The sequence below is a fragment of the Apodemus sylvaticus genome, chromosome 12 (assembly GCF_947179515.1).
Source record: "Apodemus sylvaticus chromosome 12, mApoSyl1.1, whole genome shotgun sequence".
NCBI classification, from domain to species: domain Eukaryota; kingdom Metazoa; phylum Chordata; class Mammalia; order Rodentia; family Muridae; genus Apodemus; species Apodemus sylvaticus.
This window is the reverse complement of record NC_067483.1, coordinates 76,758,480-76,830,568: the sequence shown is the minus strand read 5'-3', so window position 1 is coordinate 76,830,568 and position 72,089 is coordinate 76,758,480. Positions and strand designations below refer to the sequence as shown.

At 41.6% G+C, this 72,089-nt stretch overlaps 1 protein-coding gene across 3 annotated transcripts; it reads left to right on the top strand.

The window, feature by feature from the left end:
• The first annotated feature begins 16,809 nt into the window (after positions 1-16,809).
• Positions 16,810-45,605, top strand: Nuf2 (NUF2 component of NDC80 kinetochore complex). Of its 3 annotated transcripts, none has more exons than XM_052200396.1 (16): positions 16,810-16,936; positions 18,121-18,216; positions 18,514-18,589; positions 21,180-21,317; positions 22,598-22,672; positions 23,790-23,866; positions 24,235-24,296; positions 27,883-27,980; positions 29,537-29,610; positions 30,724-30,820; positions 31,902-31,964; positions 33,767-33,904; positions 36,607-36,747; positions 37,550-37,725; positions 38,978-39,113; positions 45,127-45,605. In XM_052200396.1, exons 4-16 carry the CDS (start codon positions 21,195-21,197, stop codon positions 45,259-45,261), a joined length of 1,395 nt encoding a protein of 464 aa, XP_052056356.1. In that variant the 5' UTR covers positions 16,810-16,936; positions 18,121-18,216; positions 18,514-18,589; positions 21,180-21,194; the 3' UTR covers positions 45,262-45,605. The 3 variants fall into 3 exon arrangements, with proteins under 3 accessions (XP_052056356.1, XP_052056354.1, XP_052056355.1); XM_052200394.1 differs by having other exon boundaries at positions 18,101-18,216; XM_052200395.1 differs by lacking the exon at positions 18,121-18,216.
• The last annotated feature ends 26,484 nt before the right edge of the window (positions 45,606-72,089 follow it).

Genomic DNA, 72,089 nt, shown 5'->3' with positions numbered 1-72,089 from the left:
CCATTTGTCTCCCAAGAATTTAAAGCTAACGATCACATGAGCTCCCCAGTGGTTAGATGTAAGTTGACCCCTGTCCCTTTTGAAGGCAGTTATACAGTGATCTACTTTGTCTCTAGATCCAGTGACAAAAATAATTTGCTGATAGTGACTGCTGTTAATCTCACCAGATGGGAATAAGACTACTACCATAATTTCTGAGTCAAATATGAAGCAAGCTTTATTAAGTGCTGGCCAGGACAATAGATATTAGCTGGGTCCATACCTTGGATTCCCTGGGAATGGCTGGGAATTGTTAGTTAAGCACTTATAAAGGCAAACCCAACAAGGCTATGGACTTCCCACTTTGTCCAACTGTGGGGACCCTGATGAACTTTCTGCCTACATATCTCCCTACATGTGATCAAGCACATCCTGTGTGGTTGGAGCAACCAACCTTATTTGTAGAAGTGAAAAACATGTGACTTGTTATCTTGCATGAACAGCCTCCAGCATTTCAGGAAGTCCTCTGTCCTTAGGCAGGTAGGGCTTACAGGTTAAAGGCATTTTTGTTTTACAAATCTCTTAAGCATAATAATTTAAAACTTAAAACATAACTTTAGCCCTTAAACTGCCTATTTATTTTTTTTAAGAATTTTGTTATATACTTCTCTACTCTGTCTCTACATACAGAGACAAGAATATTTGGCTGATATTGACTGCCTCGTTATGTTTGACAGAGAGAGAGAGAGAGAGAGAGAGAGAGAGAGAGAGAGAGAGAGAGAGAGAGAGAGAACAATTTACAGGAGTCTTGGACCCAAACTCCAGTTGTTAGTATCAAGCAAGCACATTGACCAGCCATCTCACCACAGTCCTTTTATTTTCATAATTATTTTGTGTATTTCTGGTGTTTTGACTTCATACATTTCTGTGTAGCACATGTGTGCAGTGTCCACAGAGGCCAGAAGGCATCCTAGCCCTTGAAACCATGTGGGTTGTGGGAATTGAAGCCAAGTCCTCCAGAAATGCAGCAAGTGCTCTTTAACTCTGAGTAATCTCTCTAGCCTCGTCCATCACTTAAAAAAATACTGAGTTCCCCTTTTCATAGAAATAGAGTAGACCTAAAGTAAAGTACAAAGAAACTGGACCCTGGTATAATGGCTGATAGCTAGGGTGTGGCTTCCTAGCCTTGAGAGACTTAATTCCAAATTATGTAAAAAAAATACATTTTATTATTAGTTATTGATGCTAATCTCATATTGTTCCAAATTTATAAACTGAATTTAGGCATGGATTGGGAAAAATGACATAGAAAGGGTTTGGGACTGTTTGCCAATTCAGGCCTATAGATATGAGGAAAGCACTGAAAATACATTCTGCACACTAATTTTGGTAGAAATGGAGGAGAGTGTAGAGAGAAAAGTAATGTTTCAGCCAAAAACTACAGCAACCTTTAAAATTTTTGTTTCTTTGACTTTGAGCTTTTGTTAGCTTTCCACAAACTGGACCAGCTGCCCCATTTTTCTAATATCTTAGATTCTTCAAACAGTTTACCTGTCTTCCTACTTCTAGTCACCGAGAATATGAGTATGTCTTTTGCAAAGCCTTGTAATCCAAATCTGTTTTTTTAAAGATTTATTATTATATGTAAGTACACTGTAGCTGTCTTCAGACACTCCAGAAGAGGGCATCCCATCTCATTATAATGGTTGTGAGCCACCATGTGGTTCCTGGGATTTGAACTCATGACCTTTGGAAGAGCAGTCAGTGCTCTTAACGGCTGAGACATCTCTCCAGCCCAAATTTGTACTACTCAATACATCTGCTGAGAAATCACAGTGGATCAGATATGAACATGCTACAGAAATCAAGAACAATACTCAACCTGCAATGTTGTCTAGAACCCAGTATCTGGAAATTTCCTTGACTTGATTTCTACTTTGGTCCAGTTCTTAAGCAATATTTTTCCACACACACCTGTTTCAGTGAGCTACAGAAGAATCTAATAATCTAGTTTCTGAGCTCTTGAGATCTTTGGCGACATTTCAGACAAGGGAATGAAGGTGCGTCAGAACATATCACCAAAGTATTGACCACAGATGTCAGAACACAATATCCTAAAATATGTCTATTTGATGTAGTCATAAAATTTTGATTAATTTTTAAGAATATTTGTTTGTGTTTATGTATGAGCATTTGTGTGTCTGTGTGTATGTGAGTGTGTGTGTCTGTGTGAGTGCGTGTTTCTGTGTATGTGAGTTCGTGCATGTGTTTGTGAGTATGTGAGTATGTATGTGTGTCTGAGTGTTTTTGTGAGAATTGTGTTTGTGTGTGAGCAAATGAGTATTTTTGTGTCTCTGTCTTTGAGTATGTGTATGTGTGAGTGTGTATGCATGTGTACATGTATGTATATATTTTTATGTGTGTATGTATGTGTTTTGAGTGTATATTTGTGTCTGTGAGTGTTTGCATAGTGTGTGTGTGTATGTGAGTGTGTATGTTTATGTATGTGTGCTTGTGTGTATGTGACTGTGTTTGTGTATGCGGGTAAGTGTGCATATGTGTATGTGTACATGTGTATGTGAGTGTGTGCAACTGTATGTATGTGAGTGTGTATATGTGTTGTATGATGTGTATGTGTGTGCCACAGTGCTTATTTGGGAGTCAGTTCTCTCTTCCACCCTAGTTTTTTTCTTTTTGTAGCTAGATACTTACCTTTGGGGTAGGTATGTTAGACTCTTTTTACCTATTTTGTATTAAAACTAAAAACACAGAGAAGAATAATTGTTACCCCAAAAGGTTAGCTCCCAGGATTGAACATGGGTCATCAGGTTTGCCCAGAAAGCATTTCTGATGAGCAATCCCCTTTAAGGTACAACTATTCATATCTGTGTTTTCAGTTTTAAAGAAAGATAAAGCTGTTCAGGTAAAATACTCACATGATTAACATAACCTACCATAAAGGTAAACAGGTAGCTCAATACAAAAGCCACAATGACAAGACAGATACTGCTTTGGATGTTTCAAAAACCCCGATGAAAAATGAATTGTTTTGAGAAATTTTAGACATATAGGAATATCTCTGAAAAGTTGCCCCTCTGTGGGAGAAATGTGTGTTCACTGGCCTGCTTTAGGCTCTGACATGTCCTCCTTCCAAAAAGAAATGACCTTGCTCAGATACTTAGCTTTGCTCCTGTGTTGCTCTGTGCAACCCTGAGATGCTCCTTTTCCAACCATCACCCATACTGGCTTGGCGTGGAGACTTGATTTGATTGTCTGGAAGAGAAATCTATCCATATGTTCACTACTGCTAACCATGACAGGTTTGTAGTTTTAATTTCTTTAGTAATTGGTTTGACAATTTTTTTGATGTGCTCTACAGAGTACAAGGAATGAAATAACATGGGGTAGGGTAGGAAACATGTCGCTTACCTGGAAATAGACACCTAGAAACTAGTTTGAGTGGGAAAAAATCATTTTTAAAGCATCGATGAAGGGATGGAAATGATGAGCGCCAGAGGTTGTGAATGACTACAAGGAAACGGTGTTTTCCAGACACAATGGAGGCGGGGGGGGGGGGGGGGGGGGGGTAGGGGGGGGCGGGGACACAAAGTTCCACAGAAGGGAAACAGTTTTCTTTAAGAATGTGGCCCCTGGTAAATGAATGGCATTCCACTAGAAGGCCATTTAAAACTATATGGACAGCCAAAGGGTACTTGATGAGGGGGAAAAGAGGGCACAGTTTTTGGGTGGGTTATAGCAGTGTGGGTGGATCTGGAGAGAGCAAATAAGATCAAACACACCATACAAAGAATTAATAAGAAAGCGGAAAGCGGGGAGGGGATATTGACTCTTCACCTAGACCTGCCCACAAGGCAACCATAAGCAGCACTGAAAGCTCGCCATCTCTGCCTTTATTTGGCGTCTTTGCTTTATTTTCCCTGAAGGTACAGAGATTAAATCTTTGTCCTTAATCTTTCCTCTTGAGTCATCTTGGATTTCCAGAGAAACAGTCAAGGGTCATTGCTCAGGGGGGAATGGGAGCCTGCATGGTGGAGCAGAATTGATCTTGTGGGAGCCAGACTGTCCCCTCAAGTGCAGAAAGACTTCTGCAGATTACCTTGCAGAGCAGAGCTTAGACAGTGATCAAGCTGACCATACCTAGCTTCATTATGCAAACATGTTGATGTCTGCCCCAAGTCTTCTTCTATTTAAAGCCAACCTATCATATGTTCTTTCTAATAAGACCATATTGAATCTCCTTTCTCTGCTTTTCATGATTCATCGATGAACTTGGTACTAGTGACCAAGCCGTGCCTACTGGGATTGTTTTTGCCCTAAAGTTGTAGCATCTATCACTTTGTTTAGAGGGGCAGAGTGATATGACATACTTTTGAACTTTGCTACAAAAACGCCTAGTCATACCGGACAATGATTAAATTCCAAGTGACTGCTAGACCTGGTTAGGCTGGTAATTTACTCACCTGAAAGATTGCAGGAAAAAAAATAATCTGTGGTAGACACACACAGTTGAGAGGATGACCCATTGGTTCCCCTAATCCTGCCTCTGAAATTCCAGAGTTAGTAAGCCAACAAGTAGTGTTTTCTCTTTTGATTTTTGTGCTAAGCACCAAAAGAATGTAAAAATAAACTTTATGGGATGGACTTCTGAATGAAACATCCCAATAGACAGTTCAGTTGTATAATCTTGGAACCATCAGCTAGATCTTCCGAGGGAAGGGTGAACTATTATTGAGTGTTAATCTAGAGTCTAAAAGACCAGCCTTCTTTCCTTAATTGCTAAGACTATGGAGAAGCCATCTGAGAAAAGGCAACCTACGTGTTCTTCATATGTGCACATCTTTTGTAAACTCCTGTAACATAACAAAGGAGGATAATGAGCTCATAAGTGTTTTGTCTGCATGTATGATATTTGTGCTGTGTGTGTGTCCGGTGCCTGTATAGGCCAGAAGAGAGCATCCGATCCCCCTGGAACTTAAGTTATGGAGGACTGAATCAACATAGGGGAACTAGGCTCCTTTGGAAAGCAACAAATGTTCTTAACACTTTAGCTATCCCTCCAGATCCCAGAATGAGTCTTCGCAAAGAATCATCTATCCTGTGACTATCTGCCTATCAACATTCTAGTTTTCCCAGGTCCTGAGTCCAAGAGTTCTGTTAAACTCATCAAATGCTTAGCATGTGTTAAGACTCTGATTCACCCGTTGGCTGCAGCTTTCAGATGGTTTAATCAGACTACAGATATTCCACTTTTAGTTCTGAGTTTCTCTTCAGAATGAAGTAAAGGCACAAGTCTCTCTTGGGGCCTCTAGTCTGACCGTGATGGTTTCCAGTTAGGAAGGAAATCTAGGTGTCTTTGGTGTTGAGCAAATGAATGTACGGAAATAATCTGGACCAAATGTTCCAAATACTTAATTCCAGTTTTCTGGTTTTATTTTTTGTTCTTAGTCTAAATAGGTATGTGATTCTTCATTCAAAGGCTCCTCTCTACCCCATCTGTCTCCCCAGGCCACTCGCCCATTATTTCCATTTATTTCTGTCATTATGGTGCTGGGACGTGACCCAGGTCTGAGGCATGCTGAACACATGCCTTCTACTGAGCTGCCTTCACCTCCTAAACACCACTTCTTTATGGAGAGGAATGAGATTACTTTGAAACAAAGTTTTCTACCTATTAAGAATACACTCATTACATAAAGTAAGTTTCTCTAGTAGCTAAAAGGGACTGAGTAATACGCATAATGGTAACTTACCTGGTGACATAGTGTGTCTCCCCTGTGTGCCAAAACTTACTCATACTGTCCAGGCATAACGATAGCATTGTTAGTCTCCTTTAAGTATGAGGTTAACTGCAGTTCAGAGACAGGAAATGACACCATGTGGGGTAGGGCATGTGAGTTGAACTCAGGATCTTTTTACATCTAAGTTGGTGATTTTCTTTATCATATTTCCCTTCTACTTTATATGTTTCTTGGAAGGTATGCTGAAGACAACACGAATGGCCTGACGTTTCCTGAGCTTGGTAGTTAGGAGTGATCTTGACCCACTCCTTGTTATCATCGTGTGCCATTTCATTGTGGATCTAAAACATCACCAAGTCAAACTCTTTATCCCATTGAGACTTCCATCCCCCACTCTTTGTAGCTCTGGTCTGGCTTCCTTGGTTAGAGCCTGCCTTAGCTTCCCAGTCTTTGCTGCTGTCCCTCACCCACACAGGTCATAGTCAAACTGAATACCAGCTGTCTTCTGCCTTCACTTTCCCCACCTCCACTCTCAAGCCATGCACTCTCTGGAGTGACCCCCCACCCCTGCTCTCTTCCACATACTGTCTTAACCTCACCATCTTTCTCAGCCCAGTGGAGAGGTTCCCTTGCTTTTGTAGCTCTTAATAGCTTCCTGGGAAGTTACACAGAACCCTCTCCATATATTTCTTACAAAGGCATCCCTTTCACCCTGCACAGTCCTTATTCATGTGCGAGTTTCATTGGCTCTGGAGATCTATGGGTGACTTAGTTTCATTTTCCAGTACCTACCTTTCAAAGGAAAGCTGATATGGAAGTGAGGACACTGGACTTAAAAAGCTTTAGGAATGCACAGTTAACTTTTAATTTCATATTCAGAAAACAAAAGTATAATATTGTGTTATATTTTGATATTTTATAATTCAAATACTACATGGAACATTATTATATTGAAACATCTTCATTCCTTATCTGCAATTGAAATCTCATCAGTCTTGTATTTTATCTGGCAACACACCTATCATATTTTGAAGAATGCCTTTCATATGTGTACTTCTGATCTGGGATGGTGGCATCATACCAATAACCCAAGTGATCCGAGATCACCATTAATTATAGATGGTATGATGAGTGTGGTAATTCACCCCAAATTCTAGTTTTAAGATTGGGTTTTTTATTTTAAGATTTCCAAATACTTTATTCAAATCTCAAGACTAGCTGATACTCGGTTACAGACCTCATCACCACTAGAACTATTAAAAAACAGAAGCCTGCCAGAAGAACTCTAGAAGCAGAAGGAGAGTGTGAAGACATATTGTACCTCTGTGTGCTTATGCACTCACCCTGGGGCTAGCATTGCCAGCTCTGTCAAACCTTAGCCTAACTCTCTACATCTTTGTATATGTTATTTAGAATTGTAATGAGATAGGTCGCTGATAAATTTTTCTTAGTAAGTGTGGCATGAATATTTAAAAGCCCTAGGGTGTGTTGATGAGCAGGGAGAGCAGACTTGGCAAAAGGACTTTGGTTACTTTCTTGATTTTCCACTTCCGGCAGTTCTTCTCTCCCATGACCCCTGCTACTTTCCCAGGATGCTCAGAGAAGGTCTTTTCTTAGACCTCTTCCCTGAGTCGTCTTCTCATTATGTGCCTGAGCCTGCCAGGCCTGGAATGGGCTTGGAGTGGGACACAGCGTCAGGCTTTGCTTTAAAGACAAATGGTCTCTGGCCTTCTAGCTCTCTAACTATACTGAATGCTTGCTGATGACTTCTAAAAGAGTCTAAAAACTTCCTTTCTTATTCTTTGGTTATAGACACTGATTTCTTTTCTCTTGAACTCTATGCTTTACTAAATATTATGACTCTCTGTACTTTATTTAACTTTTATGCTTAAGAGCTAGGGAAAGGAAACTCTTTCTTACTGCTCCGTGCTTTGTTAAGCACTAAAAACAACTCTTTTTTGGGGGGCTGTGCTTCATGAAGCTTTAAAAACTTAACTCTTTATTACTTGTGCTTTAGTAAGCACTAAGATCTGGCAATTAACACATACTGTTTAGCAGCAGGGAATTAACTGAAAGGATTTATTGCTGGTGCTTCTTTTCTGGCCAGGTAGCCAGAAGCCCTATGCTGGTCTGGCTGGTTAACTCTTTGTGAACCAGAGAGGAAGGAAAGGAAAAGGATTAAGTCTCTGAATACAGGCAAATATGCATAGATGCCTATACATTCAATCATTCATACACCCACACTCTGGCTGGGCCCGACCGTCTGCACAATCAACTCCACAAATATTCATGCATGCTTACACAAATACACATATACTCTACACACAAACGTACAGACAAACAGACATACACATTTGGATGGATGGATGGATGGGGGAAAGCTCCACAAGCCAAGTCAAACCATTCAACCGACAACCAACAACTTTATTTCTTTTCTCTGATCTTTCTATACCTTCTTAGACAAAAAGGTCTTTAGAAAATTATCTCAGAGATATAAAATGGGAGTTACAGAAGGTTGTTGATATTAAATTCAAAGCACTGTTTCATCATAATATATTCATTAAAAGTTCAGAGCAACAGATTTTATATGGCCCTAACTTATCATAGTGCACACCTGTGACTTTATCCTTGGATCTAAATGTTTTCCCTTGAACACAAAATTTGTCCCGTCTCTTTCTCTTATCAGTGTGATTATGAAACCTCATTGTATTTCTTATTATGCAGCCTTTACTTACTATTCTAAGGAGTTGGTACTTTTTATTCTTGATTCTAACTTTATTACACCTTTCTAACAACTAAGACTATCTCTAAAAACTTCCTAAAATTATTTGAATCAAATCAGGAATTCTATAGAATTATTATCTATTTGTCTATATATAATTACCACAAGGTAGTAATAGGTCTGCAGAGATCTTCTCGAAAGGGTGGGATAATACCTAGTGATAGTTATATATGTAATAGTAACAGGAAGACCACATTAATAGCAGGAAGCTTTCCTAAAATGGATTTTTCCTGTGGATTGCTAGTCAGAGCTGTCATAGATTTTAATCCAAGGCAGACCCATCTTAGGAAGATCACACGCTAGCTTTTAGCTTCTCCTATGATGGCTCCTGACAATTATGTGCATAAGTAACATCATGATCCAGTCTGAACAAATGATTAAAGGCTGATACGGATCTTTCCTTCTGGAAAGACTAAATCAAATGCCATTCATGTCTTCTGTAAACATTCTACTGACTTCTGGAGGTTAGCCACTTCCTCCTGGGGGGCCAGCACACTTCCTAGTCCCTAGTACAGTACAGTGGATCAGCTGTTTATAATCACACACGTACACAAAATGCCCCTCTTTGTATTTATACTGCTAACGCCACTGTAATGTCTAAGCAGCAATAAGAATAAATTTGTATAAAACAAATGTTTCGGTTAGTTTTACTTAACTAGGAGGATTCCTGAATATTTACCTGCTAGTGCCACAGGGTTTAAGGATTAGAGAGTAAAACACTGGGAATAGCCAATAAAAATATTTTGGATAACACTGTGTGTGATAAATCCAGGGTCGTCCCAGCACTGGGATGCTGAAGCACGAGGGGGGCTAGAGTGGAGCCAGCTTGGGCCACATAGTGAGTTCCAGGCTGGCATGAGACACACAGGCAGACCCCGTCCCTGATTCTGAAAACACTAGGTCTGGCATTTAACTCTGCTATCTCTTCTGAGACTGGGAAGACCAGTTTCAGGACTGTGGACAATACACTATGTTACCAACCTTAAGTTGTTGTATCTTCTAATTCCAGCCTCTGACTGTGCTACCTCCAAATGCTAACTCTCATTTTGATCAAGACATCTTAGATAGTGCTGCATTCTGGTCGTATTTAACTGTGAAACACAAGCATGAATATTTTGAAAGAGATTGTGGGGTGGGGGCGGAGGCATCATGATACCCATTGCTCTTTCTCAGTCCTTTTTTTTTTCTGTAAAATTTAAGGCAGGGAGGAAAGGCATTCAAGGCAGAGCCCATTGTGTGAACACATTCACACACTGTTTTGAAGTGTTAATATTATGAGATTTCAGCTTTCAGTGGCTTTCTTCAGTTTGGATGGTTCCATTGGTAAAGGTCTCTGTAAGAACAGAGTACTCAGTTTCCTGGAGAGATGTTTGCTTTTCAAAGGAATCTCACTCCAGCCCTGCTTCCCCCAGAGTCCTGTTGAATGCAGTGATTTCCCGAGGGGGGGGGTGTCGCTCTCTAGCATGCATAGCTTTATGCACTGCATTATGGCTTTTGCATCTTACCCTAAACACTGCAAGTATTTATGGGAAGCCTTAAGAATGGTTCACTCTCTTCAATGTATTATGCCTATTACAATAAACCTCATCCATATCTTAAAGATAGACAACACAAAGTCCAATTATTCTTTATTTTGATGACTTGAGGCCCTAAGAGTAAGTCATACTGACTGGTAAGTTCCTACCTTCAGAATATCTAAACCAGAATGATGAACTCCTTGTTTACAAACTTGTTCTTCTCCCAGATTCTTTGGGAAGCCTTCCTCAGCATCTCCTACTGTACTCCAGCAGGAGCTCTGCAGTGATCCTGGAGACCTGGAGGAAGAACAAGTAGTAAGATGACAGGGAAATCTTTTGTTGGCATCTCTACCTATGAAGATTCTCTTGAGTATGCCCCTTGACTTTGTTTTCAACCATCTGTTCATAACTGTGGATACTGGTCTTCCATGTATCACTGCATGGTGCTGTAAAACTGAATCATATGGGATCCTCCCAATGCCAGCATGTAAGCCAATTCTATAACCAACGTTCTTAATAGCTGGTTATAAGTCTTAAATTTTGGTATCAATAAGGTAACATGTTGTCATCATTTTGAGACTTGGGAACATAATTTTAATAATTTCTAAACTGTTATTCTGATTCCATCTTTATATTTGTATGTTCTCTGTACAGTTACAACTTTAGAACTCACAGGCACTGATGGTTAAGTAAGTTAGGAAGGGCCTCCATTTCTGTTGGAACCTTTTATGTGCAAGGACCGAAGTGCCACTAATGCAATTAATTTCTGTTTGTTCCCTTTGAACATATCCAGACTGTTTTTAAAGAGCTATTTCTAAGAAACATAAAATGAATCACATGTACTCAGCATGTCAATAAGTAATTAGTGCCCAATTAAAGAGGGAGAGACAAATCTACTGCTTTTTCTGAGGGAGGCTGGTACATTTGTCCTGCCTTGAACCCCCAGGTGATTTAGAGATTCAGCTAAGGGCTTAAGATGCTGCAAATCATTTATGGGTTGAAATGTGTCCTCCTCCAAGAGCCATGTTGGAGGTTGGAGTCCCAACCTTTAAACTTTAATGCGTGATAAAACTTGGCATTAGGGTCTTTCTGCATAAAGTAAAGTAAGGTCATTAAGGTAGGCCATATCTGACATGACTGATGGCTTTATAAAAGGGGAAATTTAGACACAGACACACAAAATGAGAGAATACCATAAGAAGAGGGCAGAAATTGAGGTGGTTTATCTTTTAACAAGGGATGTCAAAGACTGCCAGAAACTCATGAGATGATGAAAACCATGGAAGAGTCATCCAGATAGTCCTCAAGAGTCAGTACCGCATCTGCTGATACTGTGGGTTGGGACTTCTTAGCTGTGGGATAATAGACTGATATCATATAAGCTGCTTAGATTGCGGTAGATGTGATGTCAAGCCTAGAAAACTGGTGCAGCACGGCCAGCTGGGAACTTCCCACATCCCTCCCTCTGTTTCTCAAGTGCTGGGATTACAGGTATGCATCACCAGATTGGTCCTCCATGTTTTCCAGTTGAATGATTTTTTCCCCAATTGGGTCCCTTGCTGAGAAAGAGAGAGTCAAAGACCTTAAGAAATTTCTAGAACATAATGGAAGGTGAGATGACCTTGGCTTCTAAAGTAAGTGGGGATAATGTCATAGGATTGGGCACCAAGACCCAGCCAAGAGCTGTGTTTGGCATAGCTATGGAGCTATGGAAACAGCTCAGTTGGTAAAACACTCACCACATAAGCATGAGGATGCAAGTTCCACCTGCAATGCATGCATAAAAAGCCAGGTGCTGGTATGGCGGCACATGCCTGTAATTCCAGTGCAGGGGAGGTGAAGGCACACTGATCTATCTCCAAGGCTTGCCAGCTGGTCAGCCTAGCCTAAACCACCTCTGTATTTATAGTGTAAACTCTTTGGAATACCTGCCCTTTCTGACTGGTTAGAGGGTTAGTTTTATGATCTCGGCTTAGCCTTGCCTCTGTGTGCTTTGATACTATGATTTCTGCCAAACCTAAAATGACAAGGTAAGAAGGGTGAACTATATTCAATGTCTCACGTGGCTGTGTATGTGCCTGCTGAGGCTAGGTCAGAAAAGAAATAAGTAACTCATTTGTCATAGTAGAGACATTTGTAGCTTAGCAAGCTTATTCCTGTGAAACTGTTGTGATGAAGATCCATCGAGCAGGAATGGGAGAGAGGTTTAGCAGTGAAGAGGATGTGCTGCCCTTGAAGGTGATCGCAGCCCAGCTCCCACCACAGTTTGGCAGCTACCAACTGCCTTTAACTACATGCACAGAGGCGATGGCATACTCCTTTGGTTTCTGTGGACAGACACACACACACACACACACACACACACACACACACAGAGAGAGAGAGAGAGAGAGACAGAGACAGAGACAGAGACAGAGAGACCCATACATACATGAAACAAACAAAAATAAGGACACTCTCCTAAATCAAGCAAACAAACAAACAAACAAAAACAAAAAACCCAAAAATTCCTCAGTCAAAGAAAACATGGTTTTCTGGGGCTGGAGAAATGGCTCAGTTGTTAAGAGCACTGACTGCTCTTCCAGAGGTCCTGAGTTCAATTCCCAGCAAGCATGGTGGCTCACAACAATGTAAAGAGATCTGGTGCCCTCTTCTGTTGTGTCTTAAGACAGCGTGAGTGTACTTATATAAATAAAATAAAGTTTTAAGGGCAGTGGTGGTGCATGCCTTTAATCCCAGCACTTGGGAGGCAGAGGCAGGCAGATTTCTGAGTTCAAGCCAACCTGGTCTACAGAGTGAGTTCCAGGACAGCCAGGGCTACACAGAGAAACCCTGTCTCAAAAAAAAAAAAAAAAAAAGGAAGTGGGGGGTGGGGGGGAGAAGGCTTGGACTTAAAGAAGCAGAAAAGGGTTAGAAATATATACTATATCCATGGAAGCTACAGCAGTTAAGAGTACTGGCCACCAGGACCTGGTCTCTATTCCTAACACCTGCATGGCAGCTAACTACTCTGTGTAATCCCAGTTCCAAGGGATCCAGCTCTCTCCTACAGCCTCTATGCACTGCACACACATGGGGAACAATGCTGGATCTATGTCCTTGCACCATTGCTCACTCATACTTGACTTAAGAATAAACTCTTTAATTCCTATGAGGTGAGAGCCTCGATTTGCATCAACACCCTTGACAGGTCTGGATATGTTGTGTGTATACTCTTACAAGCAGGTAACTGAGAGAAGAAGGTTTCTGTTATGAAGCTGTATGGATACCATCTGTAAAATATAAAAAGTGAGGGAAAGCAAGAGGAATACTGTCCTCATTTACTTTCTATTGGTAGGGGGAAAAAAACCATCATGGCGAGCAAAGGGTTTATTTGGCTTGCATGTCGAGGTCACAATCTATCATGAAGAGAAGTCCAAGTAGAAGCTGAGGGCAAGATGCTAACATGGAGGTCATGGGAAAATCTGAAAAGTGGCTTGCTCCCCATGGCTTGCTCAGCGTGCTTTCTTATTCAACTCAGAACCATCTGCCCAGGGTTGGCATCATCCACACTGGGCTATGCCCTCCCACATCCATCATTAATCAAGAAAATGTCCCCACAATTACCTGATTACAGGTCAGTCTGATGGGACATTTTCTCAATTGAGGTTCCGTCTTCCCAGATGACCTTAGCATCTGTTAAGTTGACAAACGACCTAACGAGCACAACTATTAAAATGGTCGAAATCGAAATGCAGTTGCTTGTATCAACTCTAACAAGGTATAGCCAGGGTGTGGGTTGTTTTAAATGCATTACAATGTCACACAAAACTAGAAACACAACTTTCCCAGAGTCCAAAAAAGTCTTATAAAAACAACCAAGTACTTCTAAAAAGCCATTTCCCTAGCAACTGGCTGTCCAATCCTGGAATGATTCCAGTCAGATGTATTATCCTGGCCAAATTTATTTCTTCAAATATCTGATGGAATCATCTCCATTTTATCTTTAAAGACATCTCCCCATCTTAGCATCTTTGAAGCTACCCACAGATTGCAGAGTCCAGAAGCATCAAATCCTCTGGTGCTGGGGTTACAGATGTTGTGAGCCACCTAACATAAACGTGGGAACCAGACTGAGGTCCTCTAGAAGAGCAGCAGCCAGCGCTCTTAGCCACCAAGCCACCCTCCCAACCCCCATAAATGAAAATATTGTAACAATTCACATAGATTTTTACCATTACCATCAATTATAGGGTATTTTTCAAGCAAAACATTTGATTTATAAAATAATAAAATCACATTTTTATTTAGTATTTAGATAGAAATGCATGCATTTGGTCTTGTTTTTGAGTTATGAAAAGATGCTGAGAACCTAGAAATTATTTTCTTCCAGGGTTTGTTTATATTGGAAGATCCATTTTAGGTCAGAGTAGTCATTATCATAAAATAATCCACATGAATGGTGACGACAGGATGACAAAAAAAGCTCACAGTCACTTGAGTCAGTTCTGATTTCTGCTATTATTACTGATGTCATTTTATAATTTTTCTATGATGTGTCTTCCCCAGATTTATGCTTGAATTACAATTCCCAAGGTGATCCTACAAGGAGATGGGTCCTTTGAAAAATAATCACCTCCAGAAGGTAAAGTCTTCATTATTGAGATGAGTGGGAAAATCATTCACCCTTCCATTCCATCATGTGAGCACACCCCTACCAAAGGCCAACCGTGAACCGGGGGGAGCAGCCCACACAAGACACTAGATTTCCTTGCATTTTGACCTTAGACTATCTAGCTGTGAGGACCAAGATGCATGCCTAAAAGTAAAGAAATATATTACTCTTGCTTCTAGTACACATATACCCTTTCTATAAGACCCCAGATAAGGCACACTCCTAACATTTGTCATAATTGATTTCTTGATTGTCGTTACCTGGAGCCAGGGTCTCCTGCCCTTGCTGTTGAGCATGCTGACCTTAAGTGTCTAGTGGCCCCTGCTTCTACCTTTAGAGTGCTAGAATTATGGTCATGTACCAGTACTTCTGACACAAAGAGTTCATTTTAAAAATTAGAATATATTAAGTTTTATTCTTTTTGTTGTTGTTGTTTCCAGAGTCTCACTATATATAGCTCTGGTTGGTTTAGAACTCACCATGTAGATCAGGCTGATACTAAGTAGACCAGGCTTGGCCTCATACTCAAAGAGATCTGCCCTCCTCTCTCTGTGGAGTACTGATATTAGAAGCAAGCACAACCATGGTTTGAAGAATACATTACTTTTAACATTTTTCTGAGAAATCCTTGTCAGCTCCCTTGAAATACTGTAAACACCACAGGCTATCATAAAGTCAGTACTGGAAATTTACTAGAACATAAAATTTGAATTAATCATTGCACTGAGCAAATATTTTCATGATATTAAATCAGTTTGACTGATGATTCAGAAGGGTGTCTATATAAACTACATTAAAATAATATAACTTCATGTACAGGTTGAGGAAAGTATTTTAAGGGGTTAAAGCACAAATGCCAGGTCTGTGCTCCCTTGTATTTATTTAGAGTTTATCCCAAAGAGCAAATGTTAGGTATTTTATAGCTTCAGACTCACACTGCATAAAGTATTTCAAATATATAGCTCAATTTCCAAAATCTGTCCTAAAGATGAACGTGGCTGAAGAGGCAAACAGGTTAACAAGCCTAGAATGATTAAGGAGAAATAAAATGCAGACAACTAGTTGAACTCAATGCTATTTTTCTTCTTGAGTCAGGACATGTAAACATGTACTTTAAAGCCAATAAATTTAGATTTTTTTTTTTAAATCCAGAACATTGTGTCCGATGTTTATCATTGTAGTTCCGATTACTTACATAAAATGAACTGGAATTAAATGATCACCAATGTTAAAAATCAATGCAGCAGCGCCACCCAGTGAATATACTGGACACACAACTGCGTTGCCAGAACTTTCCATGTTAAATTGTACTGTATTTTCAGTGTGGTCATGTTCCAGCTATTTATAAGAAATCATGTTCTATAATATTGGCTCAAAATATAACAATTAAACATCCCATCTATTTATTTAAAAAATCAAGTAGTAAAGTCACTCAAGGGATATTAAAACACCCGTGAATAGAGAGTTCTGTGTATTCTTTATTACCTGTACTGTCAGCAAGCCACAAATGGCTCACCGATGAGATGAACTAGTGATTCCTCTCATGTTTGGCAAGTGTAGAATCATATTCCTGTACGTTTATGCTTTTAGATTTAATATCCTATATTGAGTCCTTAAATTGAGTAAATTAAAGATTTAAATTGGTTGCCCTTGACGATGTCTATCCATCCATTCGCGTCCCCGCCTTCAAGCTTTCCTGGACCTTAAGTAAAATGACGTGTACAATATCCAATGGGGTCAGAATTTGACCCCATCAATGTTTATCAGACATTGGCATTGTTACTATTATTCCTTGGTTCTCTATAATGCCTTTAATTAATTTGTGAACACTACATCCTCTAGTCCCTGTTACGCTTTAAGGCTAACAGAAAGGGCTAGAAACGGTCTATCTGCTCTCTGGTTGTTCCAAAGTCTAGGACAACTCGGTAAACACCTCCCGGAACTCCTCCCCCTAGCTGCTGCGCTTCCTGGTCCGGAGGAGTAGCCGTTCCGTCTAGAAATCAACACCTTGAAGAATGGTTCCGCTGACTTGGAGCCTGGCTTGCGGCACCACTCGTCAAGCCCCACCCATCGTGGGTCTTGTGAGCCTTCCAGGCATCCGTCGCGAAGGAAGCGCGCTGTGCGGAAAGGGGCGGGCCTCGCTTAGAAAGGCGGCTGGTTTGAAAAGTGGCAACGGTCAGTGTTTTATTTTTTTGGTTGGTCTCTCCGTTTGTAGCTGCTCTTCGGTGAGCTGCTGGGATTCCAGGTGAGTTCCAGCGGGCGGGCGGGCGGGCAGGACCTGGTGCAGGCCAAGGATCGCGGCACCTGGGTTCACTAACTTAAACTTGTGTATTGACTTGAGACCGGGTCTCATCTATCCCAGGTTGGTCTCGAACTCTATGTTCCCGAGGCTAGTCTTGAACTAATCCTACTGCTACCTTCTCCTACGTGCTGACATTTCAGGAGTGAGCCACAAGAGTGGTGTCAGTGTCACTTGTTTGGTATGAATGCTTGCCGATTTTTTTTAATGTATCTCCATTATGACACCATCTCTTCATTAAACCAAGAACCAATTATCAAAAGACGAAAATGTCAGGGAGCCGAATGTACACGGATCTACATGGGTGTAACACAAAGCTCTCCCCGTATTTTCAAGGAACGTTTTATCTAATTCATCAGAATTGGGAGGTGCTTGCTTAATTTTGCATTGCAAAACCAATTGTATATAATGTGAGTTATGCAGTGCTTAGCATTGAAGTGTTACAAATAAAGAAATTGGAGATAACTGACCTATTTGCGTTAACATGTCAGAGAGCTGTTTTACTATATATAAAGTACATAGTAACTTTATAGTTAGATGGCTTCTTCCTCTGTCTGTATACTAACACACACACACACACACACACACACACACACACGAGTTGGAACTGAAATTGCACTATTAAAATGAACACAATTTGCTTCTGAGAAGAGGGCATTTCTTCTAAGTGCAGTTGTGAGCCTCTGGGTAGCTTTAGGATGGGAAACTGATCCTCAGGAATTCTCAGGCAGGTATAACAAAACATTGGACGTTTTTTTAGGAAAAGACTTGGAAGACATTAACTTGAACCAGAAAGAGCATGAAATTATTAAAGGCTTTGTAAACTTAAGTGGAAAAGGTTGGGATTTGTCTGGTAGGTAAGCCCTTTGTAACTTTGTAAGGGTTTGATGTTTTATAAGGATTAGCCTGAAAGTAACATCAACAGAGGTGTGTGTGTGTGTGTATGAGTGTGATTATAATTTTATACCCACTTTTTCTGTTATTAATCTACCTCTAATCTAGGTATATTGTTTTTCAAGTAACCCCTTTGTATTGTTTTTATAAACAGTTTCAAAAACTGAAATGTAAATAAAAAAATTGAATGATTATTTACTTTTATCCCTTTAAAAGCTTGATTGTTTTAATTTAAGAAATAAACTGACCTCAGAATAATGAACAAAATAGCCCAGAATCTACTATGTGTCTAAACCCAGAGGAGGACTTGCCAAGCCAGAGCTTATTAAAAGGTTAGTAGGGCATAGGGGCTTGGACTTATGTATGGAAAGGAGGTGACTGGAGATTGACAGTTGTGGTGAGAGGAATACACAGCAAACAGAGGCTGTCTTGTTATATTGATGAAGGATCTCTTTTCATTACCTATAGTGACCTGTACCTGGGCAGGGATCAGAAATGGTCTGTGTGTGTGTGGGGGGGGGGGGGGGGGCTACCATCTTTCCTATGCAGATAGGAAACTGTCCCATGGAGAAACCTCTGATTGCTTTTTCTTTTTTCTATTGTAAATATCTATACCTTTCTTTTAACAGGAAAGCCTTGCTCAACCATTCCTGGGTCCGCAGAGGTCTGTAGAAACTTGAAACACGAGAAACAACTGTACTCAGGGTAGGATAATTTGCTTTCCCATACATTTTTACACTGAAATAGGTGTCTTAGGGGTCTAAATCTAAATTCAAGTGGTCCTAGTTCTGAAATAAAAGTTTGCAGTTGTGAAATTCAGTAATAGAAAGTAAAAATCATAGTTTAAAATTCAAATTTTGTAAGGAAAGTGTGGGGGGAAATCCAGGCTGACAGACCATGTTGAAGCTCCTGGAGTTTCTTTCACTGGATTGTAACGTGTTTGCGTATGAGTGCTACAGTTGCCCACCATCAGCAGAGGCAGGCAGTCCCTTCCTGGGTTAACACTCTGGCTTCATTTGGAAAGGCAGACCCGAGGCAACCCTGCCCACTTTTTTTTTTTTTTTTTTTTTTTTTTTTTTTTTTTTTTTTTTGGCTCTGATGGTACTTATAATCTCAGCATTGTGGGGATAGAGACAGGCAGAACCTGGCGCCAGTCAGCCTAACCTACTTAATGCCGTCTAAATGATTATGATTAAATAAATGAGCACATAGCTGCCATATCTAGATAAATAAATCTAGGCCTATGAAACCATATCTTTAAATAAATTAGTAAACAAACAAGTAAATTATATGAATAGATGCCAGAGAGAAAGGAAGAGAAGGAAGGAAAAGAGAAAGGAAGGAAGGAAGGAAGGAAGAAAAAACTCGAAAGGGCTGATTTTGAGGAACTCTGGGATAGTGAGACACCTTATGGTTCCTATCGGCTGCAAGTCCTTCCTTCTCGCTTGGCCCTGGTTGTCATCTGGTGTTCATCCTCATAAAGCCTTTTGTAGTAAACCAGCAGGAATGCCCTTATGTCTGAGCTGCTCCAGCAGATGACTCAAATCTAAGGAGGGCGTGGTGGGACCTGCAGAGTGTAGCAGGTAGGCTGTCGGAGGGTGAAGCAACCTGTGAGCATCCTGGTAGCCTGTGGGTGCTGACATCACTGACCTAGAGGTAGTGTAAGAACTCAAAGCTAGGACATCTCATAGTGTCTACTACATAATTATTGCCTGCTTGATATTTTCCAAAAAAACACTCCCATTTTAGGTACAAACTATACTGATTGTGGTTGGCAGGCATAGGAAAAGGTATCTCGCTCACAAATGATAAGGTCTCCAAAAATCATGTCATAAAGGAGTGGTCACACGTCTGGAAGCATTTAACCCTGTAGTAGGGACGCTTAGAAGGAATGTCACTGCTTTCTTCACATTGCTTTAGAAAGCAGTTCCCTGTGAGTAGGGATTTGATGTGTTTTGTGTGGTTGTTGGGATGAAAAATAGGATCAGTAGTGCAGATGCAGCAGCTGTTCTCAGTGTGGAGAAGAGTCTTCTAATTGTTAGAGCCTCACCAGAGTAGAAGGAAACGGCTTTAGGGTTCCTGGAGCTGTGCTGTTTTGAAGGGTTGAGGCAGAGTTAGGACATTATCTGACAGTGTGTTTAAGGTGCCATTTCCCATTTACTGGAAGCCTGCTGGGCCTCCTTTTAGGCACACTTGTTCTAAGCATGGGAGAGCCTAAAGTGGGCTTCAGACCTGTAAGCCGTAAGCCATTCAGTTTGTTTGCAGACAAGCGCTGCAGTGAGAGACACCGAGCACTGGGGAATTTGGCAGAATGCCTGGCCTCTAGCCATTGGATATTTGTCCTGACAACGAAAATCTCCAAATATTACTAGCTGTGCCCACCCTGGGATGTATGTGGGAGATAGGATTATGACGGTACTATTTTAGAGGACACCAGTAGGAATAATCTATTATGTGTACACGGGAGGACAAATGGGCTTTTGCTGTTTTATGTGTTTTAAGTTTTTGCTCTGCTGAAAGTGATTTCTGGTTTAAATTAAGGCTGCCCTCTCCCCCTCTTCCCCTACCTCTTCGTCTCCCTTTTTCTCCAGCTCTCTTCTGCTTGCAGGTTAAGTTGTATTAGTAATCTAATACAGTGTGTATATTAGTCATCTGTATGAATAGTCTGTACTGAGGATAACAGTGCAATCAAATAAAATCCAGTTGTGTTAGTATTGCCTGTATCTGGCTTCTGCTGCTGACACTGCCTATCTTGAGCTTTGGGAAATAGTTCTTAGCTAAGAATGTAAATGCCCTAGCCATTGTGTACAAAAAGAACAACATAATTTTCCTATTGCATGTCAGCTCAAAGCCTCCATGCTTATGGAAGAAAACATGAGGGAAATTAACAGAAAATGATTGTTACTTTGCTATAAAAGTTATTTAAGGATAAGATACCATCTTTATTTCATTGTGTGTTTGTATGTGTGTATGAATAAAATTAAATTTTTTTAATGTTTGGTTTTGAGGCAGAGGACAGTGTCATATAGCCCAAGCTGGCCTAGAATTTTACATATAATGATTCCCTTGAATTTCTGATCCTCCTACTTTCACATCCTAAGTGTTGGGGACACTGATGTGCATTTCCATGCCTGGCTTAAATTCTTTTTTTGCTCAGATATTTAATGATAAGACCCCTATGAACAGTATAACCACAGATTGCTCATTTTTTTCTCTTAAGTATGAATTTCCAGATAATAAGAACTATTGATTATGGATGTGTCTTATCTTTATTTTTTTTCTTCTTTCAAACTAGGAGGAGACTCCCATAATGGAAACTTTGTCATTCCCCAGATACAATGTACCTGAGCTTGTAGTACATATTCGTAATAAATTATTAACAGGATCAGATGCCAAAAACCTCTCAAAGAATGATTTTCTTCCAAATCCGAAGGTAAAATGTGCTTGTCTTTGCATGTAGTTACTGATACTGAAGAGTAGAGTAAGCTACTAAGTTTGTAGTGTGGGAAGAGAGGCATTGCCCCCAGATTTGTTGTAGGCCAGTCATTTTTAATCTAGGAAAAAATCTCTCACCTAGTATAGTTTTAAAATAACATTAAGTTCATATGTGGGGCGCCTTCTACATTCCCATTGGGAACTCAGTTCTTTAATATGGTTGTTTTCCTTAAAGAAAAAAAAGGGCTTTAAACCATATATATTAAAGTATATTAAATTTTTTATTATTACTGGAGTGGTGGTATGAGGGCATCATTTATTGGGGGCCTTGACAGGATTTATTCCAAATGGTCTCCCACAGAACACATGCATGCTTGCAAGCGCTCTTCTTGGGAAGTGTGCAGATTAATTTTCTTACATTATGCCCCAGGTGGGAATTGACTTATTTTGACAGGTGTTATTCTTTATATGTTTGGTTATTAAATGCAAAAATGAACTATTTATGTGTCACAGCAAAATCCCAAAGTCTCCCTCCAGTTTCCTATGTTGGCCTTGAAGTTATAAAATAGGAAGACTTCTTTTATAATACAGAATGCAAGCTTGTTTATCTCAGAGTGTTTCAGTTCTTTACAATGGAAGGAGGGCCTGAGAGTAAATGTTAGGCCTGTAAGATGAATCATACAGTGCTAGGGAACATTACCATGTTTTCAGTGTGTCTCAGGCCTTTCTGTTCACCCAGTAAGCTTGCCTTCAGAATAGACAACTTCTTGGGCCAGCATTTGGGATCTACTGACTTAGAAGATAAAGTTTTTAAATCAAGTTACTTCTCCATTAATTTTATAGGCAGTATTCCAAGTGCTGCAAGTAATCTGAAATCATAGATGATCTTCCATCTATAGCAGTCAGGGTAGTCCCCATTATTTTTCTTTAAAAAATAAAAATAAAATCCTGAGTGTTCCAGCATTTCCATATTCCTGACAGAGTTCTGGAAGACTCACTGTCTCCCCACCTGGGGTGGCTGGATTGATTGGGTTGGATTTGGATAGACTAATTCTCATTCAGAAGTAACCAGTTCCCTTGGTTACTCACCACATATGAATAGACTGATATGTACCACAAGGTGCCTTAACATTTGGAGAAATTATAAAGTATTTTGAAGGACACCAGGTAATTTTTCTCACATTCTATTTATTGAACTCATTGACTATAGCATTGGATGGTGATGAGGGTAATGAGAGCTCTCTGCATAAGACCTTGACAGTTGTTCTTCTGTTGTAGTGTGATGTCTTGTACATGATTTACATGAAAGCCTTACAATTAGTGTATGGAGTCCGGCTGGAGCACTTCTCCATGGTGAGTCAAGAGGCCAAACGGGGTTTTGCTCGTGTTGTTACAGCAGTCCTGTGCACAGGGTATGCTGCCCGAAAGGTTGACAGGTGCTTGACTTTATTTCTAACAAATCTAAAATTGATTTCACTTATGCTAGGCAAAGCGTATCATACATGAGAATCTTTAGTAAGATAGAAACTATGAGAGATCAAATGACACTTGGGAATATTGACTCAACAGTGTGTCTGCAAATTACATAGGTCTGCTTCAGAGACTTTAAGAACACCCGCCAAGACTTCAGGAAAAAGAAAAGCATCGTAGGGAGGATAGGCAGTAAGATTAAAGTAATCGAAATGTGGCAAAACAGATAGTTCTAGTAAGGAATACCATTTTTCTTGATTGATTATATTTGCGATGAAATTATCAAGTCATTGTCCGAGGATCCATGAAGATGTAACATCTGTAGGGTACCATTGGGATTCTTTTGTTCCTTTTTTTTACTGTTCTAGCCCAGGCTATCCTTGAACTCATGGTCTTCCTGTGGATTATTATAGATACCAGATACCACTTTTGGCTTGTGATCATATATCCTTAAAGATCACAGAGTTTGCCCTCTGTTTACTGAGAAACTTTGCAAGGGTTTAGTTTCTTTACAAAATGAAGTGTCCCTTGTCCCTCTGAAGCAGGTCATAAAGGTTGAAAAAAAACAACAAAGTACAGCATTAGGTCCAATGTTATTTCCATTCATTTAAAAATCTTCATTCATAGCTGGACTGTGGTGGCGCATGCCTGTAATCCCAGCACTCTGGGAGGCAGAGGAAGGCAGATTTCTGAGTTCGAGGCCAGCCTGGTCTACAAAGTGAGTTCCAGGACAGCCAGGGCTATACAGAGAAACCCTGTCTCGAAAAAACCAAATCCAAAAAAAAAAAGTCTTCCTTCATTAAGTGCTCATCTGGAACCAGGCGTAATATGTTGCTGCTGACTCTAGCTGTGCACTGCCAGTCATGTTGTTTCCAGATTTTGTGGTAATGAATTAATATCGTTTGATCATATCCTATGATTAAGTTTTCTTATAGCTCAATGTGTTTCTCATTTGGTCTGACTGACTTGTGACTTAGATTTCATGATTTATCTCATTCAGATGCCAGTGAACATAGATGTCATGTATCCCCATATAATGGAGGGCTTCTTACCTGTCAGCAATTTGTTATTTCACATGTGAGTAAGGGTGACTTTTTTCATCTTCTATACTGACACCTCTCAGGGTGCTCTGTCATGACGTTCTAAGATTCCCTAAGTCCGGAATTGTTAGCTTTGTGTCCTTGAGAGTCTTAGTATGGCCTTGAGTGTGTACTGCTTAGTAGGGTCTGTGACTGCCTTGATACTGCACGGTGTTGGTGTAACATGCAGGAAGAAGTAGGCCTTGCACAAATGCTAATGCATGTAGAAGCAGACGTCAGCGCTGCAGGACACTGCAGTAGGCTTTGACCTCACTCGGCCCTAGAACACTGAGAAATAGCTTCAGAATGTATTTGAAAGCAAGACATTTGAATTCATGGACTTCTCCTCTGTTCTGCATCCTTAAGGGATTCGTTTATGCCCATTTGCCGGGTGAATGACTTTGAGATTGCCGACATTATTCATCCAAGTAAGTCCATTTCCAGTCCTTTAATTTGCACCTTTCCCTTTTCTGCCAATAAATATAAAAGGAAATTATATTAACTGCTTCTAAAATTTTGGAAGATTGCTTTCTATCTGTGTTGATATTGCCCTACCAAATGTGATAGATGCCCTTAAGACTTTATGGAGTTTGTCTAAGAAATGTGGCAAGCACCAGCCCAACTATGGGATACAGTATTAGGAAGATAGCTATTTCCTATTTGCCTGGGGAAAGTGGGGTTCTGATGAGAAGCAGAGTGCTTACGGTGGGGCAGATAGAGCTTCCACAGAAGGCCAAAACTACAGAGAAGATAGTTTTAAGTAAAAAAAAAAAAAGAAGAAATACACACACACACACACACACACACACAGATGATTTGAAAAGAACTTTACCTAAAAAGATATAGTAAATATATGAATACATGCTCAGTTTTATTAGTCATCACAGAACTATAAACTAAAATCACTACTTACTCTGCATGTATATGTGTACTGTGTGTGCATCACCCACCGTTCAGAAAAGGGTGTCAGATCCCCTGGAACTGGAATTGCAGATGATTGTAAGCTGCCATGTGGGGGCTGGGAATCAAACCTGAGTCCTCTTGACCAATGAGCCATCTCTCCAGCGCCTTGTCCATTTGTTTACTGAAACTTTAGATTGATATTTTTTGAATAAATTATGAGCTGATTATGCAGATGTTTTCTTCTAGTTTGTTATTTGCCTTTTTAATTTTATGTTCATCTTTTAAAGAGCAAAATATATTTCAGTTTTGAATATTTTAATTGACTTTCTTTAAAAATTGTATGTCTTACTGAGACTTAGCTTGAACTGCTGAGATTTGCCTCCAAGTGCTTGAGGGATATTGTCTTGTTCTGATTGTTTAATGGTTTATTATTGTATGTGGTGTGAGTCACTGTTCATATTTTCCCCTTTGCATGTGAGTGGCACTACTTGTTGAAACGTTACCCTTCCCCCGTGAAATGACTGTGACATGTTTATGAAAAGATCAGCTGGCATGCTACTGTAGACAACAAACAAAGGCATGGCAGGCAGTTGGAGGCAGTCTCGCTTCAGACTCGGCACTGGGCACCTGAGTTCTTTGCTAGTGGCAGTGTGCAGGGATGCAGCCACTTTGGCAGTTTCTAACAAAATGAAACCCGTTCTTACCGGATGATCCAGGAATCGGGCTCCTCCGTATCTACCCAACGGGATCCCAACTGTTCACATCAAGCCACACACACAAAGATGGATGTAGCATAGTTTCCAAATCTCAGAAACCATCATGGCTTTTAGCGAGTCAGTAGATAGACTTCACCCCCCTGGCAGTGGAATGTTAGGTAGCGCTAAATGGAGATGCAGAATCAATCCGTGTGAAAACACAAGTGCACGCTGTAGTGGAAAGGGGACCAATCTAAAACGGCTACGTAGTCATGTGACGTGTGAGAGAGAGAAAACATCAGTAGTTGTGAGCCTTAGTGGAGGAGGAGCACAACCGGTTTAGGATAGTAAACCCCCCTTGTTACTGCAGTGGTGGCACGTGCTTGCTATTCTGCAGTAGTCACATCCCGCAGCAGCAGCAAGCTCATGTATGTACCTGCAGAGGAATAGTGATATGTTAGTGCACATAGTCCTTGTGCCTCTGCCTGATGAGAGTGCCTCACACAGATGCTGGGAGAACGGGTCTGAGAGGTGGGATACTGAGAACTACCTAATCCTTACTCAGATCTTTCTATCAATGGAAAACTTCTGAAAAATAAAGATGTATGTAAGACACCAATTGGATGTTTTTCTGGGCTTGCTATTCGCTAGGCTCTGCCATAGTTCCGTCTGGATATCCAGTCTCCTAGCACCACCCATCTCGGTGTTTGTCTTTACAGCACGCATCTTGCCTGATGATGAGACCTGAAGTCAGGCAGCTAGCGCTCGCTCGCTGGTTCTTCGGTTGCTGTGCAGCCAGGCTGGCTCTGCATCTCTGTGTGGGAGCTGGGGAGCTGGAGCCCGCACTGCCTGCATCTTTGTTGTTCCTCTGTCACTTCCTCTGTGGTCTCTGATGCTCTTGTCCTCTCTGAGTAGACCTACATGTCATACTGCAGAGGACACAGCATTGTAAGCTGACTCCACAGTGAAGTCTTGTGATATATTACTTTAATTCCATGCGCGGGTTCTGGGTGTTGGACCCCGTGTGCATCCACATGGCTTAAAAGTGTTCGCGTGCGGAGCAAGCATTTGCACTTTGTCACCTAGTAGGGCACACCGCACGTTTGGAACAGTTGGTTAGTAATGTTCCAGATTTTCTTTCAGTTGCTGTATTGAATGAATAATATAGATCTTAAAATCTTTTGTGAATTTATTACTTTCATCCTCATTGTCTTTTAACTGAAGTGCTTAGCTCATTTGTGTTAAATGTTACTGATATGATTGGACTTAAATTTACCTTTAGCCTTTTTGTTTCTTTCTTACAGTATTTATTTATTTCCACTTTCTTCATTTTGCCTTATTTTGACTACTGGATTTTTTTTTTTTAAACAGCTTTGAAAAAGGCTTTCCTTATTTTCGTGTGTGTCAGGATGGAAGTGTTTACCATACCATGTGCATGCATAGTGCCCGTGTGGGCCAGGAGAAGTTGTTGGGTCCCTGGAGCTGGAGTCACACGTGGTCGGGAGTACCACATGGGTGCTGGGACCTAACTTGGGTCCTCTGCAAGAGCAGCCAGTGCTCGTAGTCTCTGAGCCATCTCTCTGGCTGTTTTTACAGTCAGGGTCTCACTGTGTATCCCAGGCTCGCCTAGAAATTGAAATCCTCTGGCCTCAGTACCTTGAGTGTTGGAGTGTCCTGCCATGCCTGCTTCACATTCAGTGTTAAAATCTAATTTTCTTAAGTATGGCAGTCTAGGTTGACAGCTTTCTAGTGACTGAAAGGTATGCTAACATTGTTGAAAACAGTATCTACAAGGAAGACCAGTAATAAAAACCCTTGATACAGGAAGGGGAAATTTATTGTTGCATTATATTCTGACTCCCTTATTCCTAAAAAGTAACCCACTCTTATTCTTTATCTTTATTCCATTTAGTGTGTCTGTTTTATTTTCTTGTCTTTGCTTTTAAATTTTATTACGACTTCTTAGCTACTTGAATGTACTGTGGGCTTCTGGGGCATTTTTGTGGTTGTTAGTTTTCCACACTGTTTATAGTTTTTATAAGATCAGGACATCACTGTCCTGTCAGATAAAGAGTAGTTGTTCCTCCTTTTTATGGGATTTCATCACAGACTTGGGGTGCTTTTAATCCGCTTCTGCTCACAGGGAGCTGCCCTGACTCCTGCTGACCTCTGCTCACAGGTCTCTGCACTTCTGTATAACCAAAATGGTTTGTTCCACCTGCCCCCTCTCTCTCTTTCCTTTCCTCCTCTTTCCCCCTCCTTTCTAAATACAAAGATAATTCTAGGTAGTTCCACAGACATTCTGCACCTTGGCAAAGCATACAGTTTTATATGCATTAAGCAAAGTCATAGGAGAAGAAATGATAGTTTTACACTCTGTTGTTTTGGTGACTTATAGTTTTATTTTCTATTTTAGAAGTAAACCGGACAAGTCGTTTTTTAAGCGGCATTATCAACTTTATTGGCTTCAGAGAAACATGCCTGGAGAAGTATGAAGAATTTCTTTTGCAAAGTGTAAGATTTAAGTATATTTATTAGATATACACCAGGTACAACAATCTCATGTAGGAATTATTCATTTGTTTTGAAAATTTGTCACAGATCCAATTGTTACATGCTTGTTACAATTTAACTTGGTTTTATATTTATATAAGGGAGACATTGTTTCGAGATGATACCTCGGAATCATATATTCTTGTTAACAAAGAAGATAAGAGTTTTGTTTTAATGCAGTTGTTGAGACATTACTCCTTGCATTAGGAAATAGTTTTTTTTTTTTTCCCAGATGGTTGCAAGATGCAGTGTCCTTCAAAGAACTGAGATATCTGAAATTAGTTTAAGCAAGGCAGAGTTGGACTGTGTGTTACCCTTCCTACCTAGCTTCACAGTAGATGCAGTTCACCGCTATCATGTTAGCACGCTTTATTTTCACTGTATAGCGTACAGACTGTGTGAAGGTTATGAACTGTTACTGGGGCTCCATGCCCATGGCTCTTACTGTGCACGCACTGCACTCTGAGAAAGTGCCAGGGTAACATTAGACAGTCTGACCTAAGATACAGCCACATGGAACTAGCTGGTAAAGACTTCTCAGTTCAAATCAGGCTAAGTTTACACTTCTGAACCTGACACTCTCCAAAGCTTATGGACACACACACACACACACACACACACACTTTTGTCTACTTACTCTCATTTTTAAAAGACACAACACAGACATTTCATTTCTGAGAAGCCTGAGTGACAGTCCTTCCTGCCACTGTGTGTTGTGGCGTGTGTGTGTGTGTGTGTGTGTGTGTGTGTGTGTGTGCGCGCGCGTGCGTCATGGTCTCTGTGCCTGTTACATGCAGTGCTTTAGTAAGTTGTTTCACAGCTTTTCCTTCATGTGATGGCTCAAAGAGATAGAACTGTGTATGTTCAGGACCCAGAAGACTTTTCTTGAGACTTGTCAGCATCTAACACAGTGGCTAGCCATTCCGGGACTCAACATTTGTGTCAGGTAAAGAAATTCCTGGGAATAGTACTCAGAGGTTGTACCTAACATGCTCAAGACTGAGTTTACTCCTCAGCATTTTAAAAAGGAGAAAAGATGTTCTCAATTCATTTGTCCTAACTGCCTGACTATGTAAACTGATTCTTGTTATTATTTTGTGTGTTGGGTAGGGGTTGTATTTGTGTGGCACATGCGTGGGTGTGTCCTGTGTGGACACATCCCTGTGCGGGTAAAGGCAGCAAGGGCAGCAGATGGCTTTCTCAGTCATACTGCCGACTGCCCCACCATGGTGCTCTCTTTGCTATACTGACTGCTCTGGCCGAGCAGAGGGCTCTCTGGACTCAGCTGTGTACGCTCAACAGTGCTGGGTTATAGGCATCTGCATTATACCCAGCTTTTTAGGTGGGTGCTGGGAATTCAAACACAAGCTCTTAAGGTTGCAGACCAGATAGCTCTAGGTGCCTGGCCCTAATTTACAATTTTTGATGGTAAGTAAACATTTTGCAGTCTGCTTGTGTTTTTTTAAAATGCATAATCTGTTAAAACTTGCTAATGTGAGACTAAATTGCATTCATAGAAATCCTCTATGGACAAAATGCAGCAGTTAAGTAATGCACACCAGGAAGCACTGATGAAACTGGAAAAACTCAAGTAAGTGGGAGCTTTCCAGATGAGATGAACACGGCAAGGGCCGGGGCAAACCACGTAATAAGTCGTAGCTGACAGCGCCACTGTCCTCACTGAGTCTCACTGTGTTCCTGGAGAAATGGCGGGGTATTTCAGTCCCTGTTTCTAAAGACAAAACTAGGGTTTCCTTCCCTAGCCCTGCATTGATTCTCAGGGGTATTTTCTCATCAGTGCCCCTGTAAATATACTAGCACAGTAGATCTTTGTCCTGTGGGAGGGACTGTCCACTCTCCCACTAGGAGCTACTACCCCCATCACTTGCTTTTTTAAAAGATCAAAATTGCAGTACAGTTTCTACTGCATGCACACTGTGTTGTGATGTAGTAATTAAATTGCTCTGTGGAGCCATCGTAGATTGAGGACTGTCTGCACTGATTTTGAGCAGTCAGATTTTGTTTGTCTGACTCTACTCTGTTGCTGTCTCTGAGGTTGTCTGTTTAAGGTCTCTGGGAAAATTGCCTCTGTAGGCAACAGTAAGCAAAGAGACTGATAGCAAGAGACACATACTATATAATTTAGCATGATAGAAAACAATCACCAACTAAAGCACAAGAGGATGACAGCTGAGAGTGAATGTCTGCAGTGGTGATGCGAAGCAGTGCCGTGCTGGTGACAGAACTTACGTGCTGATCCCAGTATGTGAGGGATGAAGAAAAAGGCAGGATCAAAGTTGCTAATGTCTTAGATAGTCTAAAGTAAAACTTCAACCTTCGTGTGAAGGAGACTTAGCTATGTAGGTACTGATGGGAAGGATGGTAGCAGGAGAGCAGCTGACCCGGACTGACACAGTGTGTTAGGAAGTTAGCATTGGACAAGAGAAGGATGCTGTGGTCATTCTAGTAGGCGTGACTGGAGGGGCGGGGTATGTGCATGGGCTCATTAGTAGGAAATGGAGCGCTTTCATCTGATTAGTTTTCTTTCAGTAGAAGATAGGGGTCATCTATTAAATGTCTTGCAAGTTCGTAATTCAGAAACAAGGACTCAGACCCTTCACTTAGTGTTCAGACGCTAGGTTTTACTTGTACCTTTCAGAGTTAGGAATTGACAAACTCTTTTGGCCTGCCTTGTTGTGTTTAGTTTGGTTCCAGTTGAAGAGCAAGAAGAGTTCAAACAGCTTATGGACGACATTCAGGAGCTGCAGCACCTGCTGAATCAAGATTTTAGACAGAAAACGGTATCTGTGGGGCTTCTAACATGCGCTATGTTGGTGCACCCAGCTGGGAAAACCATAGCTTTCCTTGCTAAAGAGACAATCTGTTGCTGTGCCTGTTTATGTTGCCAGTGCCGTGTGCATTCTGGATGCATAGAATTCTGGAGTATTTTCTTGTGTTTGGCTCTGCTGTGAGGCTGTGGTACCCTGGACACTGTAGCAAACCCTCAGGGGGCATCGGGTCAGTTTACATACTGACAGGAAGCACAGGGCTCAGCATGGACCTGCACTAGTTAGGATCCTGGGAGCTGGAGGGCCTTTCCCTGCGATTCTGTGAAGCTGGAGTTGGAGAATTTGTTATTTAAAAAAGTGCATATTGGTAAGAGGAAAGGATAATTTTCAGGTATCAACTGACTCCAAGATGTCTGAAGTTTTGTGCTGTTCAGTAGATACCACACACATCTAATGAGTTAATGGTTATTATTTGAGAGGAAATTCTTTCAATTTTCATAATGATTTTTGAAATGCTACAGTGGTATTAGGACAGATTATGCAGGGTTTTTGTTTTATGTTTTGTCTTTTCATTATCACTGCTAACATGTTGGCATAAATAAGGGGAAGGCTGACTTTGGCTCACAGTCGCCAAGCGTTCAGCCCGCCGTGAGGGCAAGTGTCTGTGAGGGGAGGCATCAGAGCAGCTTAGGTAGTGGGGACAGGAAGGTGGTAGGAATGCTCCCAAAGTGCACAGCAGTGCACACTCATCCTCCCAGGACCTGCCTCCGTAGGCAGGAAGCGCTGCTGCCTCCTGAGAACATGTGCACCTTTGGTCCATCCGTGGACTGGACTGTCTGTCCGTTAGGTGAGACTCCCCGGTGAGCTAGTTGTCTCCAGAATGCCCCTCACAGGTACACTGACGGCCGGCAGCCTTCACCATCCAAGGTGTTCCTTCGTCCACTTACGCTTAACTCACCACCAGCATGAGGAAAGGAACTCTTAGACTCTTTTACCAAAAAAAGAAATTCCTCTTTTTATCGTTTGAAGAAGTAGCTATTGGTTTAATTCTAATGTTTTGAATCATTATAACACATTTGTTTTTGTCTCTTAGATGCTGCTGCAGGAGGGATATGCGAAAATGAAATCAGATATTTCAGAGAAAACCAAGCATTTTGTAAGTATCATCTCTCTTCCCTAGCATTTAACATGTGCGTATCCTGCAGTGTCTTAGCTGTGTGCAGACAATCGTGTCCAGTTCTCTGTCAGCTTTTCCCCTCGAAAATGAAACCAATTTTTAACTTTTTTTTCAACTTAAATACAGAAACTATTTTGAAAGAAAACAATACTAACATTCAGAAATATATGAAGAAAGCAGAAAGGACCCAAAGCTAACCATACAATCGGATACATAGGTTGCATACCTATCTACCTATCTCTCTATATGTAGATGCATATAGATAAATATAGATATGTATACATATAATGGATTATTTTTCTACTGTAAACATATCTGTGTAATTTTACACAAATAAAATTATCCCCAATGAGTCTCAACCTCACACATACCCTTAATATTATAGTATAGATAATCATCAGGAGCTTCAAAATAGCTATGTCTTATCAACGGGTACATACTTTCTTATCAATGGATACTACTATAGTTGGATATCCGATTTCCATTATCCACCTTTTCCTCTGTTTTTTCAGTATTACTTCTAACTTTTGTAGCTAGTATATCTGTAATCGTGTGCGTTTGTTCATTGGCCTACACTAAAATCATAACTCAGGAAATGAGGATTAGAGGAAGTGCACTTTTAATGTTGGCTCCTGATGCCACACCCACATTTAGAAGGAGTCTAAGTTCTATTTTTAGCAATAAAATACAGTTATGTCCATTTTTCTACACTCTTGCTAAAAATAAATGTTTTCAGTATTTATATTTTTAAAACTTTTTCTTACTATTTGATAGGGAAAAATCTCATTTTAATTTGACTCCTTTTGATCTAGTCATTTTTGACCATCTTTGTAAATCTTATTTTGGAAATTAAGCTATTTGTAGGCTTACTGTTTTTGTTTATTTGTTTGTTTGTTTGTTTGTTTGTTTTGGATTTGGTTTTTGTTTTCAAGACAGGGTTTCTCTGTGTAGCCCTAGCAGTCCTAGAACTCACTCTGTAGACCAGGCTGATCTCGAACTCAGAAATCCGCCTGCCTCTGCCTCCCAGAGTGCTGGGATTACAGGTGTGTGCCACCACCGCCTGGCTTACTGTTTTTATACATGTATTTATTTTTAAATTGTTTAGTCACAGTTTTGATGTTACTGTTCTTTTGGGTGTTGCGTGTGCTGTGTGTTGAGAGGTAGTGACGATGTGCTGGCGAGAACTTGAGTTCTCTCTGCCAGGTAGGTGGGTCAGTAGACTTGGCAGCAAGAGCCTTACCTACTGAGCTATTTTACATCCTAAGAACATTTTTTTAAGTTAAAAATTGTAGAAGAATTATACAAGCCTTACATACAATAATATATTTTGTCATAAAATACTGAAAATCACATGCAGAGAGATTTCAGTATAGAGAAAGGCTTCCTTTTCTCAGCCCATGTTGCCGGCCGGATCTTACCTTCCTCGTGTTCTCTTGTGCACACACCTTAGGTGCTGTCTCTCTGGGTACCAGGGAAACAACATGGTTAATATAAAACACATCAGATACATACTTTTAGTGTTGTGTCTACTTGTGTTGCTTAGGAAGGGGTCTGGAGGGTATGGGAGGGTCGTTCTCGAGGGTCCTCGAATGCTTTTAGGAGCAGGCTGCTGCGGCATCGTCGGATGACAGACTGAGAGCGTCAGTGTCGCTCTGAGGAATGAAGCAGCCTATGGCAGGCAGAAATCAGTTCACCCTGCTGCAACAGACTCAGACCTAAGCTCTGCTATTGACATGATAATTTTATTGTTTAACCTGATTGGTGGAAACATTTCTCAACAGAATGAACTAAAGTTGTCAATAGTCTCTTTGAAAGAAGTTCAAGAAAATTTGAAAAGCAAAATTGTGGACTCTCCAGAGAAGCTGAAGAACTATAAAGAGAAGATGAAAGACACTGTCCAGAAGCTCCGCAGTGCCAGGGTCAGTGGCCTTTGTGTGCGGTACCTGCTGAATGATTTAGTATCTATACAGATTTCTCTCTTGATTCTCTACTACTGTCTCTGACATGCGCAGCGTAAGGGGAAGAATGTAAGCGAGGCCAGCCGTAGAACCCCACTGTGGCTCTGAGGCTTTGGCCTGGCCGGTCTAGAGGAAATGCTGTTTGTGTGTGACTTCATCACATGAGGGTTAGAGGAGAAAGGTATTACATGTAATACACAATTTTACAAAGAAAACTAAAAATACGATGTGAACTATGAATTCATAAAGTGTGTTGGTGAGCACAGGGCACATATGAGAAACCTTTTTTTCTCTTGATGGGTTTTCTTTCAAATATAAAACCACCGTAGAGAAGTTAAATCAGTTTTAAAAATAAGCATTAAAAAAAATAGAGGATGCTTTGGGATAATAAAATGCAAGAATTCAGTTTATATTTGGAGAATCAGGCAGGAGAGGACAGTGGGAGTCTGTCTCAGTATCTCATCATTCGAGGCAGAAGAGATGCGCTCCAGGCTAGGGGCTGCTCCCAGGGCTGTACTGAGACGGGAGGGACAAAATTAGATGAGGTAGACACACAGCCTGGCTTCTCTTTTCAAACAAGCTGTTAAACCTATTAGTAAAAAGAAACTCTATCCTTGTTATCCAGGTAATTCCCGATAATAAAAATTGTCACTAATAATAGAGGAAAAAATTATCAGAACCAAAATTGGAGTGCAGAAAGAGATTGGAGAATTTGTGGGGAATGGCTGGCTTGTTTAAAATCAGTTCTGGGGGAGCTGGGTGGTTACCTAAGCGGTCACATGCTTCCTCAGTATGGGGAGGCCTGGGTCTGAGCCTGCCCTCCAATAAGAAGGATTCTGTTTAGTTAGCTGTTCCTCTAGGAGAAAACATCTGGGCTGTTTCTGAAAAATCCTTATGTGAATTAGACATAAAAATCTTCACATAAAATTTTCACAGATTGAAAACATTTATATAATCTTTGACCCCACCCCCACAGTCTGACTGTGTAGCCTGGACTCACCTGGAACTCCTGATTCTCCTGGCTCAGTCTCCTGAGGGCTTAGATTACAGGTAAACTGTTTTTACATTAACATGAAAACCCAAAGCTTAGCGAGAAAAAACCTGCTAAAACATATTTTTGTGCCTATGAAGTGCTCTAGTTGTTTTGTGTCTACTTGCCATTATCCTAGACATATCTGGGAAGAGGGAACCTCAAGTGAAGACTTAACCTCCATCAGATTGGTCTGTAGGCAAGTTTATGGGACATTTCTTGATTAATAATGGATATAGGCGGGCCCTACTTACCGTACACTATGCCACCCTAGACGGGTGGGTCCTGGGTTTTATGAGAGAGCAGCCTAAGAAAGCCAGTAAGCAGTGTTCCATGGCCTCTGCTTCAATCCCTGCCTCCAGATTCCTGACTGGGGTTTTGGTCCTGACTTCCCTTCATGTTGGGTTGTAAGATGTAAGCTAAAATAAACCCTTTCTTTCCTGTGTTACTTTTAATTTTATCTATTTTTATTTTGTGTGTATAGATGTTTTGCCTGCATGTATGTCTGTGTACCATGTCAGGCTAGTGCTTTTGGAAGCCAAAAGAGGGTATCAAATCCCCTGGGATTAAAGTTACTGACAGTTGTGAATCAGCATGTGGGTGCTGAGCATTGAACCCAGGTCCTGGAAGAGCTAGTGTTCTAACCTCTGAGCTGTCTCTCCCGACAACCCAACTTGGCTTTTGGTCATGTCTTCATCACAGCAACAGGAAGCAAATGAAGACATGACGGCAGAGGAAGTTGATCCATTATGTTCAAAGGGTGTTTACAAATTCATTTAAAAACAGAGAGAAAGAAATGAAAATTGAGCAATATGATTCGGTCTTTGATGAGAAATGTAACTGTAGTGAGAAAGGCAGGCAGCAGCCTAGTCGGGAGAAGGGAAACTGTCCGCATTGGCCTGTGCTTGTAGTGAATATATATTTCTGCTATTGTTTTAAAAGGAGTTTATCTCTATAAATAAACATGTGTCAATAATAGTTATTATTAAAATAAACAGAAATATTATAATAGAGAATATTATTTCCCTGTGGTATTCAGAAGCAGTTTGAGAAATAACAGAACAAACCTTTGGATTGTTTTGGTGATGCTGAGAATCAAACCATAGGGTGCTGTAGGCACTGGAAGAGCATTTGCAATCTAAGCTCTGCCCAGACACAGTGAGCTCTTTTCCTCCGCATGAAGAATCTTTGGAAAATTAACAGTGACTTGTCAGCTGGTGAAGTAGTGGCAGTTTTCTTTGTTAAGGATATTTTGAGTTTAAAAAGCATAATTGAGAGAGGGCTCAAAAGTTAAGAGCATCGCTACTCTTTGAGAGGAGATAGGTTCTAGTCCCAGCGCTTGCATAGTGGCTGACAGCTGCCTATAGCGCCAGTCTAGAGGATCCAATGACCTTGTCTAATCTCCTGCACCAGATATGCACCTGATATACATGCATATTAAATGAATGAATGAATGAATGAATGAATGAATGAATGTGTCAGTAGTGGTGCCTTGCTACTGACCTAGGAAATTAATTGTTGTGTATTCTTGAGCTTTCAGTAGCAAATGTAGAAATTATTGAAGAGCAAATGAATTGACCTTATGGTTTCATAAAAGAGAGTATTAAACTGCTCTTCTTTTTCCCTCCCAAAGGAAGAAGTGATGGAGAAGTATGATATCTATAGAGATTCTGTGGATTGTTTGCCTTCCTGTCAGCTGGAGGTGCAGTTATATCAAAAGAAATCACAGGACCTTGCAGACAATAGAGAGAAGCTAAGCAGTATCTTAAAGGAGGTTTGTATTAGGCAGTATTTCCGTCGTTTGTCATGGGCTGCTACAGTACATTGGATTCACTTTCATCTTACTTTACTATCTTCCTAGAGAAAAACTAAAGTTGTGCTGTAGGAGTGTGTTCTGAGGAGTTGGGCATCTCCCCTAAGCATCGGGATGTCAAGACACACTGTAACCTTCAGATGACATAAATAATAGATTAACATAACACAATTTAGTAATGAGTATTTTAGCTCATCCTAACAGATGTGATCACTTACCACCAGTAGTATAAAGTCCCGGCTTAGTTCCCAGCGCTGCATCTCAGGTTAACAGAGATGTCAAGCTTAGAGCAGAGTCTCCTCTGGGTATGAGAGGAAGCACTGTCATTTCAGGGTCTCGGGTGCTCCAGGTCACTTTCAGATCTTAATTCAGGCCACTCCCAGCATCGCTAACATTACAGTGAAGGAGGGGGAGAGGGAGAGAGGGCAGGGAGGGGAAGAGGGAGGGGGAGAGGGAGAGGGAGGGCTGTTGTGCGCCTGTCATTTGTCAGTCCTGGTAGAGCAGCAGGGGAAGCGCTCTGTGCTGGCTGGGCTCTTTCCCCTGGTTCGCTCGTGTTTCTCATCTTTCAGACCTGAAGACGTAGCTCCATTCCAGTTATGTTTTATTCTAGCTCTCCCTAGAAACTCTCTGTCTGTCTGTCTGTCTGTCTCTCTCTCTCTCCCGCTCTTCTGCTCCCTCTCTTCCCCACCCTCCCTCTCTTTCTCATTTAAACAATAAATCCTATTTGGTTGTGTTGACTTTAAATATTCTTCATAAAACACAGAGCCTGAACCTGGAGGACCAGATTGAAAGTGATTCGTCAGAACTAAAGAAACTGAAGACTGAAGAAAACTCCCTCTCAAGACTGTTGATGATAAAGAAGGAGAAGCTCGCCTCCACGCACTTCAAAATAAACAAGAAGCAGGAGGACGTGAAGCAGTACAAGCGCACCGTGATCGAGTAAAGTGGTTCCCGAGTGGGTGGGGCGGAGAGGGTTTCTAAAACCACTGTGGCTTCTTTGTCCGTCCATCTGTCCGTCTGTCTATCTGTCTGTCTTATTCTAAATAATTGTTTTTATTTGCATAATTTACGATAAGATAATTGTTCTTATTGCTTTCCACTATTGTTGCAAAATGGCTCTGCACTGTCAAGCCAGGTTCTGGTCTAGATGCATAGCTATGTTCAAAGGATCTCTCTAGGAAACATGAGCTTAACGTTTGCCTCGCAGTCTCATACTTAGGCCAGCATGGAAGAGGGATAATTCTGTCCAACTTAAAATCACTATTTTCTGTTTGTTTGTTTTTTCCCAATTTCCTCTATGTTTTCAAAAAAGAATTCTGGCTCTAGTAACTGAGATATGTATAAATCAGATAGGATCACAGGTTTTTTTCATTTTTCCTTTTGTTTTGATTGATTCATTGATTGATTGATTGGTGTTTTCTGCTTGTTTGTTGTAATTTGAGACAAATATTCCAATTCCTTTATGTTAATCTTTGAAGGCTTTTGGGGCACTAGTGTTTATTTCGGTGCACTTGAGACTTGGTAACCTGAAAAAACAAATGTGCATTAGAAAAAGAAATCTTCCAATTCAGGTAAAAATGAACACGTTGCTAATCTTTTGAAGTATGGAAGATATTTCACCTGTAGTCTCCTTGTCAATCCTTGGACTGTGCCTTTAGCATATGTGCCACAGATATGTCTAGGATGTCAGGCCTTTAGTCCTTAAGTGTGGCATTGGGACTGTTGAGTATTTCCATGTGTATGAACAGAAAAGACAGAAGCTGGGGAGTGTCTGTTTCTGGCCAAAGGTGCTGAAAAGTTGTCCTAATGCACATTCCCACTAGCAGTGCCTAGATGTGCATACTGAGGCGTGCGCTGGAGCCAAGCCTGCATTTTAAAGAGCAGGTTTTGAGGGTTGGAGTGTAATGCACTAGTTGAGCATTTACCTAGAATGTGCCAGGCTCTGGCTCTAATCTTCAGTTCTACAAAACAAGGAAACAAGAATCACTCTTGGGTTTGTTCCACATGCCATGACGTAACGGCAGTTACCACACTGTGTAGGCTTTCATGGTTTTTGTCTGCTTTTTATATCTGGAAGGGGTCTGAGCTTCTTGAGCAAGCACTGACACATGATGGGTCTGGGTTCACGATCAGTCTTTGGCTTTTTAAATGTTTAAGAGTTGTTATATCAGGTGTCTCTGTTCCCTTTTAGAGATTGCAATAAAGTTCAAGAAAAACGAGATGCTGTCTGTGAACAAGTAACCAACATTAACCAAGACATCCACAAGGTTAAATCTAGGATTCAGCAACTAAGAGATGCTACCAAAAGGGAGAAACTGAAGTCTCAGGTGGGTGCTCCTAGGACATGAGTCCCTGAGGTTAAAACGTAGATGACATTACTTGCCTTTTAGCCCATCACAGAATATCATTCTTTGGGGTAAAAGTAGTTACTTAATAAAGGTTCTGAAGTTATAAGGTAGGTGGACTTTACTCATGAAGTTTAAAAAATATCTCTAAAACCCTTTTATCAGAAACTACTAATAGGCAGACTCTTTGTTCAGAATTCCTAGGCCCTGTCTTTTCACTCCTCTCCATCTTTCTGTTTCTGAGATTGGCTGACTTGTGATAGCTGCACTCTCGATGCCACTGTCTCTCACTGTCCACAGTCTGTGAAGATCTAAGACAAAGGAGATACTCCGCCCTACCTTCTTAAATAAACTAGACTGTGTTGTCACTTCTAGGTGAAGTTGTTGAGCTGGTTCTTAGCAGATTCAAACTGATAACTATTCTGAATTTGAGCTTTCTTTGTTAGTCATAAAAGATGCCCAAGCTACCTCATATTTCTGTTAGCTCTGTGCACATGTGTCTCACCAGTAATATTAGACTTTTCCTGGCAACACCAGTCATGCTTTCAAACTTAGCACAGCATGTGAAATCATTCCTAGAGTGGCCTTGGGTATAGTCTCCTGTGCATAAATATTTATAAAATCAAAAGGGCACTGAGCACTGTGTCTTAAAACTAGCTATGTGTTGCAGTTCACTGAGGAATTTTGAAATGAGCAAGCCCCCTCCCAAATACATTGAATTAGATTCTAAACAATAGGTCCCACTGCTTAATTGAGTTGTCTATTTATCTCTAGAATAGGGTGGCATTTGAGAGCCACTGATGGGCTCTGTGTAATTGTAATTGTTTTCTGTGGATGGAGCTCATAACCACACAAGCTGTTCTGCTACAGCTGTAGTTGTTAAAATGTTATTTCTCATTCTGAATTTAAAATAGTCAGTGTCTGTACTCTGGTGGACTCAGATCTTCCATCTGGAATAATCTATACCCTCTTCTATGTAATGTCCCACATGGTAGTGGTCCTGTGTTCTTTCAGTTGTCTCCCATTGGGTTTAATAGCCTAGGTGTCAAGCCACTCCTTAGATGCTTAATTTTCAGATTTATTGTTATCCTGTATATTAGTCAGGGTTCTCTAGAGTCACAAAACATATGGGTAGTCTCTAGATAGTTAGAGAATTTGTTGGTGACTTATAGTCTGTAGTCTTAACTCCCCAACAATGGTCAGCAGCAGCTGTGAATGGAGGTCCAAGGATCTAGCAGTTTCTCAGCCCCATGAGGCAAGCAGGCAAGGAAGAGTGAGTAAATATTCCTTCTTCCAATGTCCTTAGGTAGGTCTCCAGCAGAGGGTGTGGCCCAGATTATTGTCAGTTTGACTATATCTGGAATGAACTACAATCTAGAATTGGAAGACTCACCTATGATCCTAATCTGGAGGCTCAGAGATATAGGTTTCTGACCTGGATCTTGGCCTGGAGATCTTGAAGCATAGTGGCTATGAATTCCAAAAGATTAAGACAAGGACATCTCCAAATTCAAGGTCATCTGGGATTAAAAGCAAGGTGACACATGCCTTTAATCTGGGCCACACCCTCTGCTGGAGATCTGTATAAGGACATTGGAAGGAGGAAGATTTACTCATTCTTCCTTGCCTGCTTGCCTCTTGGGACTGAGCAACTGCTAGATCCTTGGACTTCCATCCACAGCTGCTGCTGACCATTGTTGGGGAGTTGGACTATAGACTGTAAGTCATTGACAAATTCCCTAACTATATAGCCACTGCCCCTATGTTCTGTGACTCTAGAGAACCCAAACTAATACAGAAGTGTGCCACCACACCTTTAATCCCAGATGACCTTGAATTTAGAGATTTTCCTGTCTTAATCTTCTGGAATTCATTGCCACTGTGTAAGCTTCAAGATCTCCATGCCCAGATCTAAGTCAGAAACATGCATCTCTGAGCCACCAGACTAGGATCACAGGTGAGCCTTCCAGTTCTGGATTGTAGTTCATTCCAGATAGAGTCAAGCTGACAACCAGGCATAGCCACTACATCCTGTTTATTGTGACTGCTTCTTTCCTGCCATTATTTACTTTGTAGAACGTAGTACTAAATGCAGTCTTCCCAAGTGCTGTTGTGGCCCCAGAAGCACAGAGCTTTTGTTCACAGAGCCTTGTTTCAAAGGCTGGGTTGTCAGCAACAGTGCCTTGCCTTCTGTTCATGTTCAAATTATGATCAGTTAAAGACTACATCTTCTTCACGGGCAGCTCTGCCAAGTTGTTTTTTCACTATGCCATACTGTAGTGAAATGATTGCTCTCAACTCAGGATCTTAGTATAATGTCTTGCAGACCTAATTGTATTTCTTTCAACCTAGAGTCTCAAAATGCCAAGATGAGTTGAAATTTCGTCCCCACTAATCATTTATTGTTGTGTGGTGTCAGTGGAGCCTGGCCGCACTGTAGCACTCCTCCAGAGAATGCAGTGTGTTGTCAGAGCTTCGGCCAGTACTGCGGCTGCTGTGCCGTCCTTTCCTTACCCAGACTGTTCCTAACCATGAGCTCCTCAGCAGCCTGACTAGGGCTGTGTGTGTGAGGGTAAACTCGAATGCACTTGGTCAGAGTTCTCGTGCCTTCTTGTCATAGCCATTCTTTGCAAAGATGCAAGGTATAGACAGTCAGGGTGCTCCCCACACAGGGCTGCCCGACCCAGGGCGCTAGTGCCCCGCTTCACGGTGTTGCTCATGGAGGTCCTGCACCTAGCTTTGGGCTCCTCTTCTCCTTGTACAGCGTTAAAGACCTGTTTCCTGCTGTAACTAGTAACAACAAAAACTATATAAGGTCCTAAATCCTCCCTGTCTTTCCTCTTCACCTCGCTTCCCATTTAATTTCTTCCACTCAGTGTCTTCATAAATTTCTTGTAGACTATTTGATATATTTCTAAGATGACATAATCTTTTATATTTCTCATCATTTTATATCACAAGGAATTGACATTTTAGACTTTTTGGAGATAACCCTGGCTGTCAGACTCACAAAGTTAATTTTATGATTTCTTTGTCCTTAGTGATACTATTCATGACCGACCCATTTTAGTCACACATTCCTGACATAATTTTGTAAGTCTTGTGAACTGTAGCAAAATGCTAACTTTCTTCCTTGACTCCAATCCCTGCGTTAAGTACTAAACAGTGTCATCTCTCTGAAGTAATGCTTTAACAGTTAACTTTCTTGCTTAAATTAGGGCCTTCCTACTTTCTTGCAAAACTCTATAAACATAAAGTGGTTTATAATGAATGGACTACCTGAAGTGTTTAGTCAGTATTTGAAGAGTACTGTGTGCACCCTGGGTACCATGTCCCAGTGGGCTCAGGGGTCAAGCCGAAGACAAGGATGTAGTCCCTGCCTCTACAACTCTTTAGCTGAGCAGACCATTTCCATCCTCTCAGGTCCAAGGGAAAGTCTGCCTGACTTCAGGTTACACTACAGAGGTGGAAACGAAACCAGTGCAGCTCTGCCGCAGACACAGATCAGCAGGGAAAGCAGAAGCTAGACCAAAGAGCTCATAACTCGTTTTTTAACAGAGATGCCACAAATAGTCACTGAAGAAATGTCAGCCACATTAACATAGGTGCACAGGATACTGAATATCCACGTGTAGAATACTGAAATAGGACCCTTACCTCTCATCTGCTACCAAAAACAAACTCCAAAGACCGTAGCCTAAGGCATGGAGTTCTAAAACTGCTAGAGAAAAAACTGGAGGAAATACTTCAAGATACAGACACAGGTAAAGCCTTTTTGCATAGTATTCTGCTTGCTCAGGAATAAGACTGACTGTCCACAAATAACCACCTTGTGAAATCAGATACTTTCCACAGAGCAGGCAGAGCTGCCTATCAAACAAAACATAGCTCACAGAAAGGGAGAAAAACCTTCTAACACTGAACCTGATAGACTGGAACCTAGAGCACAGGAGGAATACAACACACTGGACAAAAAAAACCAAACATACAGAGGCCAGGAAATGACCTGAGATCTTAAAAGAAGAAATATGAATCACCAATAAATGTGTTTTAAAAATGTTCAACATCCTTAATCATCAGAAAAATGCAAATTAAAACTGTAATCTATCTTATCCCAGTCAGAATAACTAGTTTATGCTTGGAGAGCAGAGAACAACTCTGGAGCTAGCTTACTCTTCCACTATGACATGTGTTCTGGAGATTAAGCTCAGGTCCCAGGCTTACACGGCAGCACTTTGCTGTTGCCCTGGTCTTAAGGACTCCTGTTCACTGCTCACGGGACTGTAAGGTGATGCGACTACTATGAAGCCAGTGTGGGATGCTTTTGGCTAAAAATAGAGCTGCTGTCTGCTCAGCTGAAGACTCTTGGTCTTATGTAAGACAGGCTGTTACTGTGGTTGATACTTGCCTATTCATGCACATGACTGCTCTGTTGAAGTCACCAAGAATCATCCTAGATGTCCACCTACAAAGTAATGGATAGAAAAATGTGTTCCATGTGTACACGGTGCATTGTTATTCATCCATATCTAAAATAAAACTTGTAAGAATATAGATGTTAGTAGAAAATTGGGTGAGGTGACCCAGGCCCAGAAAGACAAGAAGCACGGTCTAAGTATTAAATGTGTGTACTTATGTGGAGTGAGTTTGTAGATAGTAAGAACTCAAGAGTCTGTGAGAGGGAAAGAGAAAGCTTTAGGAGAGAGGGGTAATACCAGAATGGAAGGGAGACACCAGCAGTATATTCGAGACAGGGTTTCTTTATGTAGTTCTGGCTGTCCTAGAACTCACTCTGTAGACCAGGCTGGCCCCAAATTCAGAGATCCAGTTGCCTCTGCCTCCTGAGTGCTGGGGTTGAAGGCATGTACCACCATGACTGGCTTCCAACAATATATTTTTGATCTGTGGATAAAAATTCTTCTAGAATCAATGGATGATGTTGGGTGTAAAAGTCCATGAATGTTGTAAAATTCTAAATTTCTCAAATTTCAAAAATGAGATCATCAGACCAACACTCAGGTGAAACATTGCCGGACCCCGCCTTATGACTTTGTGTTCTGAAGCTGCTGGCTGGGTGGGCACTGTGCCCTGAGCCCTGACATGTGTCTAGTGCACCTGAGGGCTGGATGGGGTTAGGATTATGATCTAAATTCTTCACTTTTAAAATAGCTCCATATGGCTATTTATACTATAGTGAACAGCACTGGGCTAGGCTTGGGTTTTTTTCCATCCCAGCCCTCTGCTTTGACTTTATAAGGATATGACTTTACAGTAAGACTTTATATGTCAGCTGACAAGAGCTGTTATATGTTATAAACTTCCACTTGTGTGTAGACATTTACTTGGATACTCTAAAATATATGGTATTGAGAAGGCTATATCCCATTCCCTTTAACGCCCAAGAGCATGCTCAGGGCGATAGCCACGTGTTGGCTTCTGGTGGTGTATTGCTAGATTTGGGTTTCCTATTCCATTCATTGTGCCTCTGTCTGTGTGACTAGTTCCTCCTTGGAAGTGTGTTTATTCTCAGGAGAAAAGCATTGCTTTGATGTACTGAAATGCTTGGTGCGTATTTGCAGATTGTAGTTCCTTTTTTTAGCTGCACTTGGTTTTGATGGTTTCTCTAAAGTGATCTCTTGCTGCCTGACTTATTCAGCTTTCCTGTTTGTGGGAATAAGCACATAACGTAGTAGAACTAGGAGCTTAAATTGATCTATAGCCTTTGAGCGCGCAGATTGCTTAAAGTAGCATTCACACAAGCCAGTCGCCGATACACCTGATTGTTCTTACAAGATTTAAGAAATAAAGCTTTCAGAACCTTTTGTTTTCTTGGTGGTTCATAGTTTACCTCAGCTGTAGTCTTTGGCCCTGAATAGACAGGACCTAAGCTCTTCCAGCCTTGTATTAGAACTAATATGAATGGCCATTGGAATATATTCACCTCGGGGAGAGGCCTGGCTGTCTCATAGAGTGACTCTTTATCATTGGTCCTCAGGAAATCTTTGTAAACTTGAAAAGCGCTCTGGAGAAATACCATGAGAGCATTGAGAAGACGACGGAGGAGTGCTGTGCTAGAGTAGAAGAAAAGACTGCCGAGCTGAAGAAGAGGATGTTTAGGATACCGCCCTGACTGCAGCCCTCCGGCAATGGCCTGCTGCCATTCTGTTTCTGTTTGGCATGCTTACATTGAAGCCAATGGAAGTGCCAGCAGTATCAGCTAACTAGCGTGGGCTCCACTGGCTCCTCTTTGTCTCTGGTGTCCTTCCTGTGTGACAGCGTGCCTCCTGTGTTTTGTTCTTGGTGATGGGAAGATAACTCAGGGCCTTGCAGGCCAGACTGACTTGTGTTCCCAGGCTCTAAGATGCCATGGATTGTATAGGCTTTTGCTACAATTAAAATAACATGTACAGCTTTTATGCCCCTACTCACTCTCTTTTTGTATGTACTGGTTGTAATAAACAAATAGTTACTGAAGTCTGGGTTTTACTTCTATTATCCTGGATGTTGTCTCTTTGTTGTCGTTGGATTCCACATCCTGGAGTCTGATGGCTCCCTACACGTCTTGACTGGGTGCTCATTTTACTGTGACTCATTCAGCCTTCCCTAGATCCTTGATTGCTGTGTAGCTAGAGAATGATGATGGCCTCTGAAGATTTATATAGCAAAAATTCGAATTGCCACCAAAATTTGAATAGTCCCGATGTACCACACTTTCTGATGTAATTATTTGAAAAAGTAAGGTTGTAGGGTTCCATTTCTTCATTGATGCGAATGGCATGTTTTGGGGAGAAATAAGACAGTTGTGTACTGAAAATTCCAAGTGAACCAGAACAGCTCTTCCTTCTTTACAACCTTATTATCTTGAGGACTTTGTTACTGTAGCGCAGGGATGCTTAGCCATGCTGTGGCCTCCGGCAGTATATCTCAGCTTCTCAAACTAGTCTTTATTTACATTTCAAATGCTTTTTGAAAGAAACACAGTGGCCCTTGCTAGCTGGTACCCACTGTTGAAGACTGCCAGCTCGGGAGTGTTCACACTTGGAGTGTTCACACTTGGAGTGTTCACACTTGGAGTGTTTGGCTGCTTGGCTGTCATTCCAGTGCTCTGTCCTCACCTACATAGTTGGGGACAAGAGACATGGATATGTGCATGCGGGTACAGGTGGCTGCAGAGATCAGAGATGCCCGATACCCTGGAACTGGAGTTACAGGTGGTTGTGAGCTGCCAGTGTGGGTGCCAGGAACTAAGTTCAGGTACTCCATAAGAACAGTAAGGACTCATCCCCTGAGCCATCTCCCCAGTCCCTAACATTTTAATAACATTGATTTCCTTGTGTGTGAATGGAAGGGGGTCAGGCACGTGCCACAGTGAACATGTGAAGGACAGAGAACAACGTTGTGGAGTTGATTCTTTCCGCCACCTGGGGTGAGCAGGGAATGAACTCAGGTCATCAGACTTGGTGACAAGCACCGCTACCTGCTGAGCAACCTCGCTTGCTTGCTTTGGTTTGTGTAACTTAGAGTTTTTCTATTTTTGCTGTCACTTGTATTGTCTTATGTAGTTTCTTATACGCATTTTCAACATGGCTATACACTCTTCTGGGGGCCTGAGGCTTCTGTTTTAGCATTTCAAATTTAGCATCATACTGTTTTTTATGATACTCATAAAGAGCATGAGTAAGGAAGAACCTATTTTCTTTTTTTTCAGTGTGTGTGTGTAACTAAATAATACAGCCACAGAAGCAGGCTCATCAGTTTTGCAGGCAGCACTCTGACATTTCCTCTGACCAAATACATTTCCTGGTGACTATCTTTAATCATTCCTTTCTGCCTCCAAATAGTTAAAATTTAATCAAAGGCCCTCAGCATAATCTACTCAAATTCATTTGGCTCTCCCGACCGAAGAATAAATTCTAAAATTTCGAGATTTTCCTGGAGCTGTCTTGAATATGACATTGTTGGTGCCCAAATGGTTTTGTAATACAGGGAACTGCATACCCTGAAGAAGCGGGTGCCATCATGTGTGTGTGGCACGTGCCGCCCGATGGCAGAGGAAAGGAAGGTTAGGCTGCCAGGCTGCCAGGCTGCCAGGCTGCCGCCGTCCTCCGTGAGCTCAGCTCCTTAGCTGAATGGAGCAAATATTTAATTTCACGTTGAACTGACATATTTCAAGAAGCTAATCCATTTTGTGACAAAGCCAGGGGAGTTGAAATATGCACCTCGCAGGCTGAAGTTAATACATTGGATTTGAGTTTCTCTGGATGTTTCCTATTTTTAGTAAGAACCGAAAAGTTTGATATGAAATTCCATTTCAAATTCAGGCCTGCCACCTTTTTCAATTAAGTCGGCACGCTCCCCCTGATTGAAATATGCTTCTCATCTTCCGATCCAGATTGCCACCAGGGGGCACAACATGGCTTGCATAACCAAGGCAGAAATAGCTGTGGATTTTTCAGGTTGGAAATGCAAGAGCCGGAAGTTTTAAAGTGACAGTGATGACTCGAAATCAAAAAGTAGCAGAGGGAACTTAGATTCCGCCTAGCTGAAATAGGCTCTAAGTAATAGCTGAGTGTTTGAAGGTTTTGCTAAAAGGGTAACCCTTTACCATGAGGTGTTAATTCTGACTCTCGAGTCTCTCTCTAAAATGACTTAAGTGATTGTAAGTGGTTCAGAGTTTCTAACTCAGATTTCATGCAACTCTAGAAACTGAATTTTCCTGAGATAATGTGAAACTCCATGCTATGACCAAGTCCCTTAGGGGACTGAATATAGACAGACCACCGCCTAGTATCCATAGCTCAGTCTGATATCTTTGTTTGCTTTTAATTTTTTTTTCCTGGTAACACCACCAACCTTCACCACCAAGTTTCTTCAAAGCCACTCTTTCTGCCAACACAAAAATGTCTCTAAAATACTTGATCCTATCCATACAGCTCTCTGTACAAATCTTTGATGCTAAACCATTTCAAGACCAGAGCTATACTCATTTAAGAAATAGCAGTTTGTGGCAGTACAGCCTAGTGATGCCATAGTTTTCAAACTGAGGGTGTGCAAAAATCAGTTTGACGTCATTGTTAAACTTGCTATCCCATCCGGTAGGAGTCTCTGGGTTCCATAGGGTCTAGTTCCCCCTTGAAAACAAGTTTATTGTATAGCTAAGGCAAAGTGATTGTATTTTGTATGTGTGTTGGGGGGGGGCGGTTCAGGTGGTGGCAAGTCTGTGTGCACGCACATGCTTACATGTTTGTGCACGTGTGTGTTCACATATGCATTTGGAAGCCAGAGTGTCATTCCTCAGGAACTGACCGCCATGGCTCTGCCTCCCTGGCAAAAAAAAAACAAAAAAACAAAAAAAACAAAATAAACAACAACCCATAGGCTCTAGAGATCCAAACTCAGATTTGCACTGTGGGCACTTTAATGACTGAGCCATTACCCGCAACCCCAGAGTGGTTTTAATAACTATTGTTAGAGATTGCTTTTAAAAAGAAACTCCTATATGGTTAGAGAATAAACTACAATCTTCACACTCCTTTATAATGAGATGGTACTAGCAAAGCTGTCTCAAACACTCAAGAATTGAGGGGCTTTAGGGACATAACTGTCACATACTAACACCAACCAGCAGCCAGTTCTGTTAGGCTCCAACTTACTAGGTATCTCTGGGATGCAGTTTAATCTTGGCATGTCTGACACTACCTCTGCCACAGACCTTGTACACCTGATCCCAGATGAATGAATAAGTATGTGCTTAAAGAATCTAGTCTGCATAACCAACATTGACACAAGATTCCAAAGCAGCTAATTCTCAGGGTGGGGTAGCTTTGAATTTTTAATACAAAGAACAGAGGACAGGTGGCTTGATTTCACCAGGGTAGGTAAGATCACGGAGCAGCCAACTGCTTGGCTCCACAGGATAGGATATCCCTGGGGACTCTTTCTCAGGTAAGCAGAGGTGTGAGGAGCGCCTGACCCTACAAACCATTATCTTCAAACCTTAAGAGTTCATTAGAATCACCTGAAGTTAGACCCAGGCATGGTTTGGGTGGAATACTTGCTGGGTTTGTGTGTCAAGTTGACACAAGCTGGAGTCATCGAAGAGAAAGCAGCCCCAGTTGAGTAAGTGCCTCCATGAGATCCAGCTGTAAGGTCCTTTCCTCAGTGGTCAGTAGGGGAGGTCCCAGCCTACGGTGGGTGGTGCCATCCCTGGGCTGGTGGTCCTGGGTTCTATGGGAAGACAGGCAGAGCAAGCCAGTGAGCAGCACACTCCATGGCCTCTGCATCAGCTCCTGCCTCCAGGTTCCAGCCCAGGAAAGGGTAAGCCAGGTCAACCCTTTCCTCCCCAGCTTGCTTTTTGGTCATGTGCTTCATCTCAGCAATAGAAACCCTGACTAAGACAGGTGGGCCCCAGAGGTTCCTTTGTAGTCGAGTTGTCCCCACATGAAGCAGCTGGCTCAGACATTCCCTTAGAGGAGAGCCACACCAGAGAAGCATGCTGACTGGCGTGGCAATCTCCACAGATTTATGACAGGAATGGTAAAACTGTGATGTGCTTCCAAGTCACCTGATGATGATCTTGTCAATCTGGAATCTGGGAACCTCCATTTCTAAAACGTTAATGCTGCTAGAAGATACCTGAGTCTCTTGCAGTAGCAAGGTGTGCTCCTCATTATCTCCCGCCATTGGCGCTGCCTTTGCGTCTCCAAGTTCCTTTCCCTGTAAGACACGGGCTGCCTGTAAAATGTGCCACACAGCATCCCGAACCTTCACAGGAGCAATTGGTATGGTGAGGTGTTTAGTAGAGCAGTGGAGAGTGGGCTTTTTAGAGACACCGCTGCATTCCCATTGCAACCGATTAGCTTCACGAACTGAGGTCCAAACAGAATGCTACTCAGGGCTTTTTCCAGCTGCAGCATCGCATGACTTTTGCAGAGGATAAACTAGAGAATAAACTACTTAGCACTCTGTAAATGTCTGCTATTGCTAGTAAAACCCAAGAAACAGAGGTGACAAGAATAGCTGTGGCAGACATTGAACTTTTGCAGTCTGAAAGAAAAAGAATCTAACCAGAAGAAAAATCATATGGCAGCAGTGATCATGACCCCCTAATGCACATTTTTTGTTGGCTGGGGTATCACCGGGCAAAGGAGGAAGGACTCCAGAGATACTGTGGTGCTTACAGCCAGCCACCTTTTAAGGCTATTGCTGTAGGGAAAGTGTTATCTTTACAAACATTCTCAGAGAACGGTTGTATTTCATCAGGAAGTCAAATTCTTCCTTCTGTAATGAAGGTGAGTTCATCTCTCCGGATGGTGGGACTTAGCATGTAACAGAAGCAAGATAATAACTAAGGAAAGCTTTCATATTCGAATGTGTTTCAGGTGTCCCTCTCCAGGGTCTCCCATTCTGTCTCTGCTTTTCTTTAAAGGATTTCTCTTCTTTCCTCACAGCCCTGACTTTAGCCCTGAGTGTTCCGCTTTCCAGGAACCCTTCCCTCCAGTCAGTGAGAACCAGAACCACCATCCTTTTTAGGTATACACCTCCTGCAAAGCTTCATGCTACCCCGCCTTTCCCCATGCCCATGGTAGGGCTTCCTTTACTGCTTTGTCAAACTTAGGACTGTTCTCCGCTCAGCAACTCAGTGAACATTTACTAAGATGTTACTTACTATGCACAGGGCCAGCCCTAATACATTAGAAATTGAGGCCAAAAGATAATTCAAGACTGGAGAGATGGCTCAGCCATTAAGAGTGCAGTTTGGATCTGAACACCATGTGATACCTGTGCACGATTCCATGTGGACCTGTAACCTCAGCGCTGAGTTCAGTAGAGATAGGGTTGCTGGAGTTTGATGATTACTTGCTTAAGAATAAAATCAAGCTCTGGGATTTGGGTAGAGACATTTAATCAAAGGAATAATAAAGACTAGTAGTAGACTCAGTATCTCATGTGGAACAGAGGAGAAACTGGTTCAGAGAGGCTCTTGGCGGTAACTAATGATAGAAGAAGACCCTTGATACCCTCCTTCTGACCTCAGATCAGGCACAGGACGCGCCTACATACACAGGTGAGCATATATTATGCATACTATGCATGCATGTGTCCCACACAGATACTTGCATATGTGTGTGTGTGTGTGTGTGTGTGTGTGTGTGAGAGAGAGAGAGAGAGAGAGAGAGAGAGAGAGAGAGAGAGAGAGGATAGCTATAATCCTTGCTGTCAAGAAATATCTATCTATGGAGAAAACACTTCAAAGACTCTACAAATCCAATTATCATTGGTCTTCATTTCTGCCCAAATCCCTGTGTTAGTAATCCAGTTCTGCATAACAAACCATCCCACTTCTTAGTTGCTTAAAACAAAAATGTATTTATTATTGCACAGAATTCTTGAGGAAAAAAAAAAAGAATCCTTAAGCAGTTTCATGGGGTGGGTGCCGGCATAGGGGCTTTCATGAGATGGTAGCCACTCTGTCTGCCAGGGCTTCAAGTGCCTGACAGCTTGCTGAGGGGAGGGGGCTCTGCTTCTGAGATGACTCAATCAAGATGCTTTTGGCAAGAGATCTCCATTCTCATGAGTGTTACTGGAAGCCTTGATTCCTTACCACCCAGGCTTCCTCAGGGAGTTGGACATGGCGGCTGCCTGCCCCTTGAGAAAAATGGCTAGATGTATTTGAGATAGAGAAACATAAAATTGAGTAGCAAAGCAAGAGGAAGAGCTGTGTGGGTGGCAGGATGAAGCTATACCTTTGTAACCTGATCTTAGAAGTGATATGCCATTACTTTCGCAATACCTTGTGGATCACATACCCGCCCCCATGAAAAATTTTTTCATGAAAAAGCAGGGAGTTCTGCATTGCTCTGTTTGTTATTGTTGCTGCCACAAAATACAGAGGGTAGGTAAATTATAAAGAAAAGGGGTTTTAATTTTGCACGTAGTCCAGGGAGTACTAATAGCGTAGCTCCAGCATTTGCTTGGCTTCAGCTGAGGGCCTCATGGTAGATTACATCACAGCATCAGAAGCACATGCATAAGAAGGCACAGGGTCAGTTAGGAAACCTGAGTGTGCAGACGGACCAGCCAAACAGTTTGCCACTGTTTGGCATCATACTCAGAACTAACTAGAACCATTCCCTTCCTGAGAACTGCATGGATTCCTCCCAAAGCTGGCACCCCAAAGAACTTAATCACCTTATACCTGTCAACATTGCTATACTGGGGACCACAGTTCCAGTATGGCTCCTTAGAGTGGCACAACCAAAGAACATCTTAACCATGGCCAATATTAAGAGGTTAAATCCCTTAGGAGTACCTGTGGGGTTGCCCACCATCTTCCCAGCTCTTGTATTGGATGGTTCAGATGAACACAGCTTGGCCACAGTGAGTCAGCGGTCATGGTCCTTTGGTTGGCCACTTACATGAGCACTCCATGGCACTATGTATCCTGCCCATGTCAAGGCACCATGTATCCCTTGCAAGCTGCCTCCTCCCTGATTGGAATGTTAGACCCATGTGCTGCAGTCACAGTGGAGAGGAGTGACTCATTATCTCTGGTGAAACAGATGGGAGCTGCTGACTCTGGGAGGCTCTTAGTGGTACCCAGTTGATTTACTTGACTGAGAAAATAAGATGATTGCCGGGGCCCTGGGCTAACTCCACTCTGAACGACATAGCTGGTGTTCAAGCCTTCCTAAAACTGGACCTCATCACCCTTGATGAGATAGTTTTATTATTGGTTCAAGCATTTCTTAGAATCCTATGAGCTGCTTCCAAACAAGATCTTTCTCTTGATTTTTAATAAAAAGCAAACAGACATTTGATGACCACACTTTCAGGATTTAGGAGCCCATTGCCTGAACAGTGAACCTTGTTTAAGTCCAGACATATAAATCTGACAATTTTTGGAAAGTCCAGTTTGACTGCTGTGCTTTGGCTACTACATGAGAATAAAGGTGGGTCTTTCCCACTTTCATTTCTATTGTGGTTTTCTGGGAATTACTACCAATCTCTTTGCCCAATATATCTTGGCTCTCAGCAATTTTTCTTCAAGGAATCTAGGCTAATATACAGTAGTTCCAATGATTTAATATCTGTGGGCTATGCCCACAACAGTTGACTTTCCTCTCAAAGGTGACTACAGTCATAAAGAAGTTGACCTTACAAGATAGCCCTGATTCCATCGACATAGGAGACACACAGACTCAGTCAGAGTCTTGGTAGCAGCTCATTGTCCTGTGAGGCTGAACCTTATTGCAGTGAAAGAGGGCTGTACATCACAGCCCAGACTTCTAGTACTTACTGTGAGGTTTTCCCAAGCTCTTCCAGCTGAAGTAATTCCTTACTGTCTATTTTTCCAGGGGGCATTCTTTTTTTTTTTAACCTATTATTTTTTTTTTCATTTCAAATGCTATACCCTTTCTCTGTTCCCCTCCCCAGAAAACCCCCAACCCATCTTCCCACTCCCTGCCTCCAAGAAGATGTCCCTCCACCCAACCCAACCCACTCCCACCTAACCCCCTGGATTTCCCCATGCTGCAGCATCTATCGTGCCTTCATAGGACCAAGGACCTCTCCTCCCACTGATGCCTGACAAGACATTCCTCTGCCACAATTGCAGCTAGAACCATGTGTACCTCTTGGTGGATGGCTTAGTCCCTGTGAGCCCTGGGGGGTCTGGTTAGCCAATATCATCGTTCTTCCCATGAGGCTGCAAACCCCATTCAGCTCCTCCAGTTCCCCTCTAACTCCTCCCTTGGGGACCCCACGCTCAGTCCAATGGTTGGCTGCTAGCATCTGCCTCTGTATCTGTAAGGCTCTGACAGGGCCCCTCCAGAGGGTATTCTAATATGTGTGTGTGTGTGTGTGTGTGTGTGTGTGTGTGTGTGTGTGTCTGTGTGTGTCTGTGTGTGTGTCTGTGTGTGTCTGTGTGTGTGTGTGTCTGTGTCACGTGAGAGGTGAACTTCTAGAGAATTTTAAATCCCAACAATCTAACTAAAAGCTGCCCTTGAACTGATATTCAGGCGCATCACTGTTACCAGCACTGGTTTGAGTGCAATAAAAACTGTGTAATATATTTGACCTGAGGTTGCTTAGTTAAATATTTCTCCTGGAAGTAAATATTTAGAATGTCACTAAGACTCTTTAGTTTGATTTTCTGCATTTGGTTGACATAATAATTGAATGAAAAGGTTTTTCTATTTTCCTTCACAAATAAATTTTTTTTTTACTAATTTCTACTCCAAATATAGTGACTTATTCACATCCTATTATTTAATGTATGAAGGAATCCATGGGGCCAACAAGATGGCTCAGTGGTTAAAGGCACTTGCCGTAAAGCTTAACTGGAGTTCAGTCCCTAGGTCCACATGGGTGGAAGGGGAGAATCAACCCCTAAACACTATCATACACAGTCACACTGTGACACACATGTGCCTGCACCCGCACAAACACACACATGCATATACAAGCACACACATACTTATATATACATGCACACACACAGGCATGCATTGATAAAAACACTATAATCCACTGGATTCTGAACTCCATTAGACAAACTATTTGTCGTTAGGGACTCATGCATATCCTGGGCCCTTAAAATCCTCTTTATAGTTTTACCTTCCCTTTCTGAGTCTCTCCTCTTCAGGAAACATAAAATCTGGTAGAGGTGAACATGGAACTAATAAACTACATACCCTGGCTGAACAGGGTACCTACTTTACAAATGGAGCTTTCTTCCAACACTGGCACACTCATCAGCTTATCTTTCCATTGGAGGTAGTGAATGCACTACCACAGCATGGTTAAATAATTGTGACAGAACCATGTGTCCTACAAGTGGGGAAATAGTTACTGCTCCACCCTTTACACACAGGGTCTATGGGCAATGGTAGACGATAAAGCCTGGGGGGGGGGGAGGAGGCTTAAATACAAAGGACCCCTTATGTTCATAGGGAGTGGCACTATTAGGAGGTGTGGCCTTGTTAGAGGAAGTGACTCACTAGGGGGAGGGCTTAGAGATCTCAAGCTTAAACCCAGTCAGTCTAGTGGCTCACAGTTCTTTTCCTGCTGCCTGCAGAAACAGATGTAGCACTCTCAGTTACCTCTCCAGCACTGTGTCTGCCTGCATGCCAGCATGCTTCCCGCCATGATGTTATGGACTAATCCTTTGAACTGTAAGACAGCTCCAATGAAAGGTTTTCATTCGAAGAGTTGCCATGGTCATGGTGTCTCTTCGTAGCCATAGAAACCCTAACTAAGACACACACACCATGTGAACAAGCATACTATTAGAAAAAAAAAATCACCAAGCTTCTCTTCATCCACAGTCTTGACATTTGCCCTTCATTTTGTAGATCATTGCCTATTTCTGTCTAGAAGGAACACATCACAAAATATACAGGGCAATTAAAAAAAACAAGTTGAACTAGTTCAGGCTGCACACACTGCCACCAGTCCCTCAACCGCTATCCTGTCTTTAATTCTCAAGTAAAGAAATGGTACTAACTTTTCTATCTAAAATATTCCCCTGGGTCTTCGAGCACTTGAACTGTCTCTGAATTTCTCACTCAGTGATGTCACTCTGTAATTTTTGATGTTGGGCTTCGGTTAATACATCATGTTCTTTTCCCGGCTGGACTTTGCAGGATATAACTGGGGCAGACAGAGAGGGACTAGAGGTGTGGGCAGAGGCTGTGGTGTAGGCAGAGGAGGAGGGTCAACTAAGAAGACAAACCTGCAAGCGTTGGCTAATTTATAACTCCTGGGGCTGCTGAAATGGCTTTCAAGTTTTGCACTCTTGACATTTTTGCAATTTTTTCCATGTTCCTGCGGCTGTCCCAGCACCATAGATAAGAAACTCTCAAATCTTGCCCTGTTCTGGAATAATGAGATTAGAAAAGAAAAGATCTTTTCCATCTTTTTAACATTAAGGGGGTGGGGGGAAGCACCAGCTAGTCAAAAAGTCCAGCAGCTCAACAAATATTACTCATGTCACTGGCAAAAAAGAAAAGGAGATTTTTGAATAGAAAAATGGAAAAGATGAACACAAGAGGCATTGTTTGCATATCGGAAAAATTAATCTACACAGCAAAGTGTAAGAGCCTGCAATTCAGAAAGCAAAGAATTAGGACAGCCCAGCTGAGAATAATTTTCTAGCCAGTTAATTTAATTGCATAAATCATTCCTTTGTTAGCAATAAAGAGATATAATTAAAATGAGATTGCCTCTAGTTTCCATTCTCTGGAAGCTAAAGGAATTGATTTTGGGCAAAGCATTCTTCTAAATACCAGATCGGCAAATTACATTTACCTTTTTTAGAAAAAGCTAAATTATTTTGTGATAATATCATGGTGAGTTTAATTAATTATAGATCTGCCATATGATCTTAAAGAAATAATTTATTTAGTGCCCTTAGAACAGAAGTTTGCAATCATGTGAGCATCCCCTTTGGTAGATGGCTGTGAGGATTTTCACAAACAGGTCACAAGTTTAACAGGAGGCTGTCAGGAGGAATTTGAGGCAGTTTAATGATTGTTTGGGAGTTTGGTTAGCTGTCCTTATTTAATTTTTTTTAAAAAGTCACTATTTGATATTGTATAATTGAACTGAACTCAATTAGATTGGCTTTATCCTAAAATTGCTACTGGTGATTATTTGCTATCTCTAAACCTTTGGAATTTAAAGAGCCTATAATTGTCTATTAAATGGGGGGAGATCAGATCAAAGAGGAATTCGAACATCTCCTGCTACAAAGCACAGATCTGCTGATCTGTCATTTGAGTGTCAGAGAGAATTGCAGGCTGTGACAGAGGGGAGGCTCGTTTTTATGGTAATGAATTTGATTTTTTTTAAATGTACTAAACCACACTTGCTTGCTCCAGATTTTTGAAGTTCACTGGCATTACTTGGTAAGAAGGATTTGTACAGTGATGGGAAGGATCTAGCCAGCTTTCAAACGGTCTGGGCTAGGGGAAAATCCTGCCCTAGTGTGTATAGCTTCAGCACTGACACAATGTGTGAACCTTAGAGGGGCTGATGGAAGCCACCCTCAACCCCGATTTAGAAAGAAATTGGAAAATCTTCAGTCATTTTTGTGGTAGTCAAAATGTGCAGTTAGCCTGTTGCTTAACGTCTTACAACAAGGAGTGTTAGCAACTCTTTGTTGTGTGTGTTCCTGAGCGTCCGCACAGGATGGCTTAAAGAACAGGCCTAGGGCAAGGGATGAACTGAAGTGATTTCCATTGCTTGGTTTGGATCTCATATCAAATGAACCAGGTACTAAAGACAGAAAGCTCCTCCCCTGAATGCACTCCCTAGGAAGGAAAGAAGGCTCTGAGCTTAGTAGAAGTCAGTGGAAGGTGCTAGTTTCTGCTGGGCAACAGCTACAGGACCATCTTGATGAGTCTTGTCACAGCAGCGGTCAGCCTTCAAACCAGTGTCCTGCAGAATGTATGCCTGCTGCTTCCCCATAGAAACAGCTACCCAGCCACTGATCAAGGACTGAAACTGGAACCAGAATAGCTCTTTCTCCCTTTTAAATTATTTCTTGCAACTATCTGTCAAGGGATAAAAAGTATAATCCACTTAGGTCTCCACAGTCTCCTTAAATATCTATTCGTGTTTCTGGGTTTTGTTATTATTTTCCTTATGATATATATATATATATATATATATATATATATATATATATGTGTGTGTGTGTGTGTGTGTGTGTGTGTGTGTGTGTATGTATGTATATATATGTGTGTGTATGTATATATACATATATATATCTTATATACCTTATATATACATCTTTGATATATACATCTAAATATATATGCATGCACAATACATTCACACATTCATAAACTATACATACACACACATATACAACTTTCCAAACACATATAGACATGTTAATAAACATCACACGCCATGCATACATTTATATAACACAAACACATATACAAACATACACACACATGCACACATAAACATGCATACTCACATACACATACACATAAACATACCATATGCATACACAAGTATATACATATATATACATGTATGTGCATACACACGCACAAACACACACACTCCACTCACTTTTCTTTCTTGCTCACTATTCTATAGTTTATGATTTCTCCAAAAACCATCTCAATGCTAATCTATGCTGACGGACTGTGGCGTCATCACAGACCATTTTCCATGCCTCCTATTGTCCTGCGCTATTGGATTTGCTGACTGAGTAAGTAGCTTCTACAGGAGTCACGTCTTGGGTTCAACCTTATATTTCCAGAGCCAAATCTGGTGCCTGGCACATCATAGGAGCTTGGGAATGATTCGTGGGAGAAAGAAAAAAAACTGAAGAGAGTTTCAATGCTGTGTGAGGAATTTATTTTCCAGTCCAATTCCAATAAGCACATCTTCTTGAGAGAATGGCTAAACGCCCTGCTGTCGCCTGAGCATGGAGACAATCCAGCAAGGCTGAGTTGTGGCACCAAACAGACAAACAGAGAGGCTCTTCCTAGGGTGGGAGGTAATTAGCACACACTTGGCAGAATGCACTGGAAGGAAGAGACGTCCTGAGGGGTGCTCTTGGAACACACTCAGGGAGGAAAGCTCACACTTGATGAACTGCTTTTGATGGGCTCTAAGACGATTTTAACATCGTAACAACAGTCACCCTGGTGTACAGAATCAGCATTCTAAGCAGGCAATGGGAAAGCAAGAGTCTGTGTGCCTCGTAATGAGTGAGCAGGTGGTTAAGATTAGACAGGACTTGACAGAAGAGGAAACATCTGGCTGCCTCTAAAAAAGAGAATTCACTCTCTTGGCCTCTCCAAGCTTAAGACTTTGCCCTCTAACTTCCTCATGAGAAGGCATTGAAGGTGAGTTACCAAATTCTATGTCTATGGTGACTCCAGTTGATATATCGGGACTTTGGAAATAAACTTTTATTTCCATAAATTATTTTCTTATACATTCTAATACTTTAAAGAAGCCTTGATACATTTGGACTGGGTAGTTGCAGACAGCCCAAGTATGTTAATTAGCAAATTAAATGATCTCATCCCTCTCTGCTTATGCTACATACAACTCCGTGGAACCACTGAGAAGAAAATGACATTCATCTAGTGACTTCCCAACCCTAAGCATGCTGGGATGGTGAAGAAGGGGACTCCAGCTGGGGCTCACTCGGGAGAGTTTGAAGAGTCTTTTCTCTGACATAACTCTGTCTGCTGCAGGCACACGTCGTCTTCACCTTCTCCTCTGCCTCTTAATCATCCCATGCTGTTTCTAAAGATGGGCTCCGTAGGCTGGCTGTGTGGCAAACATCAGGAATCCCCGCTTCTGCAAAGTGGAGGCAGGAAGATCAAGAGTTCAAGGCCAGCCTTGGCAACACACTGGCTTTGAGACCACCTACATGAGGTTTTGTCTCAAACAACAAAATAAAGATAAAACGAGAGAATGAAAGGAAGAAAGAAGAAACAGAGATCTTATAATCCTCAAAAAGACTTCAAATGATGCTTACCAGGCAGAATACAGACATCCGGTAGAACTGGATACATGTCCGTCTTTCCTCCTCCTTCTGATCTTCTCCTCTCATAATTAAATAAAGCTACAGACAACTGGAGAGGGAAATATGCGTAGGCTCGCACAGCTCTTCCTGAGTGTCTGCTACTTTCCCATTCAACATAAGCATTAAGTGGCAGAGCCTTCTTAAGGAAGGAGGAACACTGAGAAACTGGTGGGCTAGAGGGCAGCCCCACCCCTGAGCTGGTGACTGGATTCCCACCATGATCTTTTCTCATCGATTCTCCATCGCGTGGGAGATGGCTGTGACTTTTGTATCGTTGGCACAGGCTGGTCCAGATGAGGCTGTGAAATCAATTCTGAATAAGATACCTTCCTTCAGTTAGGGGCCACAAACTGCATCTTATGCTGGAATAGTCTTGATAAGTCATAAACCAGCTGATTGATTGATTCTAGGAATTTACATATCAAGGCATTCGTTTTAATTCAGCACCTCACTGGAAAGCACATAACACAAGCAAGAGTCACTGCAACCGTGACAGCTATATGGCCACTTTATAGGCCCCAATTTAATCATCAGGAACTGATCAATCCCATTCTGAAAGTCTTCCACAGCACAACACTTGCCCAGATTCTCCAAGTTTCAAAACAGGGAGGGAGCACTGGGGTGACATAGGAACCAGACTGCCAACCTTTCACCATTGTGCTTTAATTTTCCCCTCAGCTAAAAGCCAGCTCCCCTCTACACTACTGTCCACATGACTCTAACAGTGCTGTTAGAATATTTGAAAGAGAGTCCCTTCAAAATTACCCAGCTCTGAGCAAGGGACTGAGTTTGACATGTGTGCTGCTTGTGTGCATGTGTGTGTGTGTGTGTGTGTGTGTGTGTGTGTCCAGGTGTGTACCGGATGGTTTTGTGTGTCAACTTGACACAGACTGGAGTTATCACAGAGAAGGGAGCTTCAGTTGGGGATGTGCCTCCATGAGATCCAGCCGTGGAACATTTTCTCAATTGGTGATCAAGTGGGGAGGGCCCCTTGTGGGTGGTACCACCTTTGGGCTGGTGCTCTTGCTTTCTATAAGAGAGCAGGCTGAGCATGCCAGGGGAAGCAAGCCAGTAAGAAACATCCCTCCATGGCTTCTGCATCAGCTCCTGCTTCCTGACCTGCTTGAGTTCCAGTCCTGAGTTCCTTTAGTGATGAACTGCAATGTGGAAGTGTGAGCTCAATAAACCCTTTCCTCCCCAACTTGTTTCTTGGTCATGATGTTTGTGCAGGAATAGAAACCCTGACTAAGACAAATTGGTACCAGGAGTGGGGTATTCCTGTGACAACCTGACCATGTTTTGGGGAGGACTGTGGAAGGACTTTGGAACTTTGGACTAGATGATCCATTCAGTGTTAATAGCTCTGTGGAATGTTCTGTAGGAACTTGGAAGATAATGTTGAGACCAGTGCAGAAGATGGAGGCCTGGTTTGTGAAATTTCTGGGGGAAGATTAAAGACTCTTACAGTGGCCATGTTTTGATTGTGAAGATTCTGTGGTTTTGGTTAGCTGGGGCTGAAGAATCAGCTGTGAGTAACAAGATACCAGAACCACTAAAGCAAACCTTTGTGTTACTGGGACTATTAATGCTGGTTAGCTGGAACTAAGAAATTAGCGGTGATTAAGAAGAGACCAGCATCACTGAGGTGAAATCTTCTGGGAAGTGTTTTCTGAGAGCACAGAGAGTGTGTTCCAGAGATAGCCACAGTTGTATTTTGTGCTGTGGCAGGACTTGGTACTGTGTAAGAGTCACCCAGATGGTACTGGTTTTGAAGGCATGAAGGGGTCATGAAGAGCAGCTGAGGCTCTTGGCACAGTGAGAGGCCACGGAAAGCCATTGGTGAAGGTGCAGCCTCAGTTGCAATTGATGACCCAGGACTTGAAGGGGTCATGCATAGGAGCAGAGGCTTGTCACCCTGATGAAAGCCTATGAGAGGCTATTGGTGAAGCCTAATTACAGTGGAAGATAGCAGCATTTTGGAGATGCCAGTACCATACGATGATCACCAAGAACAGCAGCAGCAGTGGAGTACAGGCAGCTGGAGCCTAGAAGACAAGCTGTGTGCTACAAAGGGCAGGAAGTGACCCAAGCCCTTGAAGGAGCCTGGAAGATTGTGAGTTGGATCCCAGACATTGAACTACTGGAATTTGAGTTTTGCTTTTGGTTGTGACTGTGCCCTGATATGTTTCCCTCTTGAAGGAAGAAAGTATTTTAGTGGAGCCCACAGTTAAAAGATTTTGAATTTTTAAAAGACTTTGAAATTTAAAGATATTGGACATTTTAAGGTGATTGAACTTTTAATGTGTAAAGACTGTGGGACTTTTAAAGTAATTTAGATCTTGGGGATGAATAAGAAAGTAAGGGTTGAGGCTTAATAGTGATGTGTTTGTGTGTCAAGTTGACAAGGGGTCGATTGTACTGGATGGTTTTGTGTGTCAACTTGACACAGGCTGGAGTTATCACAGAGAAGGGAGCTTCAGTTGGGGAAGTGCCTCCATGAGATCCATCTGTGGATCATTTTCTCAATTGGTGATCAAGTGGGGAGGGCCCCTTGTGGGTGGTACCACCTTTGGGCTGATGCTCTTGGGTTCTATAAGAGAGCAGGCTGAGCAAGCCAGGGGAAGCAAGCCAGTAAGAAACATCCCTCCATGGCTTCTGCATCAGCTCCTGCTTCCTGACCTGCTTGAGTTCCAGTCCTGACTTCCTTTAGTGATGAACTGCAATGTGGAAGTGTGAGCTCAATAAACCCTTTCCTCCCCAACTTGTTTCTTGGTCATGATGTTTGTGCAGGAATAGAAACCCTGATTAAGACAAGGTGTGAGGGCATGCATGTACATGTGTGTGTAGGCCTGTGTGTGCATGTGGGTGTACTGGTGCTTGTTCATGTGTGTGTTCATACAAGCATGTGAAGGGTACACTTGTGTGTGGTAAACGTGGAAGCCAGAGGTATTATTCCTCAGAAGCCATCTGAGTAAAGGTCTCTCAATGGGACGTAGAGCTTTTGGAGTTTGCTTGTCCAGCTGGCCAGTGAGTCCCAGGGGCCTATTTGCCTCTGTCTCCTCAAGCCTGGGGGTGACCAGTGCAAACGCTTTATGGACTGGGCAGTTTTCCCAGACTTGGGTTCAAATTTTTGTAGCTCACCTTTCCATCAGTAAAACCAAAGTTCCACCTGGGATGCCACTCTCTTTTGGAATTCTTCCTAAAATAGCACAGGGTTTCTCTGTTCAACCTATTCTGTGGTCTCACCCCGCCTCCCTCCCTCTTGGTTGTATACTTTGTTATTACTACAGTTCTCTGATTTTGCCAAAAAAAGCATCCTGTCTCCCATACCCTTGTTCTTCTAGAATGTTCTTACAGTCCCTAGTCCAGGGACTTCAGCACCCAGATCAAATGCCACCCAGCTAGACTCTCTTCCTATCCAGGCCTGACCAAAGTCCCTTTCTCTGGAGCCCCAGACTACTGTGTCTGTATCACTAAGTGTGCACACTGTAAAATATTTACTTTTACCTGATAATTAAAGGAAAGCTTCCTCTTTGTAGGCGAGGTAAACAAAAAAAAAAAAGAAAGAAAAAATATATAACATGCTAAAAATAGTTGCTAAATAGTAAATAATTAGTAAATAGTTGCTGTTTATTATTAACCCTAACCCTAACCCTAACCCTAACCCTAACCATAACCATAACCATAACCATAACCATAACCATAACCTTAACATATAAGCAAGTTTTGAGCAATTCTTTGCTATACAAAACTAGCTTACTGGTACATGTGTATTTTTACGTAGTAGAGATTATGTCAGCCATGTAAGTTTGTTTCCTGTTTCTTCCTTACTGGTTTGATCATAGCCAAAGTGTTTAAAGAATTATTGATGAGCATTGTTTATAACTTTATGGTAAGTTAAACTATTGATATAGCATAAAACTGCTTATTTTTCAATATATGCATTATTTATAATGATTTTTTTAAAACAGAGAACTACAGCTTCTTAAAACTTGAAGTATAATTACTGGGCCGAGGTCTATGTCAACATTTTGAAGGCCTTTGATAAATGTTGATATTTTCTTTTTCCAGAAAGACTACCTGTGGTCTAAGATGGCTCATTTCCCTACCGTCTTTCCACAGTTAATTAATTATTAATTATGAATAAATCATAAAGTTGGTGATCAAGAATGCATCTCATTCTATTTTTAATTCATGTAAGTGAAGTTGGGCTGGTACCTTTTGCATTTTAGTCTTGAGCCAACTGTTTATTCAGAGTGGTCATCGTTCTCTCTTTTTATGTAGAAATGCACTAATGTGTCTATATATTAAGAATACATGCTACCAATAGCATCTATTTCTTTAATGACAACCATAAACAAACATCTCATTAAAGTATCTCCTGTAAGTTGTCATAGCAGGTTTTCAAGGCAAGTACTGTATTGTTGGAGACCTGAAGGGTAAATGTCTTGCTCATGACAGCACATGGAAAGACTCAGCTGCAGTCTGCGTCTTACATTTGGATTGCTATGTTGTAAGCCTTTTTATTCATTTGAAGTATTTTAATTATTTTATTTTGGTTTGACATATCTGCACTCAGAGAGATTACCTTGATAGACGTTCGTTTAAATGTCCCCTGATTTTCACCTAAGATATATAGTAATTATAACATCTCTCCCTTCTCTTTCTCCATCCAACCCTCCACATATCCTTCATCTCTCTTTCAAATTCATGACATGTTTTTCTTTAATTGTTGTTACATGAGTGAGAGTGTGTGTGGGTGTGTGTGTGAGTGAGTGTGAGTGTGAGTGAGTGTGAGTATGTGTGTGTGAATGTGTGAGTGAGTGTGTGTGTGTGAATGAGTGTGGTGTGTGTGTGTATGTGTGTGTGAGTGAGTGTGTGTGTGTATGTGTGTGTGTGAACAAAGGCGACACCAATAGACATGCTAATGTGGACAGAGGAAATCTCCTGAGGCCTCAAACTTAGACAAAGGACTAAAAGTAGCTAAGTAATCACCAGAGCGAAACAGCCTTCCCCCAAGGAGCACTCCAATTGCTTCTCCAATATCAACTGGTCATCCCTAAAAACACATACAATCAGAATTCTTTACCATCATGTTTATACTAATCTCTTGGTGGATGAAGTCTCTGACTGTAATTAGATACTAAAAAGAAGCAGACTAAATGCATTCAGGTATTTTACTTTGTCAAGTTGTTTTTCTCAGAATCAGCTGAGAACCTGAAGAACTGGGGCCAGGACCCCTGTGTATAACAATGATTTAAAACAAGCCCTGAGCTCTATTGCCTCTCAACGACTAAGATCCGTGATCACTCAAGACAGAAGAACACAGCCCTGTCCAGTTCTACAACACATACCTGGAATTTGGCTAAAAGCACACTGACAATTCCTTCCCCCCCTTCTCACTAAAATTTTTTTTGCTGGTTAACGCAACTCTTCCTTCAAGATCTTCCCTAAATGTGTGTGGAGCAGAGATGAAAGGAACAGAACAGCAGGACAAACTGGTGATACATTTTCACCTCTGACTGTGAAGAGGTGTAGTATTCTTTTTTTTTTTAGGTATCTCTGAGATAGGAGGGGGTGTGGCTTGATAGTTGAGCACTTCTTTAGTGTGCTCAAGGCCCTAGCTTTGATTTCCCGTCCTCACAAACAGATAACTCCTCTCTAACTTGCTTCCATTTTAAACTTTTAACATTTTGGACTGCCAAATTGCACCTGTCCTTTTGTGGAAGGGACTCAAAATCCTTGGTCAAAACAGAATTAGTTCTAATTTTATTTACAAATAGGAGCCTTTCTTGAATTCATGCATCTTATCAACATGGGGTGTGCCTCTATCTCCTTGGAATCAGGAAAGGTGATGTCCAAAAATATTTGCAAAGTGAAATAGTGACTAGGTTAGCAGCCTCATTCTCACAGGCGCTCACGAAAGCATGTGTATGTGCACTCTAAAGCAAGTCAAAGTTAAATTAGCAAGACTCTTTCTTTTCCTGGTGGGACTTGTAGCTACCTTGGGGACAGACTGACAGAACTGCTAGCTTCAGCCTAGGGAAGGACTGAAGAGCCCGGAAACGCTGAGCGTGGCCTTTGCAGGGATGCAGCACCTGGCGCCGGTATTTTAAAACCCTCTGGAGTCACCTTCTGTTTTTTTTTTAGTTTTTAATTTTTAATTTTTTTTAAGCTGAGCAACAACTTCCTGGGCTCCAATCTAGGTCAGTAAACACAGAGGAGTGAAGCCTTCTGTAAGTTCAAGTGCTCCTTATGTATGATGACAGTTTCAAAAACAAGGCAGGAGGTGGGCCTGCTAACAGCGAAGGGATTGTCTTTCTTACAGGCACCTACACAGGATTTCTCTGGTGGAGAAGACCATCTGGCTCCAAAAACCTGAAGTGTGTTGAATGATATTTTATAACTTATCCTTCCTGTTTCATAATAGGGTTCACCAGACAGTAGATTGGAATCTTCTAGAAAATAATTTCTCTTAAAAGAGAATATGAATGTCAGCTCATAAGCAAACAGCATAAACAACTTTATAAACTATTCAGATTTATTGTATGATAGACCTGTATCCCAAAATGGTAAGAAAAGGCCGGAGAGATGGCTCAGTAGTTCAGAGGGCAAGGGCTGGCCATTCCCACCTAGCTTCAGGAATTTAATTCCCAGCACCAGGTTGGGCAGCTCACAATTCTCTCTCTCTCTCTCTCTCTCTCTCTCTCTCTCTCTCTCTCTCTCTCTCTCTCTCTCTCTCCATCTCTCTCTCTTTCTCTCTCTCTCTCTCTCTTTCACACACACACACACACACACACACACACACATACACACACATGCATACACATACACATATACACAAGTAAAAATAAATAAATCTTTTTAAAATTCTGATATAGAATAGGTAATGTGGATACTGGGATCTGTTTACCTATTTTGAAACAACAAAAGGCAGATTTCCATCTAGGGCCTTACCTAATAATAAGTGTTGAAAGAAGTAAGTATAAATATCAAAATGACAAAGATATAGTATGTTATCTTACATTTTTCCTTGGTCTTGCACATTTTTTTTACAATTTTTCTATTTGATTCTGTTGACATGTATCAGCTGGATTTTTTTTTAACCAGAGGTTGGCTAATCTTACTTGTTTTTTTTTCTTCAAAGAAACAACTTTTGGTTTAATTGATTTTATGTACTATTCATTTCATTTTTCAGATAGCCAACATCAGTAAATACAGAAAGACTCAAAACACTGTTTTCTAAGATGAGAAATAAGACAAAGATATCAACCCTTTCTACTTCTGTTCATGATAGTGTTTGAAGTCTTAGAACAACAATAAGATAAGAAAATGAAAGAGAAACAAACAGGAGAAGATGATGGAGATGACCTTCTATGTCAGTTACAAAGAAGACCACCTATGTATGTCAGTGATGGAGATGGGCTTCCATCTATGTTAGTGACGGAGAGGACCTTCCATGTATATCATGAACAATATTTCGAATCAATCAAACCAAAAGTCGTTTCTTTGAAAAAAATCAAATAAGATTAGCAAACCTCTACTAAAACAAAAACAAGACAAATACCTAGCGGATGCACATCAACAGAAATAAACACACCCTGTCCCATCTCAGAGCAATCTAAAAGCAGAGCAGAGAAAGCAGAGAAGTACCACTCCATGGTTGGCACTTGAAAATATAGCCCCAGTTCACCTTGCCATTCTGTTTCTTTCGTGTCTGAGTGGAGGAGGGAGTGAGGAGGGGTTTGGGGCTGGTGATCAGAGATTACCTGATTAGACAGTCCCCTGATTTTAATAAATTATGTTGCACATGGAGATGTTCTGGGTTCTGACAGTGATAACGTTGCAGAAGAGAAATTTTCCATAGTTATTTTTTTTTCTTTAGGCATGCTTCTGCTGGGGGTTTCAAGATGAAAAACCCATGACACACTGCTGGTGACTGGGCTATGAGGAGAACACAAGTTAGCTGCAGTGACAGACTGGCTATCAGCTCTTTTCACTCCTCTCCATCTAGAGCAGTAGATAGAGGAGCATAAAATTTCCTTTTGCTTTTTCAACGGAAAGATCTATCATGGCACCTTGGTAGGATGTTATGATCAGAATGATTTTAGTATGAAAAGCTGTCCTCAACATCTGAGAAGCTGATGGATTTGTTGAAGGGCTTGGTCTTGAATGGATTGCACAAGCACCATCAAGGACCCCTTAGGTCAGCCCCAATTGTAACAATTAGCCTTCCTCTCTTACACTCACACTCAGGGTCTATTTCCTTAATGTGGACAGTCAGGGATGTTGTTACAATTTTTGCTCTTATCATCCAGACTTCCTAATTCTTTCTATGTTGTCACTGCTAATATTTATATGACACCCAGTGAGTGAGTGATCTTCTGTAGGGCCCTATGGTCACTCATACTTGCTTATGGTCTGTACATAGGGGCCAATCCACAGATTTATAGTGGCCATAAATATCATTACCAAAAGTACGGCTTCTTTTTTTCTCCCCTGTGGGCTAATTTCTAATAACTCTTGCGCGTGAGAGCAATTACTGACAAAAGTCAGCCTGTGTTAATAGAGTTTATCACACTTCATCATATATCCTTTGTCGTTGGAAGCATTTTGACAAGCCCAGGGTTAATTAAAACCAAGAAGACAATAAAATACACCTAATCAAACATAACAGGTACAGAAATCAATTAGCAGATTTATAGCACTTTGGAGGTTTCCATAATGTATAAAATTCAAAGAAACTGTCGCTCCCATTTCCTGAAGACAGTGTAATTAAATTTCTAATTGAAACTATTTTTCAGTAGGTAATGTACAATCTACTCATGTTTCATTTGCGTTGAAGCAGGGTCTATAGAGGTTGAAAGAGCTTAGGAAATTAAAAAAGATCATTGAGTTATTTCCACTATTGATATTTAGTCTCACTAAAAGTTGGGGGAAGTTAAATTTTACAAAACAGGGGAGGGGGGGAAAGGCAGTGATTTTTATTTTTTATTTTTATTTTTCCCTTTTTATTTTTTAAATTTTTTATTAGATATATTATTTACATTTCAAATTCTGACCCCTTTCCTGGTTTCCCCTTCCCCCTAAAATCCCATAAGCCATTTCCCCTTCCCCAGTCAACCCTCTCCCTCTTCCCTGTCCTGGTATTCCTCTACACTATGGAATCAGGTCTTTCCAGGACCAAGGGCCTCTCCTCCCTTTGGTGTTTAACAAGACCATCCTCTGCTGCCTATGTGTCTAGAGCCATGGGTAACTCCATGTGTACTATCTGGTTGATGGTTTTGTCCCTGGGAGCTCTAGGAGTACTGTGTGGCTCATATTGTTGGGGACCTTGGGCTCAGTTCAATGGCTGGCTGAGAGTGTCCCCCCTCTGTATTTCTCATGCACTAGCAGAGCCTCCCAGGTGACAGCTATATCTGACTCCAGTCAGCAAGCACTTGTGGGCATTGATAATAGTGTCTGGGCTTTGTAACTGTATATGGGATGGATCCCTGGGTGGGGTAGTGTCTGGTTCGTCTTTCCCTCAGACTCTGCTCCACCCTTTATCTCTGTATCTCCTTCTGTGGGTATTTTGTTCCCACTTCTTTCTTTTTATTCAATATATTTTTTATTTACATTTCAAATGATTTCCCCTTTTCTGGGCCCCAACTCCCTGAAAGTCCCATAAGCCCTCTTCCCTTCCCCTGTTCCCCCATCCACCCCTTCCCACTTCCCTGTTCTGGTATTGCCCTATACCGCTGCACTGAGCCATTCCAGAACCAGGGGCTACTCCTCCATTCTTCTTGGACATCATTTGATGTGTGGATTATGTCTTGGGTATTCCAAGTTTCTAGGCTAATATCCACTTATCAGTGAGTGCATACCATGATTGATCCTTTGAGACTGATGTATGATGTTACACTCACTTAGTATGATGTTCTCCAGCTCCATCCATTTGTCTAAGAATTTCTTGAATTCATTGTTTCTAATGGCTGAATAGTACTCCATTGTGTATATATACCACATTTTTTGTATTCATTCCTCCATTGAGGGACACCTGGGTTCTTTCCAGCTTCTGGCTATTATAAATAGGGCTGCTCCCACTTCTAAGAAGGAACAGAGTATCCATACTTTGTTATTCCTCATTCTTGGGCATCGTTTGCCAGTAGTGGTAGTGCATGCCAGTAGGATTTGCTGAAGGAGGTAGAGGCAGGAGGATCACGAGTTTGAGGCCAGCCTGGTTTTTTGTGATAAAGAGAGTAGGTGCAGTTTTTCTATACATGGAGCTCTTACACCCTGATACCATAAATAGTTACCAAGGGGGGGAGGTGTGTACCAATACAATAATTCTCTAGTTTTGTAAGCATCAGTCAATTATTTATTTAACTTATTTCTTTCTTAAGTCACATTCTTCTTTTGATCGGATTGACTGTGATGGTCCCTTACTTTGGCAGGTACAAGTAGCTTTATACAAGCCATTGATTTTCTGTGTTGCTTTTGCAGATTATGATGTGCCAATCTGTGGTGGTTTATTCTATTTTTTTTGTGCATATGTGCATGTGTCTGCATGTATGTGTGTGCGAGAGCACATGCACGAATTATCTGTGTATGTTTGCACGTGCATGTGCATGTGTGTGTATGTGTGCGCGTGCATGTGTGTGTGTGTGTGTGTGTGTATTATATAAGTGTATGGGAGGCCAGAGGAAGTGTTGGGGGGTTTTCCTATGCTACTGATCTTGCTATTGCCTTCATATGGGGTCTCTCCTGAACTGGAAACTTGCTGTTTTAGACAGGCTGATTGTCCACCATGTCCTCAGGATTACCCCCTTCCTGAATCTGTGCCTGGCTTTTCTGTGCATCCTGGGGATTCAAACACAGGTCCTCATGCTTTCAGAGCAAGCAATCTTTCCCACTAAATCATCTCCCCAGGTATCTCCTGATGGTTAATTTTGCTTATCAACTTGACAGAATTTAGGATCGCCTAGGAAACGAACCTGTGAGTGCACCTGTAAGAATGTTTTCAGAGAGTTTTAGCTGAGGTGGGAAGGCCCAAGCCTAAGGTGGGCACTGCCATTCGGTGTCCTGGGATCTCCAACTGACAGAGGGAGGCAGAGGAAGCTTGCTGAGTCCCAGGAGTTCCCTCCATGCTTGCTGAGTGCAGGTGGCTACCAGGTCCAAGCTCCCATCAATACGTTTTCTTTGCTAAGGTAGACCGGATCACCAAAGTGTAAACCAAAATTAACCATTCTTTCCTTAGAGAGCTTTTGTTAGATACTCTGTGACAACAATTTAAAAAAAAATAACTAAAATAACACCTAAGTGAAATATGTGACACTAAGCTCCTGGAGCAAGTTCTAGTGGGACAAGGGCTGGGGGACCAACAGGCTCAAAGCAGTCTGCTGATCCGCAAGGCGGGATCCCATTGCCCTAGGGGCCCTGTAATTCCTGCTCCTCTCCTAGGCTCTAGATACCTTTGATTGATATTTTGTGTCTATGAACAGACTCTCATATTGTTATTCATATATAAAAATGATTACATTCTTGACTCTTCTCACAAAAGTATCCTTTTATAAAAAAATTCTGTATTGTTGGCATTGAATTGAAAGACAGGTTTTTGTTTGTTTGTTTGGATTTCCTTACTTTCCCCTTCAGGTAAGTACTCCCCTAACACAACAACCAATAATAGCAACAAAATAATGGGTCATTTTCTTAAACCCATAATTAAGCCATGCCCACATCTGAGCTGCTTCTTTAATACTATGAGCAAAGCATATTCTAGTGCTATAGAAGGGTTGGAGATAATTCTTTCAGCATGTGGGGCCACCTTTGAAGTTTTACCCATACAATGCCGGCGGAGGCTAGAAACCAAATTCAGCCAAACTCTGTTGTAACTTCCACAGACGATACTGAAGACTCTCAAGTTAATCACATTGTGCTGTTTCGGGTAAGATATCCTGGTGGCCAATAAAAACAAATGAAACTTCCAAATGTGGATAAACCAATTTTTGAATATCATAAAAACAGAGAAGAGGATGTTGCCTGTTTTCTGGGCAATCACGTTTGTGCATTTCTGGGTGTTGAAGGACTATGGCTATGGTAAGCAACTCAGCAGTCGTGTCTGGCTCTTCCTGCAGTAGGTCCCTAGGTCAGGAAGGTTGCTGGCACATTAACTTTCTCTGTGTGGACCAGTGGAAAATGCTCCAAGAATGAAGAAATGATGTTTTACATTTGAACTTTGTTCCTGAATCTCCTCTCTCGATTCTTAGCTCTCCTTCCCTTCTCCAGACTTACCATGAAGCTCAGTCCTTCCAAGTCTTAGTTCTTACAGTCTCTGGTTCTGAGAATCCCTCTGTTCCACAGAATTAGCAAACTAATTTGCAAAGAGCCAATCTGTTTTTCTTACTGAGTTC

Coding starts and splice junctions, on each gene's coding strand:
- Nuf2 (XM_052200395.1), top strand. CDS start 21,195: ATGGAAACTTTGTCATTCCCCAGATACAATGTACCTGAGCTTGTAGTA. Junction 27,981..29,536: donor AAGAATTTCTTTTGCAAAGT/GTAAGATTTAAG, acceptor TTGCATTCATAG/AAATCCTCTATGGACAAAAT. Junction 36,748..37,549: donor TAAGCAGTATCTTAAAGGAG/GTTTGTATTAGG, acceptor CATAAAACACAG/AGCCTGAACCTGGAGGACCA.